The 72,089-nt window shown below is 38.0% G+C and overlaps 5 protein-coding genes across 5 annotated transcripts; all 5 read left to right on the plus strand.

Annotated features, from left to right (window-relative positions):
* Positions 1-3,215: 3,215 nt before the first annotated feature.
* Positions 3,216-4,181, plus strand: LOC100496160 (olfactory receptor 8H3-like). The gene has a single exon (XM_002935439.3). It carries the CDS (start codon positions 3,216-3,218, stop codon positions 4,179-4,181), a length of 966 nt encoding a protein of 321 aa, XP_002935485.3.
* A 7,881-nt stretch (positions 4,182-12,062) lies between these two features.
* On the plus strand, positions 12,063-12,998 carry LOC116412345 (olfactory receptor 8H1-like). The gene has a single exon (XM_031906481.1). The coding sequence runs from the start codon at positions 12,063-12,065 to the stop codon at positions 12,996-12,998; it is 936 nt and encodes a 311-aa protein (XP_031762341.1).
* A 20,515-nt stretch (positions 12,999-33,513) lies between these two features.
* On the plus strand, positions 33,514-34,467 carry LOC105947814 (olfactory receptor 8H1-like). Its single transcript, XM_031906482.1, has one exon. It carries the CDS (start codon positions 33,514-33,516, stop codon positions 34,465-34,467), a length of 954 nt encoding a protein of 317 aa, XP_031762342.1.
* A 9,380-nt stretch (positions 34,468-43,847) lies between these two features.
* On the plus strand, positions 43,848-44,783 carry LOC105947815 (olfactory receptor 5A2-like). The gene has a single exon (XM_012967163.2). The coding sequence runs from the start codon at positions 43,848-43,850 to the stop codon at positions 44,781-44,783; it is 936 nt and encodes a 311-aa protein (XP_012822617.2).
* A 23,584-nt stretch (positions 44,784-68,367) lies between these two features.
* LOC100495061 (olfactory receptor 5V1-like) lies at positions 68,368-69,318 on the plus strand. Its single transcript, XM_002935433.2, has one exon. The coding sequence runs from the start codon at positions 68,368-68,370 to the stop codon at positions 69,316-69,318; it is 951 nt and encodes a 316-aa protein (XP_002935479.1).
* Positions 69,319-72,089: the final 2,771 nt, after the last annotated feature.

The raw sequence follows: 72,089 nt of genomic DNA on the forward strand, positions 1-72,089 counted from the left end.
TAACTTGATGATATATTAATTTTCTCCGGTAACCTTGAGGAGCATAGACGGCATGTAACTGGAGACAGACACTTCAGACATAGCCATTGGTGCAGTATTATCTCAGCATCATGGTCCGAAGGAGTTGTTATAACCTTGTGCGTTTCTTTCTCAGAAATTAACTAATGCGGAGAAACACTATGATATAGGGAATAAGGAGCTTCTGGCGATTAAAGGGGCTTTTGAGGAGTGGAGACACTTCTTGGAAGGGTCCACTAATCCAATCCTTCTATTTACGGACCACAGGAACTTTGAGTTTTTAAAATCGGTTAAGAGGTTGAATACCAGGCAGGCTCATTGGGCCTTGTTCTTTTCTCTTCAAGAGAACCAACGCTCCCTAAGTCTGACATTCCAATCCTGGAAAAAAAGATGCTTCCTCTTTTCACAACTACATGTGGATCTGTGGAGTCAGATCAAGGACTCACAATCCAGGGACTCTGAAACTAAATTTCTTACCAGTTCCGAATCATTGACCCTCCATGATGAATTATATTGCCATGATAATTGTATTTTCATTCCGTCTGATCTGATTAGGTTATTTCTCTTATTCGTGATTAAATGATTGCTGGTCATCCTGGAGTCAGGAAGAGGAAGAGTCTAGCAGGTAGATACTTTTGGCGGCCTAAGATGAATCTGGATATTCACAACTATGTTGTGTCATGTTCAATCTGTGCAACAAGGCTGTCATGAAGGCGCCTGCAGGCCTGTTGTTACTCTTGTCGCGGGTTCACGCAACTTCCTTTGTGATGCAGGGCTTAATCAGGCAGCCCTCTCAATCCTCTGCACTCCAGTATCAGTCCGCAATTGGACTCCGTGTAAACCCTAACAGGAGGGCTCCCCACAAAGCAAAAGGTAGGCAGAAGAGTGAGCTGAGACCGGTAAATTGGCTTTTGTTCTGAGTTTGGGATACAATTTGCCAATGGCAGCTGGCAAAAAAATTGCTCATTGCTGCATTTATAAAAAAGTGTGTTATATAACTATTTGAGAAGATGTGCTGACATCATCCAACCAACCTGAACAATAAAAAGAAAATCTGCCTGAAAGAATGGACCAAAGTCTCTCCTGAAATGTGTGAAAGGGTATTTACTTACTATTAAAGGGTCACAGCTGTAATTGCAGCCAAATGGGGCTACTGACCTGAGGGTAATTATGTACAGGAACCAACACTTTTTTTTTAATTAAAACATAATAGTAAGCATTCTGTGTAAATAAAATATTATAATTACAAATGAACTCAATGTTATTTTCATGTAGGAGATGTAGAAAAGCCTGGGGGGGTATGGGAATACTTATGCATGGCTCTATACATTGTTGGTCAAATTATTATCCAGAAAAGCTAAGGTGTGTGAATGGGAATAATACGGGGTTTTACCCATCTTTTGTTGGCCCATATTCTAATGGGGTGGCACACAGCAAGCTCTTGGAACAATATTAATATAGGAGTACAGTGCAGCAGTGAATGTGAGAAGTCAAAATAAAGTATGTTCCCTTTGTATCAAACTGATGTGAATGGTAGGTTTATACACACTGTACTGCCAAAGCATTAATCAAATCTGAAAATAGTTCCAGTTCAGCACCAGAAGTCAAGAAAGAGGCCCAATCAGTAACAATAAACAGAATACAGGTATCGGACCCCTTATCCGGAAACCCGTTATCCAGAAAGCTCCGAATTACGCAAAGCCTGTCTCCCATAGACTCCATTTTAATAAAATAATTCAGAATTTAAAAACTGATTTTCTTTTTCTATGTAGAAATAAAAGAGTACCTTGTACTTGATCCAAACTAATTAATAATCCTTATTGGATGCAAAACAATCCTGGGTTAAATTAATGTTTTATTGATTTTTTAGTAGACTTAAGGTATTGATATCAAAATTACGGAAAGACCCCTTATCCAGAATACCCTTGGTCCCGAGCATTCTGGATAATGGGTCATATACCTGTATAAGCAGCTTTAATTCTCCACCATTATAGTTTTTATTTCTCTTACTTTGTGAAAAGAAAAGGTTTGTAGCCAACAAAATCCTACATTAAACTGATAAGTTTACAATGGGTTTTCCCGAGCTATTTCCCTAGAGAGGTATTTATTACAATTATACCACATTTCCCAAGTTATAAATTATACAGTACTAAGTTTATATGTCTTTATTAAATGAGCTCATAATTGTGTATTCTCTGAGGAATTCCCTTTGTCTCACTGGTTATATAAACTGGCTTCCTATAGAGACCGGAGCTTTTTGTTTTCCTCAGACTAAGCCGACAAGGTTTGACTTATACATTTGTAGGATATACTTGCAAGTTTTGAACCTAGATAAGTAAATATGCTGGGTGGGTTCATACAAGAGGCTTTTACTATTTTCTGCAAACTCATTAATATCAAGGTTTAACATGAAGGCAAAATCTTTTTTTCCACCGCCCCCCAAGTGCCTCTGATAAATACAGTGTAAACCAGTTTGCTTGGCTCATTTAACAACACATTGAGTCTGTTTAAATGTACATTAAGTTTGCAAAGATGTATGTATTATTCTGTACGGATTTAGGGCAGAAGATTTAGAGCATTAATTGTTCACAATTCCACAGTTTCTGACATGAGCAAAACTTTTTAAAATGGAATCAGCCTTGAATCCAAATTCGTCAACTATATAAAAATCTATCCGTTTCAGACAGAGCAAGAATTTGTTGACAAAAACTGTAAGTAAATAAGAAGTAAGGGTTTGTATATATTAACCACAAAATAGAAATGTTTTATTCCCCAGCACCCTGTTAAAATGACTCCTTGCATCATACAGTAGTGTAATCTCTCTTACTATATATCAGTCTTATCCAGCTAAATATGGAGTAAAACAGCGCAAAAGTAACTAAAGCTTTGTGTATTGCCGAAATGTTTTGGGTTTTTCAAATGTTTAATGGAGTAAAAACTCTGCCAATCATGGTGTTTCCCGGCTACTTCTCTGACTCTTCCGCCTGCATTTTGGAGATTTACGTATATACAGTACTCAGTCTCTGAGTTTTGAGCAGTTCTCACAGACAGGATAAGACTCTGATGTTGCCTGCATTATTCAGTAACTGAATCCGAAGGGCTGCCATTGATCTCTGTTGGTGGGATGCTCCATTTATCCATTTGCGAAACATTTATACTATTATTTGCTTTTATCCTCAAGAAAGAAGTCTTGAAAAATGGCCTCAGAAAGTCCAAAAAATGTTTCAGGATTCATCATCCAAGGGTTCTCTGATACTCCTGAGCTTCAAATCTCTCTTTTTGTGCTAATCCTTGGAATCTATCTCATCATTCTGCTGGGAAATCTCATCATATTCTTAGTCATTTCATGCAATCCTCACTTACACACCCCCATGTACATATTCTTGCTGAACCTTTCACTCATAGACATTTCTTCCACCTCTAATATTTTACCCAATTTGCTACATATTCTTCTCACACAACAAAATAACATTTCATTCTTGGGGTGTATGACTCAAATGTATGTTTTTGTGGCCTTTGCTGCCAGTGAATACTTTCTCCTGACGGCCATGGCATATGATCGTTATGTTGCCATCTGTGATCCCCTTCATTACATTGCCCGAATGAGCAGGAAACACTGTGCTGGGCTTATAACTGCAGCATTCACTGGTGGGTTTCTTGACCCCGTTCCCTATCTTGTTCTTATATCTAAACTATCATATTGTGCTTCCCATCTCATTAACCATTTTTTCTGTGATATCACACCATTGCTAAAACTTTCCTGCAGCAGCACTTTTAGTGTGGAACTTCTAACCTACATTGTAGGGACATTGCTGGCTTTCAATGCCTTCCTCCTTACTCTGACCTCATACATATTTATCATCTCTGCTATTTTGAAAATACAATCCTCAGAGGGGAGACAAAAAGCCTTTTCTACCTGTGCTTCTCACCTGGCCTGTGTGATAACCCTTTATGGGACAGGTATTTGCCTGTATGTGAGACCCACCACAAGTTATTCGCTGGAAAGAGACAAGTATTTCTCACTGCTGTACATTGCCCTGGGCCCTGTGCTAAATCCTCTTATTTACACACTGAAAAATAGAGAGTTTCAGTCTTCACTTATTAAATTGAGGCAAAGAGGGTTTTTTCTTTTAAATCATCAATGCCACTTAATAAAACATTAGCCTGGACACTACAGTCTTAAATAGACCTTTTCAGTAAAATAAAAAAATAAACTATAACTGGCCCCATTAATAGCACATTTAGCCACCAGAGCCATATAAATGAGAGCCGCCTTCTTGTTAAGGAACCGATGATCTAGGTGAATGCAAGAGAAAAATCACATTAATCCTGATACAATGAATAACTGCTTGACGGTGTTAATTGCACACCTTTGTGGATTGTTACAGTGGCATAACTATAGAGGAAGCAGGCCTCGTGATTGCAGGGGGCCAGGGGGATGGGGGGGCCCAGACCACGGGATCTGTTTCCTCTGTTGAATTGAAAAAATTCCCCCTTATACAGCCACTTTCCGATCTGCACCCAGGGAGCGGGATGTGTCTCATAGGAGACTCCAGCAGGGGGCAGGGGATGTACAGGCGGGGGACGTCCCAGTAGGGGGAGGTGTGTGCCGGGCCCTTCCATTTTTTGCAGGGGGGCCCGACGCACCCTGGTTACGTCACTGGATTGTTGGGCTACATATACGTTTCCCTTTCTATACACATATGACACAATGTGAATATTATATCAGGTTTTTGATTATTTGCCCTAAGGAGTTTTTCTATATTTAATTTCACCTGTAATTTTTAAAACTGGTGTATATGTTTTCTTACTAGCATATTAAAGAAAAGAGCACATTTTACAAATATATTACAAAGATATCTTATAGCATATTTGTAATTGTTTTTTTGAGAAACTGTTTCTCATTACAATTGTTTAGATCTTTTTAATTGATAAATCTCTCAATTGGGTTTTGGCAAACTCAAAAAAAAACCAAGGAATTTCTGTTTAGGAACTGAAAAAGTCGAAATGAATTTTTCTCAAACAACAAAATAACATTTCATTCTTGGGGTGTATGACTCAAATGTATCTTATGTCTGTGGCTGGCAGTGAATACTTTCTCCTGACGGCCATGGCATATGATCGTTATGTTGCCATCTGTGATCCCCTTCATTACATTGCCCGAATGAGCAGGAAACACTGTGCTGGGCTTATAACTGCAGCATTCACTGGTGGGTTTGTTGAACCCGTGGGTCATGTTACCCTTATACCTAAACTATCATATTGTGCTTCCCATCTTATTAACCATTTTTTCTGTGATGTCACACCATTGCTAAAACTTTCCTGCAGCAGCACTTTTAGTGTGGAACTTTTCATTTATATTGAAGGGACATTGCTGGGTTTCAGTTCCTTCCTCCTTACTCTGACCTCATACATATTTATCATCTCTACTATCCTGAAAATACAATCCTCAGAGGGGAGACAAAAAGCCTTTTCTACCTGTGCTTCTCACCTGGCCTGTGTGATAACCCTTTATGTGACGTTACTTTGCCTGTATATAAGACCCACCACAAGTTATTCCCTTCAAAGGGACAGGTTTTTTTCACTGCTGCATATCATCCTGTCCCCTGTGCTAAATTCTCTTATTTAAACACTCAAAAACAGAGAATTCCAATCTTTCTTTAATAAAATGAGGCAGAGATGTTTATCTATTTTAATTTAGATAAGTGTTAGATAATACAAGCAAATAAAAATTCAGTCTAAACAGGATAGAGGGAACCTGAGCTTTCCAAATCTTTTTGTGTATTTCCACTTCTGCAACAGGATTTTCAGCTCTAAATTAAAATTAAAAAAAAAAAGAAAAATTTATATTTTTCATGATATAGGGATTTGTACCAGACACATATTTTAATTTATTTTATGGACAGAAATTCAACTGATTTGGAAAGCTGCATGTCTCCTGAACGTGCCAATAGCTGATATGTATAGTTTTATGGAGATTTCAGACTTCTGTAGATCAAAACTCTCAGCAGTAAATTAACAAAGTTTCAATACATTACGGAATTACAGAATACGGCATACTTTAGATTGCAAGGCCCCAAATCCTGGAACATTAGATTTACCACAGGAAACCATATATTTTTTGAAGTACACATTCTGCCAAATCCAAAATGGGTAACCATGTCTTCCATCTCCTAAGTACCAACAGCAGTGCTTTCCTGAATTTAGCAGTTTCTAAAAATGATAAAAAATCGCCTCAAAGCTTCTACTTTCAAGCTCCAACATAACATTGGGTACCAAAGAAAAACATCCTAAGTATGAAAAGCAAGGGTCCGTGAAACAAATTTATGCCCATTCTGCATAGGACTACCAAAAGTATCTGGTATTTAGTGACCCCAAAAGGAAGTTAGTGCATACAAAATGCCCCAATGCATTTAGTGCATTTTTTGGGAGTAAAAACGCGGAAAAAATACATTGACTCCCCCCCAAAACCATATATTTTTGGAAAGTACACATTTGGGTGAATTCAAAATGGGTACCCATGTCTTTCTACTGCAAACTACAGAGTCACAATGCTTTTCCAATATTGGCAGTTGTGATGAAATATCTGAAAATTGCATCAAACCCTCTATTTTCAAGCACCTTATCTCCTACATAGAAGTAGGTACCAAGAAAACACATCCTATATTTGAAAGCCAAACGTCCCCTGAACAGTCTTATGCCCATTGTGCATACGATCACCAAAGTATCTGGTATTTAGAGATCCCAAAAGGAATTTGGTGCATACGCTGCAATATAAGCTCCCGTCACGTGTATTATGTGCCATAAGAACCCCTAAAAGTACAGGGAGCCTAGAAAACCATACATTTTCCAAAAGTACACATTCTGACAAAACGAAAATGGGTAAATACATCTTTCTAATACAAACTACCAAACTACAAAGCTATGCTAAACATAATGGTTTTTATGACATTTCTGAAAAGCGTCACTAAGCTTGCATTTTACCACATTTTGAAACGTATCAACATAAAACATTCTAAATATGAACGCCAGGGGTTTACTGAACAGTTTGATGCCCAGTATGCATAGATTTACCAAACTATGTAGCTTACAGAGGCATCCAGATGAAAATAGTGGATATGAGTTTTCACATCTGACACCTCTGCTTGTTGCCTAGGGGCTGGGAAATGAGCGAGGAGCAAAGGAGCACCTCTAAAAGCTGCTGTTTGTACAGTATGGCTGTCGAAGGCTGCCATCATGGAAATCTCCACTTCAGTTTATCAGGATTTCTCTACCCCTATGCCAGTGCAAACCTACTGACCAATTGTGGGGCTTTAATTGTTTTAGGCTAAAAATGCTGCACAAAATGTTGTGGGCTTCTACCTGAGCTTAGAGAGCAACTCACAATATACAGAACATAAATAATATGAATACCAGTCACAGTACAAGGCTGATTAGTAATTAATTCAGATTACATAGCAGCTAAAAAAATTTGCATCAACATTTGGTAAACACGCCCTTACCATATCCTGGGGTAGAGGACAGATGGACAGATCAGCAGTGGAGAAAGAGTGATTCCATAAAGACTCCTGTTTTATGGAATTGTGAAATGTATGAAAGTTTGAAGGGCATCAATTCTGCCTTCAAGAGGGGTGGAGTGATCCCCAACTGATGACTCATGTGGATGTTGCTCTTGGTGGCCCCAAACCAGGTAGTTATTTGGTGGCATATTTTGGTTGAATAAAACAAGATTTGCTCCCAAATTAAGCCCCCTGTATGCTGATAGTGTGCATAGAAGCTGCTTAATAGCCAATCACAGCCCTTATTTGGCTCCTCCATGAACTTTTATGGTGCTTGTGTTGCTCTCCAAGTGTTTTTATATTTGACTGTGGCTCAGGAGTAAGAAAAGTTGGGGACCCCTGATCTAAGTGATTGGAAGAAAAATCACATTAATTGTGATACAATGAATAACTGCTTGGCAGTGTTAATTACACAAAGTTATAGATTGTTAGGTTACATATATGTTTAATTTGCTGTAGACATAGAGGACAGTGTAAATATTATGTCGGGTGCTTCATTATTTGTACTAAACATTGAGAGGCAGATTAAATCATTTACAAATTTGATAATTTTTGAGTTTTTTATATTCAATTTCAACCTTGATTTTTAAAATTGTTCTGTATTATTTGTCACTAGTATATTTAACAAAATAACAATACACCATTTAAATATATGACAAAAGTTCTATATATCATATAGCATATTTGTCAAAAAATTGTACTGTTGAACACATTAAATACGAAAACTAAAAATTACATGTTGAAAAAATATCTCCCATAGCATTCTACAAAAGCTGCCCATAGGTCCAGTTGCTTTAGATTTATTTATACTAGATACTGCCCATAGGTTTTGTTTGTTTTTTTTTCAATTGAAAGTCTCTCAATTTGTATTTCAAAAACTCAAAATGAAAAAAAAAAACCTTTTTAAGAAAGAGTAAAAAAAGAGTTGGGCAGTAGCCACCAAAATTGAGCAATGATTTCAATGCAGTTTGGAAATTTTTGTTTCACTAATTTTCCGGAAACGCGAAAGGGGACAAATTTGCCATTGTGTTACCACTTTACTCAAGAGGCCAATGGTTTTGTCACTGTAACCCTCTGAGCAGATTTGTTATGATGGATATAAACAGAAAAGGCAGATGTCCTTAATATATAACAATCTGGTGTATCTCCCTGAAGAAGACTTCCATAAATACCACAACATATAATAGGCCAGATTGAATTCAGTGAGAAAATGACTTATCATGTGATAACATGGACGAGATGCAATCTGAGATGCAATTCAGTTCAGAAACCCATAGCTCACTGTTTAACGCTCTATTAAGTCAATGGAAAATAACTGGAACTGAATTAGGAGAAAAGTTTTAGACGCTCGTCCATCATTTTACATGATAAACAATGAGATAATTTTTTCTCACTGAATTAAATCCGGCCCAATATTGGGAAACCAGTTTGCAAGGGGAGCATGTTAAACTTAGTTACACATAAGGAAAAAAAATTAAAAATGTAAGCAGAGTATATACAAAATATTAATAAATTGGTATTATTTAAAAAAGATTGCATGCAATGTAATCAAATTGCAATCAAATGTCTCTAATGAATGCAGGAAATTTGTTAGAAAAATGACACTTAATTCCATATCTTCTGGGAGAAGATAGAGACATATAGAGCAATTGTTCAATAAAATTTTGAGCTATAATATCCCCATATATCTGCAGTAATAAGTCAAATCAGTTGGACTTGATATGTTTTATCCAACTGGCTTTTCTGAATTCTATCGGATCACTGGAGAAACATCAATTTTTACACCATAACTTCACACAATCTACTGTTTCTGATATATAACATGATAGTAAGCATTCTGTGTAAATTAAACATAACATTTACAAAATAACTCAATATTATTTTTATGTAGATGTAGAAAAGCCTGGGGGGTATGTATATGGCTCTATACATTGTTGGTCAAACTGTTCACCAGAGAAGCTAAGGTGTGAATAGGAATAATAAAGGGTTTTACCCATCTTTTGTTGGCCCATATTCTAATGGGGTGGTATAAATCAAGCTCTTGGTACAATATTAAAATAGGAGTACAGTAGGTTTATACATACTACAGTAGGTTAATACATACTGTACTGCCAAATAATCAATATCATCTGGTCCAAGGACAACACCAGAAGTCAAGAAAGAGGCCCAATCAGTAACAATAAACAAAGCAGAAAATAAGCAGCTTTGATTCTGCCCCATTATGATTTCTGTTACTTTGTGAAAAGAAAAGTTTTGTAGCCAAAAGCATCACTAAATCCTACATTAAACTGATAAGTTTACAATGGTTTTTCCAGAGCTATTTCCCTAGAGAGGTATTTATTACAATTATAGCACATTTCCCAAGTTATACATTATACAGCACTAAGTTTATATGTCTTTATTAAATGAGCTCATAATTGTATATTCCTTGAGGAATTCCCTTTGTCTCACTGGTTATATAAACTGGATTCCTAAAGAGACCGGCAGACTCTTTTTAAATTTCTTCAGACTAAGCTGACTGATATATAGTTACATAGTTAGTTACATACACTAGTTACATAGGGTTGAAAAAAGACCAGTGTCCATCAAGTTCAACCCATCCAAGTAAACCCAGCACACCTAACCCACACCTACCAATCTATACACTCACATACATAAACTATAAATACAACCACTAGTACTAACTGTAGATATTAGTATCACAATAGCCTTGGATATTCTGATTGATCAAGAACTCATCCAGGCCCCTCTTAAAGGCATTAACAGAATCTGCCATTACCCCATCACTAGGAAGGGCATTCCACAGCCTCACTGCCCTCACCGTGAGGAACCCCCTACGCTGCTTCAAATGGAAGCTCCGTTCCTCTAATCTAAAGGGGGGACCTCTGGTGCGCTGATTGTTTTTATGGGAAAAAAGAACCCCCCCTATCTGCCTATAATCCCCTCTAATGTACTTGTACAGAGTAATCATGTCCCCTCGCAAGCGCCTCTTTTCCAGATAAAACAACCCCAACCCTGACAGTCTAACCTCATAGTTTAACCCTTCCATCCCATTAACCAGTTTAGTTGCAGTCTCTGCACTCTCTCCAGCTCATTAATATCCTTCTTAAGGACTGGAGCCCAAAACTGCCCCCCATACTCAAGGTGAGGCCTTACCAGGGACCTATAAAGGGGCAAAATTATGTTCTCATCCCTTGAGTCAATGCCCTTTTTTATACAAGACAGCACTTTATTTGCTTTAGTAGCCACAGAATGACACTGCCTGGAATTAGACAACTTGTTATCAACAAAAACCCCCAGATCCTTCTCCATTAAGGAAACCCCCAACACACTACCATTCAGTAGGATATACTGGCTGTTACATGCACAATCATTGCAAGGTTTGAATTGAGATAAGTAATTATGTAGAGCTGGGTGGGTTCATACAAGAGGCTTTTACTATTTCCTGCAAACTTATATAAAATAATATTAACATGAAGGCGAACTCTTTTTTTCCACCGCCCCCCAAGTGCCTCCAATCAACATAGTGTAAACCAGTTTGCTTATTTTACACTCATATAATTTACAAAGCATGTATTATCCTGTACAGATTTAGGGCAAAAGATATAGAGCATCAGTTGGTCACAGTTCCACAGTGCTCCATATTACGGCTTCTTTCTGACACGAGCACCACTTTTTAAAACTGAAGCAGCTCTGAATCCAAATTTGTACTGTATAAAAATCTTTCAGTTTCAGACAGAGCCACAATGCGAAAATGTGTTCACAAAAACTGTAAGTATCTTGTTAAATTGACACTTTGCAGTATTACAGTAGTGTCATCTCTTTTATCATATATCAGTCTTATCCAGCAAAATATGGAGTTTTTGACCCAATGTTTTGGTTTCTTTTCAAATGTTTAATAGAGTAAAAACTCTGCCAATCATGTCTATGAAGATTCTCATTCATCCAGGTCATGATATACAGTATCTAGTAGAATTAAGTCTTAAACAACTGGACTTTTCTGAGTTTTTCTTAAAAAAGTTTCACCACTCATCCGAGTGGCTTCTTCAGTTCAAATGACTGGTAGGGAATTCCCCAGTATTTAAACCCTTGATGGTAGTTCAGACACAGACATCCAATCACAATGGTTCTATTGAACTTATTCAGTTAGGTGTTAGCTGTATAAGTTCAATGGAACCATTGTTATTGGATGTCTGTGTCTGAGCTGCAATCAGGAGAATCGGGGAATTCCCTACCAATCATGGTGTTTCCCGGCTACTTCTCTGACTCTTCTGCCTGCATTTTGGAAATTTACTTATATACAGTACTCAGTCTCTGAGTTTTGAAAAGTTCTCAAAGACAGAATAAGACTGTGATTGTATCATATTTTACAGTGATGTTGCCTGCATTACTAAGGGAATGTTGTTGGTGGGGTGCCCCATTTATCCATATGTGAAATATTTAGACTATTATTTGCTTTTATCCATAAGAAGGAAGTCTTGAAAAATGGCCTCAGGAAGTCCAAAAAATGTTTCAGGATTCATCATCCAAGGGTTCTCTGATATTCCTGAGCTTCAAACCTCTCTTTTTGTGCTATTCCTTGGAATCTATCTCATCATTCTGCTGGGAAATCTCATCATATTCTTAGTCATTTCATGCAATCCTCACTTACACACCCCCATGTACATATTCTTGCTGAACCTTTCACTCATAGACATTTCTTCCACCTCAAATATTTTACCTAATTTGCTACATATTCTTCGCACACAACAAAATAACATTTCATTCTTGGGGTGTATGACTCAAATGTATGTTTTTGTGGCCTTGGCTGCCAGTGAGTACTTTCTCCTGACGGCCATGGCATATGATCGTTATGTTGCCATCTGTGATCCCCTTCATTACATTGCCCGAATGAGCAGGAAACACTGTGCTGGGCTTATAACTGCAGCATTCACTGGTGGGTTTGTTGACCCTGTCGGCCATGTTGTACTTATATCTAAACTATCATATTGTGCTTCCCATCTTATTAACCATTTCTTCTGTGATATCACACCATTGCTAAAACTTTCCTGCAGCAGCACTTTTAGTGTGGAACTTTTAATCTACATTGAAGGGACATTGCTGATTTTCAACTCCTTCCTCCTTACTCTGACCTCATACATATTTATCATCTCTGCTATCCTGAAAATACAATCCTCAGAGGGGAGACAAAAAGCCTTTTCTACCTGTGCTTCTCACCTGGCCTGTGTGATAACCCTTTATGGGACAGCACTTTCTTTGTATATGAGACCCACCACAAATTATTCCTTGGAAAGAGACAAGTATTTCTCACTGCTGTACATTGTCCTGGGCCCTGTGCTAAATCCTCTTATTTACACACTGAAAAATAGAGAATTTCAGTCTTCACTTATTAAATTGAGGCAAAGAGATTTTTTCTTTTAAATCGTCAATGCCACTTAATAAAACATTAGCCTGGCCACTACAGTCTTAAATAGACCATTTCAGTAAAATAAATAAATAAATATACTATAACTGGTCTGATTAATTAAACACCTCTTTGGATTGTTACAGTGGCATAACTATAGAAGAAGCAGGCCTTGTGATTGCAGGGGGGACGGGGGCCCAGACCATGGGGTCTGTTTCCTCTGTTAAAGTGAAAAAATTCCCTCCGCTACAGCCTCTTTACTACCTGCAGCCACGAAAAGGGATGCGGATAACAGGAGACTCCAGCAGGGGGCGGGCAGGCGGGGGACGTCCAAGTAGGGAGGGGTGTGTGCCGGGCCCTTGCATTTTTTTTCAGGGGGGGCCTTGGTTCTGCTTCCTGGTTCCTGGGTGTGTTTGTTTCTGACCTTTGACTTCACTGATTGCCGCCTGTACCGACCTTTTGCCTGTTTTCCAACTATATCTTCTGGATCTCAATTATGTACCTCATTGTTTGTACGGTTTTGGCCCGTTTCACTTTCATCTCCACTCCCTGCCTCTGCTCAAATGCTGCCCAGAACATTTGCCCTGGTTCTCTCACATTAAGACCTGGCAGCACCTGAGTAGTGGGGGGCTCCTCCCGAAGCCAAAGGTGGCTGTTATAGGCAGAAGAGTGAGCTGAGACCGGGACCTTGGCTTTTGTTCTGGGTTTGGGATACAATTTGCCAATGGCAGCTGGCAAAAATTTGCTCATCGCTGCATTTACAAAAAGTGTATTATATAACTATTTGAGAAGATGTGCAGGCATCATCCAACCAACCTGAACAATATAAAGAAAATCTCTCCTGAAAGGTGTGAAAAGATATTTACTTACCATTAAAGGGTCACAGTTGTAAATTCAGCCAAATGGGGCTATTGATCGAAGGGGACTTATGTACAGGAACACTTTTTTGTTTCATTAACTTTGTGTCTCAACATAATAGTAAGCATTCTGTGTAAATAAAATATTACAATTACAAATGAGCTCAATGTTAATTTCATGTAGGAGGTGTACAAAAGCCTGGGGGGGGGGGTATGGGAATACTTATGCATGGCTCTATACATGTTGGTCAAATCAAATTGTTCACCAGAAAAGCTATGGTGTGAATGGAATTAATAAGGTAGGTTTATACCAAAGAATTAATCAGATCTGGAAATAGTTCCAGGTCAACACCAGAAGCCAAGAAATAGGCCCAATCAGTAACAATAAACAAAACAGAAAATAAGCAGCTTTAACCCTTTCACTGCCAGCCGTTTTGAACAAAGTGGACCTTCTACTGCCAAATGTTTTTGAACATTTTGCACTGTTTCACTTTAGGGGCTTTTCCTCGGGGGGACTTTTAGTTTACCCAGGAAAAACTATGTATTGATTTTTTCAGGACAACCTAAACTTTCAAAATATGGAATTTTTGTGTAAGATATAGGCTTCTAAATGTCTAAAAATGCAAACAAAAACTAATTTTCCATAAGATAAACACACATACTAGAAACAAAAATTAGTTTATGCATGAAAATTCAACTGATTTGGAAAGTCCCATGTCTCCTGAATGCACCAATACCAAATATATATAGTTTTATGGAGATTTATCACTTGTATAGGTCAAAAACTCCCAGCAGTACACTACCAAATTTCCAAAGCACTGCTCCAGAAAGCTCCATACTTTAGATTTCAAGGTCAAATATTCCATTAACAGAAGGTTTATCCCAGAAAGTTATACATTTTTAGAAAGAACAGATTCAGAACCTACCTATCCAGAATAGGTAGAACTGCTGTCTACTCCAAACTATCAAGTCTCAATGCTTTCCTAAAGTTATTGTTTTTTATCAAAATTTGTGAAATTTCTTAAAAATTGCTTCAAAGCTTCCAGTCTATAGTATCTTATCTCCTACAGGTCATAAAGTAACCAGATTAAACACCCTAAATATGAACGCCAGGGCTCCACTGAACAGTTTGATGCCCAATATGTATAGGTTTAGCTAAGTATGTGGCATGTAGGGGCCCCAATGGGAACATACCCCCATATGATCTATCATTTCTGTCATTTCAGCTCCTGCAAAATCAACACATTTACATCATATTATGTAGGATAAAGCTACAAAAAGTACGCTCACCCCAGAAAGCCATATTTTTGGAGAGTACACATTCCTGCGAATTTAAAATGGGTACCCATGTCTTTCTACTCCAAAGTAACAAGTAGCAAAGCTTTCCTAAAGTTGGCAATTTTGATAATATTTCCAAAAATCCTCTCAAAGCTTCCAGTTTGCAGCATCTTGTCTCCCATGTATCATCAGGTACCAAGATAAAACACCCTAAATATGAATGCCAGGGGTCCATTGAAAAGTTTGATGCCCAATATGTATAGGTTTACCTAAGTATGTGGCATGTAGGGGCCCCAATGGGAACATACCCCCATATGAGCTATCATTTCTGTCATTTCAGCTTCTGCAAAATCAACACATTTACATTATTATATGTGGGATAAAGCTAGTAAAAAGTACGCTCACCCCAGAAAGTCAGATATTTTTGGAAAGTACACATTCCCCGAAATCTAAAATGGGTACCCATGTCTTTCTACTCCAAAGTACCAAGCCGCAAAGGTTTCCTAAGTTTGCAGATTTTATGACATTTTTCAAAAATCCCCTCAAAACTTCCAATATGCAGCATCTTATTTTCTATAGGTGATTAGATACCAAGATAAAACACCCTAAATATGAACTCCAGAGGTCTACTGAACAGTTTTATGCCCACTGTACATAGTTTATCAAAGCAAATGGCACTTAGAGACCCCAAAATATACCTTGTACACACTAATTTCATGGCTTACCTTTACCTAATTCATAAACACATGGCAGTTTTATGTGGGATAGAAACTGCAGAAATTTAGGGTAACCCCTGAAAACCATATATTTTTGGAAAGTACTCATTCTGACAAATCCAACATGGGTAAAGAGTCCTTTCTACACCAAAGTACCAATCTGCAAAGCTTTCCTAAAGCTAGTGGTTTCTATGGCATTTCAGAAAATTGCCTAAAACTGTTGCAATTTGCCACATTTATCTCACACAATTTCTTGCGTACAAAGGAAAATCACCCCAACTAGGAACACCAGAGGTCTACTGAACAGTTTGATGCCCTATATGCATAGATATACCAAACTATGTGGAGTACAGGGGCACCCAAATAAAAATAGTGCATATGAATTTTCACAAATGACGCTCCAGCTTGTGCAGTTTTTGCACCCAGTATGTGTATTATGTGCCATAAGACCCCCTAACAGTATGGAGACCCTAGAAAACCATATATTTTCTAAAAATACACAGGAAGGGGGGGGAAGCAGAAAAAGCCTGACACGTAGAATCCACATGTCAGACTTTTCCCATGGGGCCCCTGCGCAATCGTGCCCCAAGGGCCACTAGTAACCCCCCTCTGCTCATCCTCTAGGGGGTTCTTTACCTTGGGCTCATTCTTTGCACTCAGATTAAGCAGGGAGCGCAGAGAACGAGCGCAAGATAAAGAAAACGTAGCTCCTACGTGCTTGGCGTGTAACATCTTTTTATGCCAACACGTAGGAGCTACGTGCTTGGCAGGGAAAGGGTTAATTTATCCTCCATTAAAGTTTTTATTTCTGTTACCAGAAAAGCTAAGATGTGTGAATGGGAATAAAAAGGGGTTTTACCCATCTTTTGTTGGCCCATATTCTAATGGGGTGGCACACAGAAAGCTTTTGGTACAATATTAATATAGGAGTACGGTAGGTTTATACATGCTACAGTAGGTTTATACATACTGTACTGCCAAAGGATTAATACGATCTGGCCAGAGCCCCAGGTCAACATCAGAAGTCAAGAAAGAGGCCCAATCAGAAAGAATCAACAAAGCAGATAATAAGCAGCTTTGATTCTCCTCCATTATAAAAGCATCACAAAATCCTACATTAAACTGATACGCTTACAATGGTTTTTCCAGAGCTATTTCCCTAGAGAGGTATTTATTATAATTATACCACATTTCCCAAGTTATACATTATACAGCACTAAGTTTATATGTCTTTATTAAATGAGCTCATAATTGTGTATTCTCTGAGGAATTCCCTTTGTGACACTGGTTATATAAACTGGGTTCCTATAGAGACCGGCAGACTCTGCTTTTCTTCAGACTCTGCATTTCTTCAGACTAAGCCGACAAGGTCTGACTGATATATACGTAGGATATACTGGCTGTTACATGCACGATCATTGCAAGGTTTGAATTGAGATAAGTAATTATGTACAGCTGGGTGGGGTCATACAAGAGGCTTTCACTATTTCCTGCAAACTTATATAAAATAATATTAACATGAAGGCAAACTCTTTTTTTTCACCACCCCCCAAGTGACTCTAATAAATACAGTGTAAACCAGTTTGGTTATTTTACAGCTCATGTAACAACGCATAGGGTCTGTTTAAATGTCATTTCAATTTACAAAAGATGTTTCATTCTGTAGAGATTTAGGGCAGAAGATATAGAGCATCAGTTGGTCACAGTTCCACAGTGCTCCATATTACGGCTTCTTTCTGACACGAGCACCACTTTTTAAAACTGAAGCAGCTCTGAATCCAAATTTGTCAAACTATCTAAAAAATCTTTCAGACAGAGATGGTGATGCAAAAATGTGTCTCTTTTATCATATATCTGTCTTATCCAAAATATGGAATAAAATGGCACAAAAGTAACTAAAGTTTTGGACATTGCCCCAATGTTTTGGGTTTGTTTTCAAATGATTAATGGAGTAAAAACTCTGCCAATCATGGTGTTTCCCGGCTTCTTCTCTGACTCTTCCGCCTGCAGATTTACGTATATACAGTACTCAGTCTCTGAGGTTTGAGCAGTTCTCACAGACAGGATAAGACTCTGATGTTGCCTGCATTATTTAATAACTGAAACCGAAGGGTGTGAAATATTCATACTATTATCTGCTTTTATCCATAAGAAGGAAGAAAAATGGCCTCAGGAACTCAAAAAAATGTCTCAGGATTCATCATCCAAGGGTTCTCTGATACTCCTGAGCTTCATATCTCTCTTTTTGTGCTATTCCTTGGAATCTATCTCATCATTCTGCTGGGAAATCTCATCATATTCTTAGTCATTTCATGCAATCCTCACTTACACACCCCCATGTACATATTCTTGCTGAACCTTTCACTCATAGACATTTCTTACACCTCAAATATTTTACCTAATTTGCTACATATTCTTCTCACACAACAAAATAACATTTCATTCTTGGGGTGTATGACTCAAATGTATGCTTTTGTGGCCTTGGCTGGCAGTGAGTACTTTCTCCTGACGGCCATGGCATATGATCGTTATGTTGCCATCTGTGATCCCCTTCATTACATTGCCCGATTGAGCAGGAAACACTGTGCTGGGCTTATAACTGCAGCATTCACTGTTGGGTTTGGTAACCCTGTCGGCCATCTTGTTCTTATATCTAAACTATCATATTGTGCTTCCCGTCTTATTAACCATTTCTTCTGTGATGTTATACCATTGCTAAAACTTTCCTGCAGCAGCACTTTTAGTGTGGAACTTTTAATCTACGTTGAAGGCTCATTGCTGGTTTTCAATTCCTTCCTCCTTACGCTGATCTCATACATATTTATCATCTCTGCTATCCTGAAAATACAATCCTCAGAGGGGAGACAAAAAGCCTTTTCTACCTGTGCTTCTCACCTGGCCTGTGTGATAACCCTTTATGGGACAGGTATTTGTCTGTATATGAGACCCACCACAAATTATTCCCTGGAAAGAGACAAGTATTTCTCGCTGCTGTACATTGCCCTGGGCCCTGTGCTAAATCCTCTTATTTACACACTGAAAAATAGAGAATTTCTATCTTCACTTATTAAACTGAGACAAAGAGGTTTTTTTCTTTAAAAGCATCAATGCCACTTAATAAAACATTAGCATGGCCACTACAGTCTTAAATAGACAATTTCAGTAAAATAAATTAATATACTAAAATATACTATTGACCATAGCTATGTAAAATCCAAATACTTTAAGTTGGGCAACAAAGCCAATAAACTCCTAGCCATTATTATAAAAAAAATTGGTCAAAGTCTCATAAAATTAGCGGTATCAGGTCAATTGATGATAAAATCACTCATAACCCATTGGAGATTGCAGAGACCTTCAGGAAATATTACAAGACCTTATACTCCCCTACTAATTCTAATAGCAAGTTTAGACAGACATTCATTAACAACATAATTTTTCCCAAGATATCTCAAGCAGATCTGGAAAACTTAAACTCTCCAATTACCGAAGAAGAAGTAAGATTCACAAAATCATCCCTGAAGAAATACAAAGCTAGAGGACCAGATGGTCTATCTGGACCTTTCTAAGTGTTTCATGAATGAAATTTTACCTTTTCTTACATAATTATATAATATCATAATTAATCAAAAGCAAATTTTACCATCCATTCTCAATTCATATACTTTAGTACTGCCCAAACAAGGAAAGGATCCAATCATTACCTCCTCGTACAGACCCATTGCTCTGATCAACCAGGATGTGAAGATACAGACAAAAATTATTGCAAACCGGCTATCTCTAGTACTCCCAAAGCTCATCTCCCCGGAACAAAGTGGATTTGTCAAGGGGAAGTCTGGAACTAAAAACTTAAGAACCCTAATAAAAATCATAAACCAAAAAAATTCCAATCTCATTGGTAGAAGTTAATGCAAAGAAAGCTTTCGACAATATTTGCTGGGACCACCTATTTGACTCTTTAGAAGCTTTTGGTTTTTATGGTCCTTTTTATTGGCTTAATTCATTTATTATATTCAGCCCCAACTACTCAGATATTGGCAGCAGGAGAACTCTCAAAACTAATATATTTGAAAAGAGGAACCAAACAGGGTTGTCCTTTATCACCCCTATTGTTTGACCTATGCTTGGAACCTTTAATTAAAACACTAAAGATTGCTGATTCCTTGCCCGGCTTATCAATAAATTAAGTAAAAGTTCAACTAACAGCCTTTGCTGATGACAAAAACCTTACCAGCATATTTTCGATTATCCAATGTTATGAGGTCATCTCTGGATTTAAAATAAACCTAAACAAATCTGAACTTATGGATGTACATGATCATCATAGTCTTTCAAGTATTAAATATCTTGGAATATATTTACTGGCAGATCTCCAAAGGCTTTACTCCTTAAATTATCTACCTGTGTTAAAAAACATAATTTCTCTTTGTCAAAAATGGAATAATATCCCACTGAACTTGAAAGGAACAATAGCATTTTTACAAAATGATGATCTTTCAAAAATGTATTATATCATAAATCTACCTCTCTTAATGAAACATAAAGATATCAATAAGCTAAAGTCAACCCTCCTTGAATTCCTCTGGAAAGGTAAAATCCCCAAAATAGCATTAAACAAATTGAACTATCCTAAATCTTATGGTGGTCTTGATATGTCTGATTTTAGATCCTTTAACCTATCAGCTCTAACCCATTACATTGTAGAATGGTTTTCAGAGAAGGGTAACTTTATGAATCTGCCCCTGGAACTTATGACTAATTCTTGCAATAACATTTTGGAACTAATACACAGACCCCTTTCAACGGGCTGAAACAAAAGAAAATCCTTTATTTAGAGATACATTTGCAATTCGGAAACTTTTGCATTAGTTATACAAATCTAGTTATATCTTGACTCCATACCTACCTCTAGTGAAGATTTATACACTCTCCAGCTCATATTATCCTCCTATCTCTACCATATGGAAACAAAAAGGAAAACAACATATCAAAGACATTATTTCACCATCTCTTAACAAAATTCTTGATTGGAAAGACTTCAGTAATAACTTTCAAATTTCTGAAAAAGGAAAATTACATTATCTCCAAATCGCTCATTGGTTTCATCACCATAACCATCTAGATTCCTTATCAAGTTATAATCCACTTCTTACTACTGCTCTGAATAAACTTATGGCCTCTCAATCCTATAATAGAAAGAGGACTATACAAACTTTAATATGGAATAACCCGAGTCTCAAATCTCATCCACAAGATTTGACTGGAAAAAAAAATGGTCCACCTATCTTCATACAATTGTATAAAACATTTTGAAAAACTCAATTATACAGAAGTCTGGAGGGAACAAAATTATAGACTTATTCATCTAACATATAAAGGTTTTCATTTTGACTCAAAGAATAAAAATTTCCTTAATAAATGTCCCAGATGTAGCACACCGCTTCCAAATATAATTAATCTATTATGGAATCGCCCTCTTATCAATAGTTAATATGTGAATATTATATCAGGTGCTTCATTATTTGTACTAAACATTAAGAGGCAAATTGAATCATCTACAAATTTGATCATTTTTGAGTTTTTCTATTTTTAATTTCACCTGTAATTTTTAAAACTGGTGTATATATTTTATTACCAGCATATTTAAGAAAATAACACATTTTACAAACATATTACAAATATATCTTATTGCATATTTGAAAAAAAAAAACTGTACTTCTAAAAAAAAATGTTGAAAATAGCCATAGTTTTGACAAAATATTTCTCATTAAAATTTTTAGATCTTTTTGATTGATAAATCTCTCAATTTGTGTTTAGAAAACACAAAAATATAAAAAAAATTAAGGCATTCCTGTTTAGGATCCCAAAAAGTTGAAACGGGACAGATTTGTATTTCACTACTCCAAATGTGCCATTGTGTTTAAGGGATAAGTGAATTTTTTTTATCAGGCATGGATTCGCAGTGAATTTCTGCATTTCACTATTGATGAATTGTTTTGCAAAACTTCGGTGAAAATTCGATGCAGAAAAATTTGTTGAGCATCAAAAAAAGTTGCGGTTGCGGCAAAAAAAGTCATGTGCCGCAAAATAAAAGGCATGCAATAAAATAAATGGTGTGCAATAAACTAAATAAAATGCCTTTTGCTTATTTTTCGCTGGTTCACAAATTTTTTTGTCATTTTGTGAATTTTACGGCGAAGCAAAATGGGACAGATTAGCTTATGACTACTTATGTTACCACTTTTCACAGGAGGTCAACAGTTGCGTCACTGCAACCCTCTGAGCAGATGTGATATGATGGATGGCAACAGAAAAGGCAAATGTCTTGAATATAACAATCTGGTGTCTTTCATTAGCACTGCAACATATAATAGGCCAGATTCAATCCAGTGAGAAAATGGTTTATTACATGAAAAGGTGGACGAGATTTAATTTGAGATGCAATTCAATTCCCAGGGGTACATATTGAACCTATTTACGTATATGGAATAAATGAAAGATGTAAGAAGAGTATACAAAATATGAATAGATTGGTATTATACGCCAAAAATGTTGCCTTCAATGTACTTAAATGTATCTAACGGGTGCTGGAACAGTTGTTGGATGCAAAACAATCCTATTGGGTTTAATTCATGTTTTTTTGATTTTTTAGCAGACTTATGGTATGGAGATCCAAATTATGTTAAGACCCCTTATCCGGAATACCCTTGGTCCCGAGCATTCTGGATAACGGGTCCTATATCTATATTATAATTACAAATTAACTCAATGTTATTTTCATGTAGGAGATGTAGAAAAGCCTGGGGGGTATGTAAACACTTGTGCATGGCTCTATACATTGTTGGTCAAATTGCTCAAAAGAGAGGATAAGGTGTGAATGGGAATAATAAGGGGTTTTACCCATCTTTTGTTGGCCCATATTCTACTGGGGTGGCACACAGAAAGCTCATGGTACAATATTAATATAGGAGTACAGTGCGGCAGTGAATGTGAGAAGTCAAAATATTCCCTTTGTATCAAACTGATGTTAATGGTAGATTTATACACACTGTACTGCCAAAGCATTAATCAGATCTGGTAATAGTCCCAGATCAGCACCAGAAGTCAAGAAAGAGGCCCAATCAGTAACGATAAACAAAACAGAAAATAAGCAGCTTTAACCCTTTTACTGCCAGCCATTTTGGTAAAAGCAGAACTTGTACTGCCAGACAGTTTTTGAACATTTTGCACTGTTTAAATTTAGGAGCCTTTCCTTGGGGGAATTTTTAGTTTACCCAGGAAAACAATATATTGTTTATTTCAGGACAACCTAAGGATTCAAAATATGGTGGAATTTTTTGGTGTAATTCCAATTACGTAACAAGATATAGACTTCTAATGTCTACAAAATGAAAAAGATCATATTTCCATAATATAAACATATACACTAGAAAGACAAATAATTTTATGCACAAAATACAACTGAAAAGTCCCATGTCTCCTGAACGTGCCAATACCAAATATATATAGTTTATATGGAGATTTCTCACTTGTATAGGTCAAAAACTCTCAGCAGTACACTACCAAATTTCCAAAGCACTGCTCCAGAAAGCTGCATACTTTAGATTTTAAGGCCAAAAATTCCACTAACAGAAGGTTTATCCCATAAAATTATACATTTTTCAAAAGAACACATTCTAGGGAATCCAGAATAGGCACAACTGTCTGTCTACTCCGAACTATCAAGTCGCAATGCTTTCCTAAAGTTATTGGTTTTTATCAAAATTTGTGAATTTTTTAAAAAATCGCTTCAAAGCTTCCAGTCTATAGTATCTTATCTCCTACAGGTCATAAAGTAACCAAATAAAACACCCTAAATATGAACGCCAGGGGTCCACTGAACAGTTTTATGCCCAATATGTATAGGTTTACCTAAGTTTGTGGCATGTTTCTGTCATTTCAGCTACTGCAAAATCAACACATTAACACCTTTATATGTGGGATAATGCTACAAAAAAGTATGCTCGCCCCAGAAAGCCATATATTTTTGGAAAGTACACATTCACCCAAATCTAAAATGTGTACCCATGTCTTTTTAGTCCGAAGTTTGCTGATTTTTATGACATTTCCAAAAATAACCTCAAAATTTCAACTATGCATCTTATTTTCTACAGGTCATTAGGTAGCTATATAAAACACTCTAAATATGAACCCCAGAGGTCTGCTAACAGTTTGATGCCCACTGTACATATGTTTATCAAAGCACATGGCACTTAGAGACCCCAAAATACCTTGTTATACACTAATTTCATGGCTTACCTTTACCTAATTCATAAACATGTGGCAGTTTAATGAGGGGTAGAAGCAGCAGAAATGTAGGGTAACCCCTGACAACCATATATTTTTGGAAAGTACACATTCTAACCAATCCAACATGGGTAAAGAAGCCTTTCTACACCAAAGTACCAATCTGGAAAGCTTTCCTAATTTAATGGTTGTTATGACAAATCGTCTAAAAATGTTGCAATTTGCCGCATTTATCTCACACAATTTCTTGCATACAAAGGCAAATCACCCCAAATAGGAACACCAGAGGCCTACTGAACAGTTTTAGGCCCAATATGCATAGATATACCAAAGTCTGCGGTATGTACTGACCCCAAAATGAAAATAGTGCATAAGGATTTCTCGACTGCCAACTCAGCTTTTGCATACAGAGCCCCCTGTCAGTGTATTATGTGCTGTAACACCCCCTAACTATACAGAGACCCCCAGAGAACCATATATTTTTGGAAAGTACACATTCTGATGAATTCAAAATAGGTAAAGTTATTTTTCTACACCAAAGTACCACATGGCAGACTGATGATAAAAACAGATCAGAAACACTAATACAGGGATAAAAAAATGCAATAAATGAACCCGTGATCGTGTCTGCTGCTTGGAGGTCATGCCTCCTCTGCAGAGAGAATCCTTTGTCTGCAAATAACGTACGGCGTACGTGCTTGGCAGATAAACCCTTTTTCTGAAAGCATGTACCTTGGCAGCTAAAGGGTTAATTCTCCCCCATTTTAGTTTTCATTTCTGTTACTTTGTGAAAAGAAAAGGTTTGTAGCCAAAAGCATCACTAAATCCTACATTAAACTGATAAGTTTACAATAGTTTTTCTAGAGCTATTTCCCTAGAGAGGTATTTATTACAATTAAACCACATTTCCCAAGTTATACATTATACAGCACTAAGTTTATATGTCTTTATTAAATGAGCTCATAATTGTGTATTCCCTGAGGAATTCCCTGTGTCACACTGGTTATATAAACTGGGTTCCTATAGAGACCGGCATGATATACTGGCTGTTACATGCACGATCATTGCAGGGTTTGAATTGAGATAAGTAATTATATAGAGCTGTGTGGGTTCATACAAGAGGCTTTTACTATTTCCTGCAAACTTATATAAAATAATATTAACATGAAGGCAAACTCTTTTTCCCACCGCCCCTCAAGTGACTCAATTTAAAAAAGATGTATTATTTTGAACAGATTTAGGGCAGAAGATATAGAGCATCAGTTGGTCACAATTCCACAGTGCTCCATATTACGGCTTCTTTCTGACACGAGCACCACTTTTTAAAACCGAAGCAGCTCTGAATCCAAATTTGTCAAATTATATAAACATCTTTCAGTTTCAGGCAGAGCTGGCGATGGGAAAATGTGTTCACAAAAACTGCAAGTACCTTGTTAAAATGTAGTAATGTAATCTATTTTATCATATATCAGTCTTATCCAAAATATGGAGTAAAACCAGCACAAAAGTAACTAAAGTTTTATGCATTGCCCCAATGTTTTTGGTTTTTTCAAATGTTTAATGGAGTAAAAACTCTGCCAATCATGGTGTTTCCCGGCTTCTTCTCTGACTCTTTCGCCTGCATTTTGGAGATTTACGTATATACAGTACTCAGTCTCTGAGTTCTGAGCAGTTCTCACAGGCAGGATAAGACTCCAATCCGGAAAATTTGAGCAAAGAAACTGATGTTGCCTGCAATATCTACTAAGGGAATCCGAAGGGCTGCCATTGTTCTCTGTTGGTGGGATGCTCCATTTATCCATATGTGAAATATTTATACTATTATTTGCTTTTATCCATAAGAAGAAAGTCTTGAAAAATGGCCTCAGGGAGTCAAAAAAATGCCTCAGGATTCATCATCCAAGGGTTCTCTGATACTCCTGAGCTTCATGTCTCTCTTTTTGTGCTATTCCTTGGAATCTATCTCATCATTCTGCTGGGAAATCTCATTGTATTCTTAGTCATTTCATGCAATCCTCACTTACACACCCCCATGTACATATTCTTGCTGAACCTTTCACTCATAGACATTTCTTCCACCTCAAATATTTTACCCAATTTGCTACATATTCTTCTCACACAACAAAATAACATTTCATTCTTGGGGTGTATGACTCAAATGTATGTTTTTGTGGCCTTGGCTGGCAGTGAATACTTTCTCCTGACGGCCATGGCATATGATCGTTATGTTGCCATCTGTGATCCCCTTCATTACATTGCCCGAATGAGCAGGAAACACTGTGCTGGGCTTATAACTGCAGTATTTACTGGTGGGTTTGGCGGAGCAGTCAGCCTTATTGTCCTTATATCTAAACTATCATATTGTGCTTCCCGTCTTATTAACCATTTTTTCTGTGATCTCACACCATTGCTAAAACTTTCCTGCAGCAGCACATTTAACATGGAACTTTTAATCTACGTTGAAGGCTCATTGCTGATTTTAAATTCCTTCCTCCTTACTCTGGCCTCATACATATTTATCATCTCTGCTATCCTGAAAATACAATCCTCAGAGGGGAGACAAAAAGCCTTTTCTACCTGTGCTTCTCACCTGGCCTGTGTGATAACCCTTTATGGGACAGTATTTTGCCTGTATATGAGACCCACCACAAGTTATTCCCTGGAAAGAGACAAGTATTTCTCACTGCTGTACATTGCCCTGGGCCCTGTGCTAAATCCTCTTATTTACACACTGAAAAATAGAGAATTTCAGTCTTCACTTATTAAACTGAGGCAAAGAAGCTTTTTTATTTTAAATCGTCAATGCCACTTAATGAAACATTAGCCTGGCCACTACAGTCTTAAATAGACCATTTCTGTAAAACAAATAAATATACTATAACTGGTCTGATTTACAGCACATTTAGCCACCAGAGCCATATAAATGAGAGCCGACTTCTTGTTTAGAAACTGATGATCTAGGTGAATGCAAGAAAAAATAACAATGATACAATACAAATAACATGATACAATGAATAACTGCTTGGCGGTGTTAATTACACACCTTTGTGGATTGTTACAGTGGCATAACTATAGAAGAAGCAGGCCTCGTGAAGCAAACTCCCCCCATCTACAGCCACTTTTCTACCTGCAGCCGGGGAGAGGGATGCGGCTAACAGGAGACTCCAGCAGATTGCTAATAGGCAGGCGGGGGATGTCCAAGTAGGGGGATGTGTGTGCTGGGCCCCTCCATTTTTTTGCAGGGGGGCACCCTTGTTACGCCACTGGATTGTTAGGCTACATATATGTTTCCCTTTCTATGCACATATGACGCAATGTGAATATTATATCAGGTGCTTCATTATTTGCACTAAACATTAAGAGGCAAATTGAACCATTTTTGAACCAGTTTTTCTATATTTAATTTTACCTGTGATTATTAAAACTGGTGTATATTTTTTATTACTAGCATATTAAAGAAAATAACAAATTTTATGAAAAAAAATGTTGAAAATATACCTCCCATTGTATTCGACAAAAGCTGGCCATAGTATTGCTTGTACATTGTACAAAATGTTTCTCATTACAATAGTTTAGATCTTTTTAATTTGTGTTTAGAAAACGCAAAAAATGTAAAAAGAAACAAGGAATTTCTGTTCAGGAAGTGAAAAAGTCGAAACGAGACAGATTTGTTTATCACTACTCCAAATGTGCCGTTATGTTTAGTTATAAGTGAAGTTTTTCATCAGGCATGGATTGGCAGCTAATTTCTGCATTTCACCATTGAGAAATCGTTTTGCGAAACTTCGGTGAAAATTCGCTGCAGATAAATTTATACAAGATATGAATAGATTGGTATTATATGCCAAAAGTATTGAAATGTATCTAACAGAAAGTTGTTGGGAAAAAGACACTCTATCCCACATCTTTAGGCAAAAGATAGAAACAAGTAGAGCAATTTTTCAATAACAGTGATGAGCGAATCTGTCCTGTTTCGCTTCGCCGGAAAATTCGGGGAAAAAGTTGCATGTCAAAAAAAATTGCGCAACAATTCTTTTGACGCGAGAGACAATTTTTTTGAAGAGCAAGACAATTCTTTTTGATGTGCGACAATTCATTTGACGCTCGCTACAATTTTGGCTGCGCCGGATTTTGTTGCCCGTCATTATTCAATAAAGTTTGGAGGTTTAATATTCCTATATATCCGAAGTAATAAATCAAATCAACTGGACTTGCTGTGTTTCATCTCACTGGCTTTTCTCAATTCAGTTGGATGACTGGCAAAACATTTTCACCATAATTTCACACGATCCAGTGATTCTGATTTTATTTTGTCGTGAATCTGCTAGTGGTAGAGAAAAAAAACACCATCATAAATAAAATAAAAAAATTTCATGATTTTTTTTTCATGATTTTGAAAAATTAATGAGCAAATCTTAATTTTGTCATTTTCTAGATTCATTTGAAAGAAGATGCTGATTGATGCTTTATGGTAGAAAGTGAAAAATGTTGTGATAATCCGTTTGGTATCAACCATTTCTAAAGACCATTTTTAAAGACTTCCTATGATACTCAGATGCTCTAGATTTTGTCTTTTTACACTTTCATAGGATAAGCAATGCAGCTAGATGCCATGAGAATTGGTTAGTAAAAAATATAGCCCGAAGCCTTGAAACTCTGGTGACAGAGCCCGTCTAGTGATGAGCAAATCTGTCTCATTTTGCATCAGCAAAAAATTTGCAAAACTGCTGAAAGATTTGCTGAATGCTGCAAATTTTTGGTGTGAATTTGCAAATTTTTGAAAATTTGTCTGACAATAGCTGGTGGTCTAGTGGGGCGGCGGGGACGCCCACCTCTTTGTTCTTTCTGTTTCACGAGCAGCACGGAATTCAAATATTTAAAGGCTCCTGGGCATAATTTAGTCGCCCAACTTTGGCTCTACTTCCTGTTTCCTGGTGTGATTGTTTCTGATTGTACTTCGTCTTTTGATGAATGTTTTGCCTGTTTTCCAACTATGTCTTCTGAATCTCGATTCTGTACCTCATTGCTTCCATGGTTTTGACCTCGGCCTGTTTCACCTTCGTCTCCACTCCCTGACTGCTCAAACGCTGCCCAGAACATTTGCCCTGGTTCTTGCACATTTAGTCATGGCTAGTGATGAACAAATCTTTCCTGTTTCGCTTTACCTTGAAATTTGTAAAACAACAAGAAAATTTCAGAAACATTTTTGAAAAATCTGTGAAACGCGTTTGTTGTGCAACTTTTTTTTGTCACCCGCTTCTTTTTTTGAAGCATGTCAAATTTTTCACGCAAATTTTCAAGCAAATTTTCATGGAAGTTTCACATATAACGAAATGTCGAAATTTGCTGTGAATCCTTGCCAGACGTAAATATTCACTCATCACTAGTCCTGGCACCACCTGAGTAGCGGAGGGCTCCTCCTGAAGCAAAAGGTGGCTGTTATAGGCAGAAGAGTGAGCTGAGACCGGGACCTTGGCTTTAGTTCTGGGTTTGGGATACAATTTGTCAATGGCAAAAACATACCTGAACAATATAAAGAAAAAGGATTAAACAGATCTGGTAATAGTTCCAGGTCAACACCAGAAGTCAAGAAAGAGGCTCAATCAGTGACAATAAACAAAACTGAAAATAAGCAGCTTTAACCCTTTCACTGCCAGCCGTTTTGGTAAAAGCAGAACTTGTATTGCTAGATAGTTTTTGAACATTTTGCGCTGTTTCACTTTAGGGGCCTTTCCTCAGGGGGACTTTTAGTTTACCCAGGAAAACAATATATTGGTTTTTTTTAAAGACAAGGTTTCAAAATATGGTAGAATTATTTGGTGTAATTCCAATTCTGTGACAAGATATATGCTTCTAAATAAATAACAAATGAAAAAAAATCATATTTTCCATAATATAAACACATATACCAGAAAAAACAATTATTTTATGCACAAAAATACAACTGCTTTGGAAAGTCCCATGTCTCCTGAACGTGCCAATACCAAATATATATAGTTTTATGGAGATTTCTCACTTGTATAGGCCAAAAACTCCCAGCAGTACACTACAAAATTTCCAAAGCACTGCTCCAGAAAGCTGCATACTTTAGATTTCAAGGCCAAAAATCCCAATAACAGAAGGTTTATCCCAGAAAATTATACATTTTTGGAAAGAACAGATTCTGGGGAATCCAGAATAGGCACAACTGCCTATCTACTCTAAACTATCAAGTCGCAATGCTTTCCCAAAATTATTGGTTTTTATAATAATTTGTGAAATTTCTAAAAAATCACTTCCAGTCTATAGTATCTTATCTCCTACAGGTCATAAAGTAACCGAATAAAACACCCTAAATATGAACACCAGGGGTCCACTGAACAGTCTGATGCCCAATATGTATAGGTTTACCCAAGTATGTGGCATGTAGGGGCCCCAATGGGAACATACCCCCATATGATCTATCATTTCTGTCATTTCAGATCCTGCAACATCAACACATTTACATCATTTTATGTGGGATAACACTACAAAAAGTACGCTCACCCCAGAAAGCCATGTATTTTTGGAAAGTACACATTCCCCGCAATTAAAAATAGGTACCCATGTCTTTCTACTCCAAAGTACCAAGTCGCAAAGCTTTCCTAAAGTTGACAATTTTGATGACATTGCCAAATATCAACTCAAAGCTTCTACTTTGCAGCATCTTATCTCCCACATAGCATTAGCTACCAAAATAAAACACCCTGAATTTGAACACCAGGGGTCCACTGAACAGTTTGATGCCCCATATGTATAGGTTTACCTAAGTTTGTGGCATTTAGGGGCCCAATGTGAACATACCCCCATAAAATCTATCATTTCTGTCATTTCAGCTCCTGCAAAATCAACACATTAACAACTTTTTATGTGGGATAAAGGTACAAAAAAGTATGCTCACCCCAGAAAGCCATATATTTTTGGAAAGTACATATTCTCCCTAATCTAAAATGGGTACCCATGTCTTTCTACTCCAAAGTTTGCCGATTTTTATGACATTTCAAAAAATAACCTCAAAACTTCCACTATGCAGCATCTTATTTTCTATAGGCCATTAGGTAGCTATATAAAACACTCTAAATATGAACCCCAGAGGTCTGCTAACAGTTTGATGCCCACTGTACATATGTTTATCAAAGCACATGGCACTTAGAGACCCCAAAATACCTTGTTATACACTAATTTCATGGATTACCTTTACCTAATTCATAAACATGTGGCAGTTTAATGAGGGGTAGAAGCTGCAGAAATGTAGGGTGACCCCTGAAAACCATATATTTTTGGAAAGTACACATTCTAACCAATCCAACATGGGTAAAGAAGCCTTTCTACACCAAAATACCAATCTGGAAAGCTTTCCTTATTTAATGGTTGTTATGACTTTTAAGAAAATCACCTAAAAATGTTGTAATTTTCCGCATTTATCTCACACAATTTATTGCGTACAAAGGCAAATCACCCCAAATAGGAACACCAGAGGTCTACTGAACAGTTTGATCTATATGCATAGATATACCAAAGTCTGTGGTATGTACTGACCCCAAAATGAAAATAGCGCATAAGGATTTCTCATCTGCCAACTCTGCTTTTGCACACAGAGCCCCCTGTCAGCATATTATGTGCCGTAAGACCCCCTAACTATACAGAGACCCCAAGAAAACCATATATTTTTGGAAAGTACACATTCTGATGAATTCAACATAGGTAAAGTTCTTTTTTTACACCAAAGTACCACATGGCAGAGTGATGATAAAAACAGATCAGAAACACTAATACAGGGATAAAAAATGCAACAAATGAACCCGTGATTGCGTCTGCTGTTTAGAGGTCATGCCGCCTCTGCAGAGAGAGTCCTTTGTCTGCAAAGAACGTACGGCGCACGTGTTTGGCAGATAAACCCTTTTTCTGAAAGCATGTACCTTGGCAGCTAAAAGGTTAATTCTCCCCCATTTTAGTTTTCATTTCTGTTACTTTGTGAAAAGAAAAGGTTTGTAGCCAAAAGCATCACTAAATCCTACATTAAACTGATAAGTTTACAATAGTTTTTCTAGAGCTATTTCCCTAGAGAGGTATTTATTACAATTAAACCACATTTCCCAAGTTATACATTATACAGCACTAAGTTTATATGTCTTTATTAATGAGCTCATAATTGTGTATTCTCTGAGGAATTCCCTTTGTCACACTGGTTATATAAACTGGGCCTCTTAAGCTCCTCAGACTAAGCCAACAAGGTCTGACTGATATATACGTAGGATATACTGGCTGTGACATGCACGATCATTGCAAGGTTTGAATTGAGATAAGTAATCATGTAGAGCTGTGTGGGTTCATACAAGAGGCTTTTACTATTTCCTGCAAACTTATATAAAATAATATTAACATGAAGGCAAATTCTTTTTTTCCACCGCCCCCCAAGTGACTCTAATAAATACAGTGTAAACCAGTTTGCTTATTTTTCTGTTTAAATGTCATTTCAATTTACAAAGGATGCATTATTTTGTACAGATTTAGGGCAGAAGATGTAGAGCAGTGATCCCCAACCAGTGCCTCGGGGGCAACGTGTTGCTCCCCAACCCCTTGGATGTTGCTCTCAGTGCCCCCAAACCAGGTAATTATTTTTGAATTCCTGACTTGGTGGCAAGTTTTGGTTGAATAAAAACAAAATCTACTACCAATTAAAGCCCCCTGTAAGCTGGTAGGGTGAATAGAGGCCCCTAATAGCCAATCTTAGCCCTTATTTGGCTCCTCAATGAACTTTTATGGTGCTTGTGTTGCTCCCCAAGTCTTTTTACATTTGACTGTGGCTCACGAGTAAGAAAGGTTGGGGATCCCTGATGTAGAGCATCAGTTGGTCACAGTTCCACAGTGCTCCATATTAAGTCTTCTTTCTGACACGAGCACCACTTTTTAAAATTGAAGCAGCTCTGAATCCAAATTTCTCAAACTACATAAAAATCTTTCCGTTTCGGGCAGAGCTGGTGATGGGAATATGTGTTCACAAAAACTGCAAGTACCTTGTTAAAAGTTAGTAGTTTAATCTCTTTTATCATATATCAGTCTTATCCAATGTTTTGGGGTTTTTTCAAATGTTTAATGGAGTAAAAACTCTGCCAATCATGGTGTTTCCCGGCTTCTTCTCTGACTCTTCTGCCTGCATTTTGGAGATTTACGTATATACAGTACTCAGTCTCTGAGTTCTGAGCAGTTCTCACAGACAGGATAAGACTCCAATCTGGAAAATTTGAGCAAAGAAACTCTACTAAGGGAATCCGAAGGGCTGCCATTGATGTCTGTTGGTGGGATGTTCCATTTATCCATATGTAAAATATTTATACTATTATTTGCTTTTATCCATAAGAAGGAAGTCTTGAAAAATGGCCTCAGGAAGTAAAACAAATGCCTCAGGATTCATCATCCAAGGATTCTCTGATACTCCTGAGCTTCAAATCTCTCTTTTTGTGCTAATCCTTGTAATCTATCTCATCATTCTGCTGGGAAATCTCATCATATTCTTAGTCATTTCATGCAATCCTCACTTACACACCCCCATGTACATATTCTTGCAGAACCTTTCACTCATAGACATTTCTTCCACCTCAAATATTTTACCTAATTTGCTACATATTCTTCTCACACAACAAAATAACATTTCATTCTTGGGGTGTATGACTCAAATGTATGTTTTTGTGGCCTTGGCTGCCAGTGAATTCTTTCTCCTGACGGCCATGGCATATGATCGTTATGTTGCCATCTGTGATCCCCTTCATTACATTGCCCGAATGAGCAGGAAACACTGTGCTGGGCTTATAACTGCAGCATTCACTGTTGGGTTTGGTATAACATTCGGCTTTATTATACTTGTATCTAAACTATCATATTGTGCTTCCCGTCTTATTAACCATTTTTTCTGTGATCTCTCACCATTGCTAAAACTTTCCTGTAGCAGCACTTTTAGTGTGGAAGTTTTAATCTTCGTTGAAGGCTCAATGCTGATTTTCAATGCCTTCCTCCTTACTCTGACCTCATACATATTTATCGTCTCTGCTATCCTGAAAATACAATCCTCAGAGGGGAGACAAAAAGCCTTTTCTACCTGTGCTTCTCACCTGGCCTGTGTGATAACCCTTTATGGGACAGTATTTTGCCTGTATATGAGACCCACCACAAGTTATTCCCTAAAAAGAGACAAGTATTTCTCACTGCTGTACATTGCCCTGGGCCCTGTGCTAAATCCTCTCATTTACACACTGAAAAATAGAGAATTTCACTCTTCACTTATTAAACTGAAGCAAAGAGGTTTTTTCTTTTACATTGGCAATGCCACTTAATGAAACATTAGCCTGGCCACTACAGTCTTAAATAGACCATTTCAGTAAAATAAATAAATATACTATAACTGGTCTGATTTACAGCACATTTAGCCACCAGTGCCATATAAATGAGAGCCGACTTCTTGTTTAGTAACTGATGATCTAGTACAGTGGTTCTCAACCTCCCTAATGCCGCGACCCTTTAATACAGTTCCTCATGTTGTGGTGACCCCCAACCATAAAATTATTCCTAAGACCATTGGAAATGTGTGTTTTACGATGGTCTTATGCGACCCCTGTGAAAGGGTCATTTGACCACCAAAGGGGTCGAGAACCTCTGATCTAGGTGAATGCAAGAGAAAAATCACATTAATCATGATACAATGAATAACTGCTTGGCGGTGTTAATTACAGACCTTTGTAGATTGTTCCAATGGCATAACTATAGAGGAAGCAGGCCTCCTGATTGCAGGAGGGCCTGGGGGATGGGGGGGCCCCAGACCGTGTGGTCTGTTTCCTCTGTTAAAGTGAAAAAATTCCCCCTTCTACAGCCGCCTTCCTACCTGCACCCAGGGAGAGGGATGCATTGGATAGGAGACTCCAGCAAGGGGCGGGGAGAGGACAGGTAGGGGATGCCCAAGTAGGGAGAGGTGTTCCGGGCCCTTCCATTTTTTATTCAGGGGGGCCCGGCGCACCCTGGTTACACCACTGGATTGTTAGGCTACATATACGTTTCCCATTTCTATGCACATAGGACACAATGTGAATATTATATCAGGTGCTTCATTATTTGCACTAAACATTAAGAGGCAAATTGAATCATTTACAAATTTGATCATTTTTGAGTTTTTCTATATTTAATTTTACCTGTGATTTTTAAAACTAGTGTATATTTTTTTATTGCTAGCATATTTAAGAAAATAACAAATTTTACGAAAATAATGTTGAAAATATACCTCCCATTCCATTCGACAAAAGCTGGCCATAGTATTGTTTGTACATTGTACAAAATATTTGTCATTACAATAGTTTAGATCTTTTTAATTTTTGTTTAGAAAACGCAAAAAATGTAAAAAGAAACAAGGAATTCCTGTTTAGGAACTAAAAAAGTCGAAACGAGACAGATTTGTTTATAACTATTCCACATGTGCCATTAGGTTTAGTGATAAGCAAATGTTTTTGGTCAGGCATGGATTTGCAGCAAATTTCTGCATTTCACCATTGACAGATTGTTTTGTGAATCTTCGGTGAAAATTCGCTGCAGAAAAATTTATACAAAATATGAATAAATTGGTATAATTCCAAGTCTGTAACAAGATATAGGCTTCTAAATGTCTAAAAAATGAAAAAAATCATATTTTCTATAATATAAACACATACACCAGAAACAAAAATAATTGTATGCACAAAGTACAGCAGTTTTGGAAAGTTTCATGTCTCCTGAACGCGCCAATACCAAATATATTTAGTTTTTTGGAGATTTCTCACTTGTATAGGTCAAAAACTCCCAGCAGTACACTACCAAATTTCCAAAGCACTGCTCCAGAAAGCTGCATACTTTAGATTTCAAGGCCAAAAATTCCACTAACAGAAGGTTTATCCCAGAAATACAAATTAAAAATGTGTATTTTTTGTAAAAAATGTATACAAAATTATACATTTTTGGAAAGAACAGATTCTGGGGAATCCAGAATAGGTAAAACTGTCTGTCTACTCCAAACTACCAAGTTGCAAAGCTTTCCTAAAGTTTTTATCAAAATTTGTGAAATTTTAAAAAAAATCACTTCAAAGCTTCCAGTCTATAGTATCTTATCTCCTACAGGTCATAAAGTAACCAAATAAAACACCCTAAATATGAACACCAGGGGTCCACTGAACAGTTTGATGCCCAATATGTATAGGTTTACCTAAGTATGTGGCATGTAGGGGCCCCAATGTGAACATACCCCCATATGATCTATCACTTCTGTCATTTCAGATTCTGCAAAATCAACACATTTACATCATTTTATGCGGGATAATGCTACAAAAAGTATGCTCACCCCAGAAAGCCATATATTTTTGGAAAGTACACATTCCGCCGAATCTAAAATGGGTACCCATGTCTTTCTACTCCAAACCGTAAAGCTTTCCTAAGTTTGACGAGTTTTATGAAATTTCAAAAAATCACCTCAATATGCAGCATCTTATTTTCTACAGGTCATTAGGTACCAAGATAAAACACCCTAAATATGAACCCAAGAGGTCTACTGAACAGTTTGATGCCCACTGTACATAGTTTATCAAAGCACAGGGGGCTTAGAGACCCCCAAATATGCGCACTAATTTCATGGCTTAACTTTACCTAATTCATAAACACATGGTAGTTTGATGGGGGGTAGAAGTTGCAGAAATTTAGGATGACCCCTGAAAACCATATATTTTTGGAAAGTACACATTCCGACAAATCCAACATGGGTAAAGAAGACTTTCTACACCAAAGTACCAATCTGGAAAGCTTTCCTAACGTTAGTGGTTTTTAAGATAATTTCAGAAAATCGCCTAAAAATGTTGCAATTTGCCACATTTATCTTACAACATTTCTTACATATAATGACACATCACCCTAAATATGAATGCCAGCGTTCTACTGAACAGTTTGATGTCCAATATGCAAATATTTACCAAAGTATGGGGTGTACAGAGGCCCCAAATGAAAATAGTGCATATGAATTTTCTCAGCTGCCAACTCAGTTTCTGCAAAAAAAAGCCCAATGACCGTGTATTATGTGCCATAAGACCCCCTAACTATACAGAGACCCCCCTAAAAACATATGTTTTTGTAAAGTACACATTCTGACAAATCCAACATGGGTAAAGAGTTCTTGCTACACCAAAGTACCAATCTGCAAAGCTTTCCTAACATTAGTGGTTTTTATGACATTTCAGAAAATCGCCTAAAAATGTTGCAGTTTGCCGCATTTATCTCACACAATATCTGATAAGTTTACAATGGTTTTTCCAGAGCTATTTCCCTAGAGAGGTATTTATTACAATTATACCACATTTCCCAAGTTATACATTATACAGCACTAAGTTTATATGTCTGTATAAATGAGCTCATAATTGTGTATTCTCTGAGGAATTCCCTTTGTCACACTGGTTATATAAACTGCCTTCCTATAGAGACTGTGCTTCTTAATCTCCTCAGACTAAGCCGACAAGGTCTGACTGATATATACGTAGGATATACTGGCTGTTACATGCACGATCATTGCAAGGTTTGAATTGAGATAAGTAATCATGTAGAGCTGTGTGGGTTCATACAAGAGGCTTTTACTATTTCCTGCAAACTTATATAAAATAATATTAACATGAAGGCAAACTCTTTTTTCCCACCGCCCCCCAAGTGACTCTAATAAATACAGTGTAAACAAGTTTGCTTATTTAACAGCTCATGTAACAACGCATAGGGTCTGTTTAAATGTCATTTCAATTTACAAAGGATGTATTATTTTGTACAGATTTAGGGCAGAAGATATAGAGCATCAGTTGGTCACAGTTCCACAGTGCTCCATATTACTGCTTCTTTCTGACACGAGCACCACTTTTTAAAACTGAAGCAGCTCTGAATCCAAATTTCTCAAACTACATAAAAATCTTTCCGTTTCAGGCAGAGCTGGTGATGGGAAAATGTGTTCACAAAAACTGCAAGTACCTTGTTAAAATGTAGTAGTTTAATCTCTTTTATCATATATCAGTCTTATCCAAAATATGGAGTAAAACCAGTACAAAAGTAACTAAAATTTTATGCATTGCCCCAATGTTTTGGGGTTTTTTCAAATGTTTAATGGAGTAAAAACTCTGCCAATCATGGTGTTTCCCGGCTTCTTCTCTGACTCTTCCGCCTGCATTTTGGAGATTTACGTATATCCAGTACTCAGTCTCTGAGTTTTGAGTAGTTCTCACAGACAAGATAAGACTCCTGTCTGGAAAATCTGAGCAAAAAACTGATGTTGCCTGCAATATCTACTAAGGGAATCCGAAGGGCTGCCATTGATGTCTGTTGGTGGGACTCTCCATTTGCCCATATGTGAAATATTTAGACTATTATTTGCTTTTATCCATAAGAAGGAAGTCTTGAAAAATGGCCTCAGGAAGTCCAAAAAATGTCTCAGGATTCATCATCCAAGGGTTCTCTGATACTCCTGAGCTCAGAAGCTCTCTTTTTGTGCTATTCCTTGGAATCTATCTCATCATTCTGCTGGGAAATCTCATCATATTCTTAGTCATTTCATGCAATCCTCACTTACACACCCCCATGTACATATTCTTGCTGAACCTTTCACTCATAGACATTTCTTCCACCTCAAATATTTTACCCAATTTGCTACATATTCTTCTCACACAACAACATAACATTTCATTCTTGGGGTGTATGACTCAATTGTATGTTTTTGGGTTCTTGGCTGGCAGTGAATACTTTCTCCTGACGGCCATGGCATATGATCGTTATGTTGCCATCTGTGATCCCCTTCATTACATTGCCCGAATGAGCAGGAAACACTGTGCTGGGCTTATAACTGCAGCATTCACTGTTGGGTTTGGTGTAACATTCGGCTTTATTATACTTGTATCTAAACTATCATATTGTGCTTCCCATCTTATTAACCATTTTTTCTGTGATCTCTCACCATTGCTACAACTTTCCTGTAGCAGCACTTTTAGTGTGGAACTTTTAATCTACGTTGAAGGCTCAATGCTGATTTTCAATGCCTTCCTCCTTACTCTGACCTCATACATAGGTATCATCTCTGCTATCCTGAAAATACAATCCTCAGAGGGGAGACAAAAAGCCTTTTCTACCTGTGCTTCTCACCTGGCCTGTGTGATAACCCTTTATGGGACACTATTTTGCTTGTATATGAGACCCACCACAAGTTATTCCCTAAAAAGAGACAAGTATTTCTCACTGCTGTACATTGCCCTGGGCCCTGTGCTAAATCCCTTTATTTACACACTGAAAAATAGAGAATTTCAGTCTTCACTTATTAAATTGAGGCAAAGAGGTTTTTCTTCTTTTAAATTGTCAATGCCACTTAAGAAAATATTAGCTTAGCCACTACAGTCCATTTCAGTAAAATAAATAAATATTTTATAACCGGTCTGATTTAGAGCACATTTAGCCACCAGTGTCATATAAATGAGAGCCGCCTTCTTGTTTAGGAACTGATGATCTAGGTGAATGCAAGAAAAAATAACATTAATTGTGATGCAATGAATAACTGCTTGGCGGTGTTAATTACACAACTGTGTGGATTGTTACAGTGGCATAACTATAGGCCCCGTGAAGCAAATTCCCCCCATCTACAGCCACTTTTCTACCTGCAGCCGGGGAGAGGGATGTGGCTAACAGGAGACTCCAGCAGATTGCTAATAGGCAGGCGAGGGACGTCCAAGCAGGGGGATGTGTGTCCCGGGCCCTTCCATTTTTTTGCAGGGGGGCCCGGCACCACTGGATTGTTGGGCTACATATACATTTCCCTTTCTGTACATATACTGTAGAACACAATGTGAATATTACATCAGGTGCTTCATTATTTGCACTAAACATTAAGAGGCAAATTGAATCATTTACAAATTTGATCATTTTTGAGTTTTTCTATATTTAATTTTACCTGTGATTTTTAAAACTGGTGTATATTTTTTATTACTAGCATATTAAAGAAAATAACAAATTTTCCAAAAAAAAAATGCTGAAAATATACCTCCCATTGCATTCGACAAAAGCTGACCATAGTATTGTTTGTACATTGTACAAAATGTTTCTCTTTACAATAGTTTAGATCTTTTTAATTTGTGTTTAGAAAACGCAAAAAATGTAAATAGAAACAAGGAATTCCTGTTCAGGAAGTGAAAAAGTCGAAACGAGACAGATTTGTTTATCACTACTCCAAATGTGCCGTTATGTTTAGTTATAAGTGAAGTTTTTCATCAGGCATGGATTGGCAGCAAATTTCTGCATTTCACCATTGACAAATTGTTTTGTGAATCTTCAGTGAAAATTCGCTGCAGAAAATTTTTTACAAAATATGAATAAATTGGCATTATATGCCAAAAATATTGCATTCAATGTACTTAAATGTATCTAATGGAAAGTTGTTGGGAAAAAGACACATCTTCAGGCAAAAGATAGAAACAAACAGATCAATTTTTCAATAATAGTGATGAGCGAATCTGTAATGTTTCGCTTCGCCGGAAAATTCTGGGAAAATGTTGCATGTCAAAAAAAAAATTTTTTGCGCGACAATTCTTTTGATGAAAGTGACAATTCTTTTTGATGTGAGAGACAATTTTTTTTGATGTGAGAGACAATTCTTTTTGATGTGAGAGACAATTCTTTTTGCCGTGAGAGACAAATCTTTTTGATGTGAGAGACAATTCTTTTTGCCGTGAGAGACAATTTTTTTGACAAGCAAGACAATTCTTTTGACGTGCAACAATTATCTTGACACTCGCTACAATTTTGGCTGCGTCGAATTTTGTTGCCCGTCGCTATTCAATAAAGTTTGGAGATATTATATCCCTATACAGTATATCAGAAGTAATAAATCAAATCAACTGGACTTGTTGTGTTTTGTCTGATTGGCTTTTCTCAATTCAGTCGGATGACTGGCGAAACATCAACATTTTAAACAATTAGGCGCCTGAGCATAATTTAGTCACCCAACTTTGGTTCTGGTTCCTGGGTGTGTTTATTTCTGATTGTCCTTCATCTTTTCACCCTTGCCTGATGTATACTACCAAATTTCCAAAGCACTGCTTCAGAAAGCTGCATACTTTAGATTTCAATGCCACAAATTCCACTAACAGAAGGTTTATCCAAGAAATACAAATTAAAAATGTGTATGTTTTGTAAAAAATGTATAAAAATTATACATTTTGGAAAGAACAGATTCTGGGGAATCCAGAATCCAGGTAAAATTGTCTGTCTACTCCAAACTACCAAGTTGCAATGCTTTCCTAAAGTAATTGGTTTTTATCAAAATTTGTGAAATTTTAAAAAAATCACTTCAAAGCTTCCAGTCTATAGTATCTTATCTCCTACAGGTCATAAAGTAACTGAATAAAACACCCTAAATATGAACAACAGGGGTCCACTGAACAGTTTGATGCCCAATATGTATAAGTATGTGGCATGTAGGGGCCCCAATGTGAACATACCCCCATATGTACTGTCATTTCTGTCATTTCAGCTCCTGCAAAATCAACACATTTACATCATTATATGTGGAATAAAGCTACAAAAAGTACGCTCACCCCAGAAAGTCATATATTTTTGGAAAGTACACATTCCCCGGAATCTAAAATGGATACCCATGTCTTTATATTCCAAACCGTAAAGCTTTCCTAAGTTTGACGATTTTTATGACATTTTCAAAAATCACCTCAATATGCAGCATCTTATTTTCTACAGGTCATTAGGTACCAAGATAAAACACCCTAAATATGAACCCCAGAGGTCTACTGAACAGTTTGTTGCCCACTGTACATGGTTTATCAAAGCACATGGGGCTTAGAGACCCCCAAATATACCTTGTGCGCACTAATTTCATGGCTTACCTTTACCTAATTCATAAACACATGGTAGTTTGATGGGGGGTAGAAGTTGCAGAAATTTAGAATGACCCCTGAAAACCATATATTTTTGGAAAGTACACATTCCGACAAATCCAACATGGGTAAAGAAGACTTTCTACACCAAAGTACCAATCTGGAAAGCTTTCCTAATGTTAGTGGTTTTTAAGATAATTTCAGAAAATTGCCTAAAAATGTTGCAATTTGCCACATTTATCTTATAACATTTCTTACATATAATGACACATCACCCTAAATATGAATGCCAGCGTTCTACTGAACAGTTTGATGTCCAATATGCAAATATTTACCAAAGTATGTGGTGTACAGAGGCACCCAAATGAAAATAGTGCATATGAATATTCTCAGCTGCCAACTCAGTTTCTGCAAAAAAAGCCCAATGACCGTGTATTATGTGCTGTAAGACCCCCTAACTATACAGAGACCCCCCTAAAAACATATGTTTTTGTAAAGTACACATTCTGACAAATCCAACATGGGTAAAGAGTTCTTGCTACACCAAAGTACCAATCTGCAAAGCTTTCCTAACATTAGTGGTTTTTATGACATTTCAGAAAATCGCCTAAAAATGTTGCAGTTTGCCGCATTTATCTCACACAATATCTGATGAGTTTACAATGGTTTTTCCAGAGTTATTTCCCTAGAGAGGTATTTATTACAATTATACCACATTTCCCAAGTTATACATTATACAGCACTAAGTTTATATGTCTGTATTAATGAGCTCATAATTGTGTATTCCCTGAGGAATTCCCTTTGTCACACTGGTTATATAAACTGCCTTCCTATAGAGACTGTGCTTCTTAATCTCCTCAGACTAAGCCGACAAGGTCTGACTGATATATACGTAGGATATACTGGCTGTTACATGCACGATCATTGCAAGGTTTGAATTGAGATAAGTAATTACGTAGAGCTGTGTGGGTTCATACAAGAGGCTTTTACTATTTCCTGCAAACTTATATAAAATAATATTAACATGAAGGCAAACTCTTTTTTTCCACCGCCCCCCAAGTGACTCTAATAAATACAGTGTAAACCAGTTTGGTTATTTTACAGCTCATGTAACAACGCATAGGGTCTGTTTAAATGTCATTTCAATTTACAAAGGATGTATTATCCTGTACAGATTTAGGGCAGAAGATATAGAGCATCAGTTGGTTACAGTTCCACAGTGCTCCATATTACTGCTTCTTTCTGACACGAGCACCACTTTTTAAAACTGAAGCAGCTCTGAATCCAAATTTGTCAAATTATATAGAAATCTTTCAGTTTCAGGCAGAGCTGTGATGTGAAAATGTGTTCACAAAAACTGTAAGTACCTTGTTAAAATGACACCTTGCAGTATTACAGTAGTGGCATCTCTTTTATCAAATATCAGTCTTATCCAGCAAAATATGGAGTAAAATGGCACAAAAGTAACTAAAGTTTTATTCATTGCCCCAATGTTTTGGGGTTTTTTCAAATGTTTAATGGAGTAAAAACTCTGCCAATCATGGTGTTTCCCGGCTACTTCTCTGACTCTTCTGCCTGCATTTTGGAGATTTACGTATATCCAGTACTCAGTCTCTGAGTTTTGAGTAGTTCTCACAGACAAGATAAGACTCCTGTCTGGAAAATCTGAGCAAAAAACTGATGTTGCCTGCAATATCTACTAAGGGAATCCGAAGGGCTGCCATTGATCTCTGTTGATGGGATGCTCCAATTGTGAAATATTTATACTATTTTTTGCTTTTATCCATAAGAAGGAAGTCTTAAAAATGGCCTCAGGGAGTCAAAAAAATGTCTCAGGATTCATCATCCAAGGGTTCTCTGATACTCCTGAGCTTCAAACCTCTCTTTTTGTGCTATTCCTTGGAATCTATCTCATCATTCTGCTGGGAAATCTCATCATATTCTTAGTCATTTCATGCAATCCTCACTTACACACCCCCATGTACATATTCTTGCAGAACCTTTCACTCATAGACATTTCCTTCACCTCAAATATTTTACCTTATTTGCTACATATTCTTCTAACTCAACAAAATAATATTTCATTCTTGGGGTGTATGACTCAAGTGTATCTTTTTATGTCTGTGGCTGGCAGTGAATACTTTCTCCTGACGGCCATGGCATATGATCGTTATGTTGCCATCTGTGATCCCCTTTATTACATTGCCCGAATGAGCAGGAAACACTGTGCTGGGCTTATAACTGCAGCATTCACTGTTGGCTTTGGTGAACCCATGGGCCATATTGTACTTGTATCTAAACTATCATATTGTGCTTCCCATCTTATTAACCATTTCTTCTGTGATATTGCACCATTGCTAAAACTTTCCTGCAGCAGCACTTTTAGTGTGGAACTTCTAAACTACATTGTAGGGACATTGCTGAGTTTCAGTTCCTTTCTCCTTACTCTGATCTCATACATATTTATCATCTCTGCTATCCTGAAAATACAATCCTCAGAGGGGAGACAAAAAGCCTTTTCTACCTGTGCTTCTCACCTGACCTGTGTGATAACCCATTATGGGACAGGATTTTGCTTGTATGTGAGACCCACCACAAATTATTCCCTGGAAAGAGACAAGTATTTCTCACTGCTGTACATTGCCCTGGGCCCTCTGCTAAACCCTCTTATTTACACACTGAAAAATAGAGAATTTCAGTCTTCACTTATTAAATTGAGGCAAAGAGATTTTTTCTTTTAAATCGTCAATGCCACTTAATAAAACATTAGCCTGGACACTACAGTCTTAAATAGGCCATTTCAGTAAAATAAATAAATATACTATAACTGGCCTGATTTACAGCACATTTAGCCACCATTGCCATATAAATGGGAGCCGCCTTCTTGTTTAGGAACTGATGATCTAGGTGAATTCAAGAAAAAATCATATCAATTGTGATACAATGAATAACTGCTTGACATTGTTAATTACACACCTTTGTGGATTGTTACAGTGGCATAACTATAGAAGAAGCAGGCCTCGTGATTGCAAGGGGGCCCAGGGGACAGAGAGCCCAAACCGTGGGGTCTGCTTCCTCTATAGAAGTGAAAAAATTCCCCCCCTCTACAGTCGCTTTCCTACCTGCAGCCGGGGAGAGGGATGCGGCTAACAGGAGACTCCAGCAGATTGCTAGTAGGCAGACGGGGGGCGTCCAAGTAGGGGGAGGTGTGTGCCGGGCCCTTCCATTTTTTTTGGCAGGGGTGCCCGGTGCACCCTTGTTACACCACTGGATTGTTGGGCTACATATACTTTCCCTTTCTATACACATAGGACACAATGTGAATATTACATCAGGTGCTTCATTATTTGCACTAAACATTAAGAGGCAAATTGAATCTTTTACAAATTTGATCATTTTTGAGTTTTTCTGTATTTAATTTTGCCTGTAACTTTTAAAACTGGTGTATATTTTTTATTACTAGCATATTTAAGAAAATAACAAATTTTACAAACATATTACAAATATATCTTATAGCATATTTGTAAAAACAAAAAACAAAAAACTGTACTGTTAAAAAAAAATGTTGAAAATATAAATATACCTCCCATTGCATTCGACAAAAGCTGGCCATAGTTTTATTGACAAAATGTTTCTCATTAAAATTGTTTAGATATTTTTGATTGATAAATCTCTCAGATTGTGTTTGGAAAACTCAATAAACTGAAAAAGTCGAAATGGGAAAAAGTCAAAACGGGACCGATTTGTTTGTCACTACTCCAAATGTGCCATTATGTTTAGCGATAAGCAAATTTTTTCGTCAGTCTTGGATTCGCAGGGAATTTCTGCATTTCACCATTGACACATTTTTTTGCCAAACATCTGTGAAAATTTTCTGCATAAAAATTTGTTGCGCATCAAAAAAAGTTGTGGTTGTTGCAAAAAAAGACGTGTGCAAAAAAAAAAAACCGCATGCGACAAACACGTTTTGCTAATTTTTTGCCGGTTCACAAATTTTTCGGCGAAGCAAAACTGGACAGATTCGCTTATCACTGATTATGTTACCACTTTTCACAGGAGGCCAACAGTTGTGTCACTGCAACCCTGAGCAGATGTGCTATGATGGATGGCAACAGAAAAGGCAAATGTCTTGAATATAACAATCTGGTGTCTTTCATTAATACCGCAACATATAATAGGCCAGATTCAATTCAGTGAGAAAATGGTTTATTACGTGAAAACGTGGACGAGATTTAATTTGAGATGCAATTCAATTCAGAAAAATTTACTTTGCTTTTTTTCATGTGAAAACTGGAACTTTATTAGGGGAAAATGTTTTTCTCCTTAAATTGAGTCTTATCCATGAGTTTTCACGTGATAAACCATGAGATAACTTTTTCCTCACTGGCCCAATATTGGGAAACCAGTTTCCCAGGGGAACATGTTAAACCTGTTTATATATATGGAAAAAATGAAAGATGTAAGAAGAGTATACAAAATATGAATAAATTGGTATTATATGCCAACAATATTGCATTTAATGTTCTTAAATGTATCTAACCGATGCTGGAAAAGTTCTTGGGAAAAGAACACTCTATCCCACATCTTCAGGAAAAGGATAGAAACAAATAGAGCAATTGTTCAATAATAGTGATGAGCAAATCTATCCCGTTTCACTTCCCCTGAAATTTCGCAAATCTTTGAAATGATTCTCGAAACGGGGAAAATGTTTCATGTCAAAAAAAAAATTGTCTCTCTCATCAAAAGAATTGTCACATTACAAACGTATTGTCACGCGACAATTCTTTTGTTAAGAGAGACTATTCTTTTGATGAAAGAGACAATTATTTTGACTCGCGACAATACGTTTGACGAGAGAGACATTTTTTGTTGATGAGCGAGACAATTCTTTTTGACGCTCACTACAATTTTTGGCTGCACCAAATTTTGTCGCCCATCACTATTTAATAAAGTTATGAGATATAATATCCCTATATATCCAAAGTAATAAATCAAAACAATTGGACTTGCTGTTTTTCGTCTGACTGGCTTTTCTCAATTCAATCGGATGCCTGGCGAAACATCAACATTATCGCCATAATTTCACACAATCCAGTGTTTCCGATTTTAGTTTTGTCGGAAATCTGCTAGAGATTGAGGAAAAAAACACCATCATAAATAAAAATTCAGTGGCGATTTTTTTTTTTCATTAATGGATTTTGAAAAAACTTGAAAAATGAATGAACAAATCTTAATTTTGTCATTTTCTAGACTCATTTGAAAGAAGATGCTGATTGATGCTATATGGTAGAAAGTGAAAAATGATAATCCATTTGGTACCAACCATTTCTAAAGACCATTTTTAAAGACTTTCTATTATACTCAGATGCTCCAGATTTCTTTATCTTTCATAAGATAAGCAATGCAGCTAGATTCCATGAGAATTGGTTAGTAAAAAATATAGCCCAAAGCCTTGAAACTCTGGTGACAGACCCCGACTAGTGATGAGCAAATCTGTCTCATTTTGCACCAGCAAAAAATTTGCAAAACTGCTGAAAGATTTGCTGAATGCGGCTACAGTGCAACATTTTTGAGGCAACCACCACTTTTTTCTCACTTGGCAAAATTTTTGAAAATTTGTCTGACAATAGCTGGTGATCTAGTGGGGCGGCAGTGACACCAGCCTCTTTGCTCTGTTTCAAATATTTAAAGGCGCCTGCGCATAATTTAGTCACCCAACTTTGGCTCTGCTTCCTGTTTCCTGGTGTGATTGTTTCTGATTGTCCTACATCTTTTGACCCTTGCCTGAACTGCTTTGGAAAGTCCCATGTCTCCTGAACGTGCCAATACCAAATATATATAGTTTTATGGAGATTTGTCACTTGTATAGGTCAAAAACTCCCAGCAGTACACTACCAAATTTCCAAAGCACTGCTCCAGAAAGCTGCATACTTTAGATTTTAAGGCCAAAAATTCTACTAACGGAAGGTTTATCCCATAAAATTATACATTTTTGGAAAGAACACATTCTAGGGAATCAAGAAAAGGTACAACTGTCTGTCTACTCCGAACTACCAAGTCGCAATGCTTTCCTAAAGTTATTGTTTGTGAAATTTTAAAAAAATCGCTTCAAAGCTTCCAGTCTATAGTATCTTATCTCCTACAGGTCATAAAGTAACCGAATAAAAACCCTAAATTTGAACGCCAGTGGTCCACTGAACAGTTTGATGCCCAATATGTATAGGTTTACCTAAGTATGTGGCATGTAGGGGCCCCAATGTGAACGTACCCCAATATGATCTATCATTTCTGTCATTTTAGCTCCTGCAAAATCAACACATTTATATCATTTTATGTGGGATAAAGCTACAAAAAAGTACGCTCACCCCAGAAAGCCATGTATTTTCGGAAAGTACACATTCCCCCGAATCTAAAATGGGTACCCGTGTTTTTCTATTCAACAGTACCAAGCCGCTAAGGTTTCCTAAATTTGGAGATTTTGATGACATTTCCAAATATCAACTCAAAGCTTCCATTTTGCAGCATCGTATCTCGCACATAGCATTAGCTACAAAGATAAAACACCCTGAATTCGAACACCAGGGGTTCACTGAACAGTTTTATGCCCAATATGTATAGGTTTACCTAAGTATGTGGCATATAGAGGCCTCAATATAAACATACCCCCATATGATCTATCATTTTTGTCATTTCAGCTCCTGCAAAATCAACACATTAACATCTTTTTATGTGGGCTACCGCTACAAAAAAGTACTCTCACCCCTGAAAGTCATATATTTTCGGAAAGTACACATTCTCCCAAACCTAAAATAGGCACCCATGTCTTTTTACTATAAAGTACCAAGCCGAAAAGCTTTCCTAAGTTTGCTGAGTTTTATGACATTTCAAAAAATCACCGCAATGAACAGTTTGATGCCCACTGTACATATGTTTATCAAAGCACATGGCACTTAGAGACCCCAAAATACCTTGTGCCCACTAATTTCATGGCTTACCTTTGCCTAATTCATAAACACATGGTAGTTTAATGGGGGGTAGAAGCTGCAGAAATGTAGGGTGACTCCTGAAAACCATATATTTTTGGAAAGTACACATTCTAACAAATGGGTAAAAGCTTTCCTAAAATTAATGTTTTTTATTACTTTTCTGAAAAAGGCCTAAAATTGTTGTAATTTTCCACATTTATATTACAACATTTCTTGCAGTTTGATGCCCAATATGCAAAGATTTACCAAAGTATGGGGTGTACAGAGGCACCCAAATGAAAATAGTGCATATGAATTTTCTCAGGTGCCAACGCAGTTTCTGCAAAAAAAAGCCCAACGACCGTGTATTATGTGCTGTAAGGCCCCCTAACTATACAGAGACCCCCCCAAAAAACATATATTTTTGGAAATTACACATTCTGACAAATCAAACATGGGTAAAGAGTCATTTCTACACCAAAAGCATCACTAAATCCTACATTAAACTGATAAGTTTACAATGGTTTTTCCAGGGCTATTTCCCTAGAGAGGTATTTATTACAATTATAGCACATTTCTCAAGTTATACTTTATAAAGCATTAATATTAAGCATTTAATAAAGACATATGTCTTAATTAAATGAGCTCATAATTGTGTATTCTCTGAGGAATTCTCTTTGTCACACTGGTTATATAAACTGGCTTCCTATAGAGACCGGCATGATATACTGGCTGTTACATGCACGATCATTGCAAGGTTTGAATTGATATAAGTAATTACATAGAGCTGGGTGGGTTCATACAAGAGGCTTTTACTATTTCCTGCAAACTTATATAAAATAATATTAACATGAAGGCAAACTCTTTTTTTTCACTCCCCCCAAGTGACTCTAATAAATACAGTGTAAACCAGTTTGCTTATTTTACAGCTCATGTAACAACGCATAGGGTCTGTTTAAATGTCATTTCAATTTACAAAGCATGTATTATTCTGTACAGATTTAGGGCAGAAGATATAGAGCATCAGTTGGTCACAGTTCCACAATGCTCCATATTACTGCTTCTTTCTGACACGAGCACCACTTTTTAAAACTGAAGCAGCTCTGAATCCAAATTTGTCAAATTATATAAAAATCTTTCAGTTTCAGGCAGAGCTGGCGATGGGAAAATGTGTTCACAAAAACTGTAAGTACCTTGTTAAAATGACACCTTGCAGTATTACAGTAGTGTTATCTCTTTTATCATATATCTGTCTTATCCAAAATATGGAGTAAAATGGCACAAAAGTAACTAAAGCTTTGTATATTTCCCCCAATGTTTTGGGTTTTTTTCACATGTTTAATGGAGTAAAAACTCTGCCAATCATGGTGTTTCCCAGCTACTTCTCTGACTCTTCTGCCTTACGTATATACAGTACTCAGTCTCTGAGTTCTGAGCAGTTCTCACAGACAGGATAAGACTCCTATAAGGAAAATCTGAGCAAGGAAACTGACGTTGCCTGCCATTGATCTCTGTTGGTGAAATATTTATACTATTATTTGCTTTTATCCATAAGAAGAAAGTCTTGAAAAATGGCCTCAGGGAGTCAAAAAAATGTCTCAGGATTCATCATCCAAGGGTTCTCTGATACTCCTGAGCTTCAAATCTCTCTTTTTGTGCTATTCCTTGGAATCTATCTCATCATTCTGCTGGGAAATCTCATCGTATTCTTAGTCATTTCATGCAATCCTCACTTACACACCCCCATGTACATATTCTTGCTGAACCTTTCACTCATAGACATTTCTTCCACCTCAAATATTTTACCCAATTTGCTACATATTCTTCTCACTCAGCAAAATAACATTTCATTCTTGGGGTGTATGACTCAAATGTATGTTTTTGGGTCCTTGGCTGCCAGTGAATTCTTTCTCCTGACGGCCATGGCATATGATCGTTATGTTGCCATCTGTGATCCCCTTCATTACATTGCCCGAATGAGCAGGAAACACTGTGCTGGGCTTATAACTGCAGCATTCACTGTTGGGTTTGGTGAATCATTTGGCATTGTTGCACTTATATCTAAACTATCATATTGTGCTTCCCATCTTATTAACCATTTCTTCTGTGATATCCCACCATTACTACAACTTTCCTGCAGCAGCACTTTTAGTGTGCAACTTACCATTTACATTGGTGGGACATTACTGGGTGTCAATTCCTTCCTCCTTACTCTGATCTCATACATATTTATCATCTCTGCTATCCTGAAAATACAATCCTCAGAGGGGAGACAAAAAGCCTTTTCTACCTGTGCTTCTCACCTGGCCTGTGTGATAACCCTTTATGGGACAGCACTATCCTTGTATTTCAGACCTCCAAAAAGTTATTCCTTTCAAAGAGACAGGTATTTTTTACTGCTGTATATTATCCTCCCCCCTGTGCTAAATCCTCTTATTTACACACTAAAAAACAGAGAATTCCAATCTTCCTTTAATAAAGTGAGACAGAGATGTCTATCTGTTTTATTTTAGATAAGTGTTGGCTAATACAAGTCAATACAAATTAAGCCTAAATGGGATAGTTCTCAGTACACTGTGAATAAGGAAGATTAGGTGATCTAGATGAATGCAGAAAAACATACCATGATTGTCTTAAACTTATTACCTGATTGAAAGCCTCAGTTACAAAATCTTATGAATTTGTTCAATTTGAGGAGGAAAACAAGTCAGAGTCTCAGGAGACTTACAAAGAATGAAGAGAAGTCCATGAAAAATGTATATATTAGCAAAGTCACCATCCAACTACAGGTCTGTAAAAGCAGCTACAAGTTACGTCTAATGATGAAAGTGGGTTTGAGTCAGAATGCTTTAAACCTCTGGCAATAAAGATCTATAAATGTACATAATGTTGATAAATCATAATATATATAACTCTGTTGTGCCATAAAGTAAAATTGTTTACTTCATAATGCTATGGTTCCCCTCACAAATTGTATAACAAAGATCAATTACTCGGCTAGAATTTTGCCTGCCTTCCTCTCAGTGCCCATATCTGGATATGTTCACACATTGAAATACAGCTCGTTGACATCACTTTGGCACTAAATTTGAATTTAAAAGGCCTTTCCTGGTTGTATTCCTTGCCCAAGTTGGCTTTGTGTTCCTATAGTCCAGCCTAAGCTTTTTGCTCCTATTTGATCTCCCCCATGTTCCTAACTATGATTACTGACTGCCTGCTCTGACTTCTTGCCCGCCTCGACTACTACAAGCCGGTGGGATGGCATATGGGGGAGATAAGTCGCCCACAACAAGGGAGATTTGTCGCGGGCGCCTAATCTCCCCATCTGCCACGGCCCTTAGGGTCAAACTCTGCCATGTTCAGCTTCTCCTTGTCATGCATCGGTGAAGACAGGTCCTGCTCACAAAAAGGCATGATCTCTCAAGCAGTCCTAGGGTTCCTGCCTCACAGAACAGGACAGCTTCCACCCAACAAATATCTGGAAAGCCATGCAAATTCTTTACATATTAAAACCACATAGAAACTAGAAGTTTGTCATCCTTACTGGATCCAGGAAGGGCGTAAATATCCAGTTACTTGGCATAAGGCAGGGGGCCCCAGTCAAATGTAAAAAGACTTGGAGAGCAACACAAGCACCATAAAAGTTCATGGAGGAGCCAAATAAGGGCTGTGATTGGCTATTAGGGGCCTCTATGCACCCTATCAGGTTACAGGGGCTTTATTTGGGAGTAAATCTTGTTTTTATTCAACCAAAACTTGCCCCCAAGTCAGGAATTCAAAAATAACTACCTGGTTTGAAGGCGCTGAGAGCAACATCCAAGGGGTTGGGAGGCAACATGTTGCCCCGAGTCACTGGTTGGGGATCACTGGCATAAGGCATAATCCCAGGACAAAAGAGCTCGGAAAAAGTGACCCTGCCAATTTCTAATATCTCTATGGCTGCTTTATTAATGGATTTAAAATGGATAACAGAATTTTTCAGATCAAAGAACAAGACAATGATTTAACAGTGTTATTGCTAATTAGTGATTTAGAAACACTATGTGAAACTCTCCAAAAATGTATCCAAAAAACCATTTTATGGAATATGGTGAAGAAATTGTCTGTTCAACTTTTGAGAAATTTACCATTTATAAATTTGTCATTTTAAATGTGCATCAACATTTGGTAAACACGCCCTTACCGTATCCTGGGGTACCGTACAGATGGACAGATCAGCAGTGGGAAAAGAGTGACTTCATGAAGACTCCTGTTTTATGGAATTGAAAAAGTGTATATACAATTCAGTAAAAATAGACCAGTGTTGGACAGTCATATTCCCTTATTACCTGCAAAACTTACAAAGAGTTAAAGTCATAATGCCGTCTAACATGGGACTAGTATGCTGGATGAGCTATTGTTTAACCAATCAAATAAAAACACACAACACAATAAATCACACAGAGACCAGAGCTGGGAGGAACGCAATGGCCACAGCTTGTTTATTACCTTTATCAATAACATATCTTAAATTACCTACAAAGCCAGCCAGATAATAAATCCTACAGCTGCCATATATTTTTTAACTCTTTTGGCTCCACCTTGTTGCCGGGCCAGGAGAATCTTACATTTGTATAAAGTCACCAATTAGTTTAAACACACCAATAGCCACCAAGCTGGGACAATACATTTTTTTTTGTAATTAATAACAATTAGGGTGGGTGGGAGCATATTAAGACGGTGAGCAACAGCCCCCCCGTGAGCTTGCACTTTTATACCCACACCCCCCTGTACATGGGACTTACCTAACCAATCCACACTTACCACATCACTCCTCAGGTGTTGCCTAATTTTTTACTTGGCCCAAATTAATGATAACCAGCTGTGCTACCAATTTAACCCCGTTAATGTAGCTCCCCAGCCACTGCCCCATGTTACCTACAGCCCTACAATTAGGCCTTCAGTTCTCATTCTGTAGCGCTGCATTCTAGAGTGTGTATTGGATACTGAAGAAACAGCAGAGGATTTAATAAATCAAATACTGTAGTTACAAAGGTGCAGTCCCCCACCTCATATTCATTTCTATACCCTGAAGCATCAATACCTGATACACATGTACCATCAATACACATGTAGAAGTTGTAATTAGTGATGAGCAAATCTGTCCCGTTTCGCTTTGCAAGAAAATTCAGGAAACGACGAAAAATTCACCAAGCGCATTTGGGGCACGACTTTTTTTTTGTTGCCCACGCTTTTTTTACACGACCGTGCACAATTTGACATGGGACGAAAGTTTTTGATGCGCAACAAATTTTTCTGTGGCAATTTTCACGGAAGTTTCGCGAGACAATTCGCCAATGGCAACATGCGAAAATTCGCTGCGAATCCATTGCTGCGATAAGATTCCTTCATCACTAGTTGTAATCATTTAAAAAAAAAAACCCTCAGAACTAAAAGATCTGCTAAGATCTCCATATGTATTGTGCCTTCGTTGTACTTTCTTGAGTGTCACAGTGTGGCATTTACTCAGACAGGACAGACAGGATAAAGCTCCTGCCCAGAAGATCTGAGAAGCAGTGATTACCCGGCCATGTCTAAAGTTATTACTAACAGGATCACTAGGGCTACTACCAACGAACTGTGATCCCCTTCATTACATTGCCCGAATGAGCAGGAAACACTGTGCTGGGCTTATAACTGCAGCAATCACTGGTGGGTTTGTTGACCCTGTTGGCCATCTTGTGAGTTTCAATCTCCCCTAAATAAAGTGAGGCAAACATGTTTTCATTTGTATTAGTCAATGGCAGTCAATAGAACTTGAGTCTGAGGTCCCATTACCAATAGCTTTACAAAATCCTAAAAAAAAAAATATTTCCAGAGCTTCTTCCCTGGAGAGCTATTTAATATAAAGACAGCAGATTTCACAAGTTGCCCCTAATACTGAGCACTAAGTATATGTGAATATATAGAAAATGAGCTGATTATTTTATATTCTCTGAGGAATTCCCTTTGTCACACTGGTTATATAAACTGGGTTCCTAAAGAGACCGGCAGACTCTGTGCCCCTGCATGGAAGAACCTTCTGCTCCTCAGGCTGAGCAAAGACAATACATATCTGACTAATGTATTTGTATGATAAAAGGTACCTGGAAAAACAAGGAGTATCACAAAACAAGTTAAGGTAAGTAATAAACAGTTGCCTTGATTAATATTCCCTGAAAGTACAAGATCCATTTGGGTAAGTAGACGAGACGACCGATATCACAAAGGCTGCGGATATCAGCCGTCTTGTCAATCGGGCATTTTGAGCAAAATCTACGTTTAGCAGATGAAGGAACTCCAAGCACACCAGACAGCGGAGTTTGCTAAAAGTCGTTTTGGTTTTAAATGGAATAATAAAGACGACTTTTAGCAAACTCCGCTGTCCAGTGTCCTTGGAGTACCTTCATCTGCTTATGATTTTCACCCGGATCACCTCTGGATCTTGGTGAGCCATTTAAATTTCATTTGATTTTTCTTGAGTTTTTGATTGGCTTGGGATTTGATACTTCATTGGAGAGGCTCTGGGTTTATACACCAAAGCCTCCGTGATTGACTGGGTACGATTTGAAATTACTATCCCAATACAAGCTGTTTATATACTGTTTGTTGCTTTATTTGGAGTTATTCTTTGGGATTTATTTTGGGTTTAGCGTTTTTGAAAATCTACGTTTAGGGCTTAATCGGCAGGTGGAGGTAGAATTTCTATTGTTTCTACCTCCATATCTCACGATTCAGCCCTGAACGTCAATGGAGGGTGGGAACGATCTTTCCTGCGACCAATGGTCACATAAAAGATCGTTATTGCTACGTGTATGGCCACCTTTAGAACTGACAACTCATTAAGTAAAGAATATGTTTTAGGATATAGGTGTGTGTGTGCACCCCCTTACAAACATTATTTATAATACATTTAGCGTTCGACTATTAATGATACAAATTAATCATTATGTCTAAAATGTTAAATATTATAAATAATAGAAAAATATAATAAACTAATACAGAAAAATCAGATTTCTCTTGCACTGCAGATTAGTGGCTAAAGTACCGAGCTGAGCTAATGAACTGAAATTCAGTGTGGACAAAATATAGACAAAACCAGATGCCTGGGAGCTGTATATAACATTTTATTAATATAGACCAGTGATCCCCAACCAGTGGCTGAGGGGCAACATGTTGCTCCCCAACCCCTTGGATGTTGCTCCCAGTGGCCTCAAAGCAGGTGCTTATTTTTGAATTCCTGGCTTGGGGGCAAGTTTTGGAGGCATAAAGACCATTTACTGCCAAACAGAGCCTCCTGTAGGCTTCCAGTCCACATTGGGCTACCAAAAAGCCAATCACAGCCTTTATTAGTCAACCCTAGGAACTATGTTCATTCTTGCGTTGCTCCTCAACTTTTTCTAGATTTGAATGTTGCTCACAGGTAAAAAATGTTGGGGACGACTGATATAGAGCAAACTGCTTTTCTCCAAAAGCCAAAGGATGGGTCAGTTCTGGAGTAACTCTAATAGGTAGAGTGCAATCCAACTTGCTGATGTTACAGTTGATATCAAAGCAAACAATGCTCAGGGAATGTCTAGGGGTTCAGATTTGACACAGAAATTACACAGAGCACAAATCTACCAGGAGCACCAAGTTTTTGAAACTATGTGTAAATCAGTCAGACACATCCAAAACCATCAAACTCTTTCCTTAAGATTAGTGACGGGCGAAATAATTCACCAGACATGGATTCTGAGAGAATTTGTGCGTTTTGCCATTGGCGGATTTCTTGCACGTAACGTGAGAGAAATTTTTTTGACACAGGCAAAAAATTGTCTCTCACGTCAAAAAACAAAAGTTGCAGTTTTCGCCGCTTCACTAATTTCTCAATGAAACGACACGGGACAGATTCACTCATAACTAGAAATTCCAGAAGTTGTCTTAAACAATAGGAATAAGCCCTTTTTCTTTTTTTTTTTGCCCTGATACAGATTTCCGGCAAAATAAGCATTTTTGAAAGTGGTGAAAATTTTTGCAGCTTTAGAAATTCACCGTGCATTTTGTTTCATAGGGAAAAAAAGTCAAATTTTTTCACTTGGGAAAAATGTATTTGGTGTGAGAAAAAAACGCCTATTGATGCAAATGCATTTGCTGCAACGAAAAAACACCCATTGACTCCAATGCATTTGCTGCAACGAAAAAACGCCCATTGACTCCAATGGTTTTGGCATTGTGCATGTTTCAGTAAAGCAGTGCATTTGCACTACTACAACTAAACATATACACAAAAACCAATAACTACGCATCTGCTAAGATTAATGCCAAAATACACGTTCTTCTACTTGACATGTATCAAGTACTGAAATTTCTAATGAGTTGTCATTTTAGCCAACAAAATGTAGAGTAAAACCAGCACAAAGTGACTGAAGCTTTGTACATTGTCCCAGTGTTCTCAACTGTTGAATGGAGTGAAAGCTCCGTCATTTTTCTTAGCTACTCCTGTGGATCTTCTGCCTGCGTTGGGCCTTCCTTGTACTTTTCTGCTAGGGAAGGGGATTTGCTCATCTGCACTGTCTGTGATCCTCATAGTAACATAGTAACATAGTAAGTTGGGTTGAAAAAAGACATACGTCCATCAAGTTCAACCATAATGCCTATATATAACCTGCCTAACTACTAGGTGATCCAGAGGAAGGCAAAAAACCCCATCTGAAGCCTCTCTAATTTGCCACAGAGGGGAAAAAATTCCTTCCTGACTCCAAGATGGCAATCGGACCAGTCCCTGGATCAACTAGTACTAAGAGCTATCTCCCATAACCCTGTATTCCCTCACTTGCTAAGAATCCATCCAGCCCCTTCTTAAAGTTATATAATGTATCAGCCAGCACGACTGATTCGGGGAGGGAATTCCACAACTTCACAGCTCTCACTGTAAAAAATCCTTTCCGAATGTTTAAATGGAACCTCCCTTCTTCTAAACGGAGTGGGTGCCCTCGTGTCCGTTGGAAGGACCTACTGGTAAATAAAACATTAGAAAGGTTATTATATGATCCCTTTATATATTTATACATAGTTATCATGTCACCTCTTAAGCGCCTCTTCTCCAGTGTAAACAGACCCAACTTGGCCAGTCTTTCTTCATAACTGAAACTTTCCATACCCTTTACCAGCTTAGTTGCCCTTCTCTGGACCCTCTCTAACTCAATAATGTCCCGTTTGAGCACTGGAGACCAAAACTGAACAGCATATTCTAGATGGGGCCTTACCAGCGCTCTGTAAAGGGGAAGAATAACCCCCTCCTCCCGTGAATCTATACCCCTTTTAATACAGCTCAAAACCTTGTTTGCCCTTGCAGCTGCTGCCTGGCATTGCTTGCTACAGCCAAGTTTATTATCTACAAGGACTCCAAGGTCCTTCTCCATTATGGATTTGCCTAGTGCAGTCCCATTAAGGGTATACGGGGCTTGCATGTTTTTACATCCCAGGTGCATGACCTTACATTTATCCACATTAAATCTCATCTGCCACTTAGCTGCCCAGATTGCCAGTTGGTCAAGATCCTGCTGCAGGGATGTCACATCCTGGATAGAATTGACTGGTCTGCAGAGTTTTGTGTCATCTGCAAACACTGATACATTACTCATAATACCCTCCCCTAAGTCATTTATGAACAAATTAAACAAAAGTGGACCCAGTACAGAACCCTGAGGGACCCCACTGAGAACCTTACTCCAAGTAGAGAATGTACCATTAACAACCACCCTCTGTACCCGATCCTGTAGCCAGTTTTCTATCCATGTGCAAACGGCTTCACTAAGACCAATAGACCTTAGCTTAGAAAGCAGTCGTTTGTGGGGAACGGTATCAAATGCTTTCGCAAAATCCAAATAGATGATATCTACTGCATCCCCACTGTCCAGCTTCTTACTTACCTCATCATAAAAAGCAATTAAATTGGTCTGACATGACCTGTCCTTCATAAAGCCATGCTGATTACTGCTCATAATACCATTCTCCACTACATAATTTTGAATGTGATCCCTTAACAAGCCTTCAAATAACTTGCCCACCACGGATGTCAAACTTACAGGCCTATAATTGCCAGGCTGAGATCTTACTCCCTTTTTAAATATGGGAATGACATTCGCCTTCTTCCAATCCCTAGGTACCATACCTGATGAAAGAGAGTCTGAGAATATCAGAAACAAGGGCCACTGCAATTCTGCCCCTAGCTCTCTCAGTACCCGAGGGTGTATTCCATCTGGCCCAGGTGCCTTGTTTACATTTATCGTGTGTAACCCTTTAAGCACCATATCCTGTGCCAACCACTGTGTAGTTGGAGCTGAGGCAACAGTGCAGCTATTGGGTGGGACTTGGCCCACTGGCTCCTCTACTGTATACACAGAAGAAAAGAACTGGTTAAGCACATCTGCCTTTTCTGTATCCGCTGTAACCATATTGTCCTCACATATAGAATAAGGCTCCTTGTCTTGAAGATCTGAGCACAGAACCAGAAGCAGTGGATACCTACCAATGATTGCAACCTTCGATAACAGGATAATATGGGCTACCACCAATGTCCAACAATATATAAAGACAAAAAATAATTTCAGGAGTGCAGATGGGGACTACCCTATTTATCTATAGTTGATATATTTATACTATAATTTACTTTCATACAGAGAAAGGAAGACTTGAAAAATGACCTTAGAAAATACTTCAGGATTCATCATCCAAGGGTTCTCTGATACTCCTGAGCTTCAAATCTCTTTTTTTGTGCTATTCCTTGGAATCTATCTCATCATTCTGCTGGGAAATCTCATCATATTCTTAGTCATTTCATGCAATCCTCACTTACACACCCCCATGTACATATTCTTGCAGAACCTTTCACTCATAGACATTTCTTTCCCCTCAACTGTTTTACCTAATTTGCTACATATTCTTCTCACACAACAAAATAACATTTCATTCTTGGGGTGTATGACTCAAATGTATATATTTGCATCCTTGGCTTCCAATGAATACTTTCTCCTGACGGCCATGGCATATGATCGTTATGTTGCCATCTGTGATCCCCTTCATTACATTGCCCGAATGAGCAGGAAACACTGTGCTGGGCTTATAACTGCAGCATTCACTGTTGGGTTTGGTTCAACAGTCAGTTTTGTTGTCCTTCTATCTAAACTATCATATTGTGCTTCCCATCTTATAACACACTTTTTCTGTGATATGGCACCATTGCTACAACTTTCCTGCAGCAGCACTTTTAGTGTGGAACGTTTAATTTACATTGAAGGGACATTGCTGGTTTTCAATGCCTTCCTCCTTACTCTGATCTCATACATATTTATCATCTCTGCTATCCTGAAAATACAATCCTCAGAGGGGAGACAAAAAGCCTTTTCTACCTGTGCTTCCCACCTGGCCTGTGTGATAACCCTTTATGGGACAGTTATTTGCCTGTATATGAGACCCACCACAAGTTATTCGCTGGAAAGAGACAAGTATTTCTCACTGCTGTACATTGCCCTGGGCCCTGTGCTAAATCCTCCTATTTACACACTGAAAAATAGAGAATTTCTATCTTCCCTAAATAAAATTAAGCAAAAATGTTGATGACAGTCAAAAAAGCTTTCAGTCAGAGCATCTGACTTGGAAAAATAACAAAAACATATTCTACAAGCTTTGACGCTCAGTAAATGGGCACTAACTGAATGCCTAACAATCCTGCCTTTACACCTTAATGTTGAAGTACCTAAAGTAATTGATGGTGCATCCCATAACTGTAAAATATACACAGATCGGTGCTCACTGCAGGGCTCTCACCTCCAAACATTTTTGCAAAAAATCCAAAGTACTAGCAGGGAACTCATACGTTAAAAAACGATTCATTGTCAAGATTGCGTTACCCAACGTGTTTTGGCCCAACGTTTTAACCTTTCCCTAGTACCTTCTTATACCGTAACAACTGGGCTGCCAGTTGGACAGCACTGATATAGGCTGTAAAGTAAATATAGAGTACTACACACACCCTTCGACAAAATGCATAAACACACTCAAGCACTGTTTAACCCTTTTACTGCCAGCTGTTTTGGTCAAAGCGGAACTTGTATTGCCAGACAGTTTTTGAACATTTTGCACTGTTTCACTTTAGGGGCCTTTCCTCGGGGGGACTTTTAGTTTACCCAGGAAAACAATATATTGTTTTTTTCAGAACAACCTAAGCTTTCAAAATATGGTAGAATTTTTGTGTAACTCCAATTCTGTAACAAGATATAGGCTTCTAAATAAATAACAATTAAAAAAAAATCTAATTTTCCATAATATAAACACACATACTAGAAACAAAAATTATTTTATGCACGAATATACAACTGATTTGGAAAGTCCCATGTCTCCTGAATGTGCCAATACCAAATATATATAGTTTTATGGAGATTTGTCACTTGTATAGGTCAAAAACTCCCAGCAGTACATTACCAAATTTCCAAAGCACTGCTCCAGAAAGCTGCATACTTTAGATTTCAAGGCCAAAAATTCCACTAACAGAAGGTTTATCCCAGAAAATTGTACATTTTTGGAAAGAACAGATTCTGGGGAATACAGAATATGCACAACTGTCTGTCTACTCCAAACTATCAAGTCGCAATGCTTTCCTAAAGTTATTGGTTTTTATCAAAATTTGTGATTTTTTTAAAAAATTGCTTCAAAGCTTCCAGTCTATAGTATCTTATCTCCTACAGGTCATAAAGTAACCAAATAAAACATCCTAAATTTGAATGCCAGGGGTCCACTGAACAGTTTGATGCCCAATATGTATAGATTTAGCTAAGTATGTGGCATGTAGGGGCCCCAATGTGAACATACCCCCATATGATCTATCATTTCTGTAATTTCAGCTCCTGCAAAATCAACACATTTACATCATTATATGTGGGATAAAGCTAGTAAAAAGTACGCTCACCCCAGAAAGTCATATATTTTTGGAAAGTACACATTCCCCCGAATCTAAAATGGTTACCCATGTCTTTCTACTCCAAAGTACCAAGCCGCACAGCTTTTCTAAAGTTAGCAATTTTGATGACATTTCCAAAAATCCCCTCAAAGCTTCCACTTTGCAGCATCTTATCTCCCACATAGCATTAGGTACCAAGATAAAACACCCCGAATTTGAACGCCAGGGGTCCACTGAACAGTTTGATGCCCAATATGTATAGGTTTACCTGAGTATGTGGCATGTAGAGGCCCCAATGTGATCATACCCCCATATGATCAATCATTTCTGTTATTTCAGCTCAAGCAAAATCAACACATTTACATCATTTATGTGGGATAAAACTATTAAAAAGTACGCTCACCCCAGAAAGTCATATATTTTTGGAAAGTACACATTCCCCCGAATCTAAAATGGGTACCCATGTCTTTCTACTCCAAAGTACCAAGCCACACAGCTTTTCTAAAGTTAGCAATTTTGATGACATTTCCAAAAATCCCCTTAAAGCTTCCACTTTGCAGCATCTTATCTCCTACATAGTGTTAGGTACCAAGATAAAACACCCTAAATTTGAACGCCAGGGGTCCACTGAACAGTTTGATGCCCAATATGTATAGGTTTACCTAAGTATGTGGCATGTAGGGGCCCCAATGGGAACATACCCCCATATGATGTATCATTTCAGCTCCTGCAAAATCAACACATTTACATCCTTTATGTGGGAAAATGCTACAAAAAAAAGTACACTCACCCCAGAAAGCCATATATTTTTGGAAAGTACACATCCCCCTGAATCTATAATGGGTAAACATTTCTTTTTGCTCCAAAGTACCAAGCTGTAAAGCTTTCCTAAGTTTGCAGATTTATATGACATTTAGAAAATCGCATAAAAATGTTGCAATATGCCGCCTTTATCTCTCACAATTTCTTGATAAAGATCAGATAAAGGCAAATCACCCCAAATAGGAACACCTATGGTCTATTGAACAGTTTGATGCCCAATATGCATAGATATACCAAAGTCTGCGGTATGTACTGACCCCAAAATGAAAATAGCGCATAAGGATTTCTCGCCTGCCAGCTCAGCTTTTGCACACAGAGCCCCCTGTCAGTGTATTATGTGCCGAAACTTCCCCCATCTATACAGAGACCCCCACAAAACCATATATTTTTGGAAAGTACACATTCTACCAAAGTCTGCGGTATGTACTGACCCCAAAATGAAAATAGCGGATAAGGATTTCTCACCTGCCAACTCAGCTTTTGCACACAGAGCCCCCCAGGAAACCATATATTTTTGGAAAGTACACATTCTGATGAATTCAAAATAGGCAAAGTTATTTTTGTACACCAAAGTTACACCTGGCAAAGCTACACTAAAAACAGATTAGGAACACTTATACAGGGATAAAATGCGATAAAACCACATAAATTGTGCAAATCAGTGAAATAACAAAATAAGTCACATGACAGTGTAATTAGTGGTCAGAATATCTGATCCAATAGTCACACTGTCAAAATAAACAGTTTTTAGGTAAATGAAACTAAAAACAAAATGAAAAAAAAAACCAAAGTGTTTGTGTATACATGTGTGTACATGTGTAAAAGTTGTATTATAGTGTGTAAGTGTGTATATGAGTTTAAATAAGTGTATAAAAGTGTGAAAAATGAAAAAAAAACTGCTAAAATGTGTGCTGTAAGTGTGTGTAAATGTATGTAAGTGTGTATAAATGTATGTAAGTGTGTAAATGCAAAAAAAAAAAAAAAAGTCCTTACCTGTCCTGAAGACCCGATCGCCTCCTCTTCAGTGGGCCAGTGCTCCTGGGGGAAGAATGAAGCAGCAGACGCGATGCGCTCGCGTCTGCTGCTTCCTGGAGGGTCCTGTGAGCGATCGTCTCGCACGTTGCCCAGGGGGGCTGTCATGGATAGAAGCTCTCTGCAGCGGCAGCACATGCCGCTGCTACAGAGAGCTGCGCTTAAATGCCAACGACGTATGGGACACGTTGTTGGCATTTAAGCCCTTTTACTGCCACGACGTATGCCATACGTCGTTGGCAGTAAAAGAGTTAACCAAAACCTCACAGCCACAAGGCTAGCAATAGCCTCCAAATGGAAGTTAACAACTATACCAATGATCGCTGAAATCACAAAAAAAGTAAACGACAATAGACTCTTCGAATCCAGATTGCTTGCCATACAAAACAAGACAACTAACTACAGTGGCTTGCAAAAGTATTCGGCCCCCTTGAACTTTTCCACATTTTGTCACATTACAGCCACAAACATGAATCAATTGTATTGGAATTCCACGTGAAAGACCAATACAAAGTGGTGTACACGTGAGAAGTGGAAGAAAATCATACATGATTCCAAACATTTTTTACAAATAAATAACTGCAAAGTGGGGTTGTGCGTAATTATTCAGCCCCCTGAGTCAATACTTTGTAGAACCCCCTTTTGCTGCAATTACAGCTGCCAGTCTTTTAGGGTATGTCTCTACCAGCTTTGCACATCTACAGACTGAAATCCTTGCCCATTCTTCTTTGCAAAACAGCTCCAGCTCAGTCAGATTAGATGGACAGCGTTTGGGAACAGCAGTTTTCAGATCTTGCCACAGATTCTCCATTGGATTTAGATCTGGACTGTGACTGGGCCATTCTAACACATGGATATGTTTTGTTTTAAACCATTCCATTGTTGCCCTGGCTTTATGTTTAGGGTTGTTGTCCTGCTGGAAGGTGAACCTCCGCCCCCGTCTCAAGTCTTTTGCAGACTCCAAGTGTTTTTCTTCCAAGATTGCCCTGTATTTGGCTCCATCCATCTTCCCATCAACTCTGACCAGCTTCCCTGTCCCTGCTGAAGAGAAGCACCCCCAGAGCATGATGTTGCCACCACCATATGTGACAGTGGGGATGGTGTGTTCAGAGTGATGTGCAGTGTTAGTTTTCCGCCACACATAGCGTTTTGCATTTTGGCCAAAAAGTTCCATTTTGGTCTCATCTGACCAGAGCACCTTCTTCCACATGTTTGCTGTGTCCCCCACATGGCTTGTGGCAAACTGCAAACGGGACTTCTTATGGTTTTCTGTTAACAATGGCTTTCTTCTTGCCACTCTTCCATAAAGGCCAACTTTGTGCAGTGCACAACTAATAGTTGTCCTATGGACAGATTCCCCCACCTGAGCTGTAGATCTCTGCAGCTCGTCCAGAGTCACCATGGGCCTCTTGGCTGCATTTCTGATCAGCGCTCTCCTTGTTCGGCCTGTGAGTTTAGGTGGACGGCCTTGTCTTGGTAGGTTACAGTTGTGCCATACTCCTTCCATTTCTGAATGATCGCTTGAACAGTGCTCCGTGGGATGTTCAAGGCTTTGGAAATCTTTTTGTAGCCTAAGCCTGCTTTAAATTTCTCAATAACTTTATCCCTGACCTGTCTGGTGTGTTCTTTGGTCTTCATGGTGCTGTTGCTCCCAATATTCTCTTAGACAACCTCTGAGGCCGTCACAGAGCAGCTGTATTTGTACTGACATTAGATTACACACAGGTGCACTCTATTTAGTCATTAGCACTCATCAGGCAATGTCTTTGGGCAACTGACTGCACTCAGAATAATTACGCCACACCCCACTTTGCAGTTATTTATTTGTAAAAAATGTTTGGAATCATAAATTATTTTCATTCCACTTCAGAAATTTTGAACTTTTATAGTCTATACATCTGAGGAGCCAGATAATGACGGCTTCCCTTGTAATATGCCCAGTTCTAGTAATTTAGCTACTGGCGCATGGGTCACTCGGGAGGAAATTCAAAAGAGACTTGAACATGTAAAGGTAAACAAAGGTCCAGGGCCGGATGCGATTCATCCCAGGGTATTAAATGAGTTGAGCGCTGTGATTGCCAAACCTCTTCACTTAATTTTTCAGGATTCGTTGAGGTTTGGCATGGTGCCAAGAGACTGGCGGATTGCTAATGTGGTGCCATTATTTTATTCTTACTAACCATAATCAGGAACTGAAATATCTATATTCATCAATGGACGTGATTGCGGTGGTCGACAGCAGAATATATATAGCTATATCTACATTTATAATAGTATGAGAAACTACATCTGATTTGCTCATCACTAATTGCACATTAGGAACCCCAAATTCTCTTTGGATTTGAGAAAACTCAAATTTTTTCTTAGCTTGCCCATCATAGTCAGTTAGCCAGAGATGACCTATTAATTAACCAAGTTGTTCAAACATTTCATTAAATGACATGAAGCAATTAAGCTTCCCATTATAACTTTCAAAGGTGACACTTACCAGGGGACTTGTTACACAGTAAAAATAGAATAAATGTTCTAAACATGTTTTTTCCCAGAAGGAAATGCAGCCCAGTTACACTGGAACAATAAGCTTATATAAACCTGACTTAAATACCTGAAAGAAGTTCTGCTTGAGGGATAGTTTTTGAGGTAAGGATAAGATATTTTTGGTACGATAAGGTTATGTTATAAAATGAGAACACATATAATGTATGATCTGGCATCCCTGGGCATTAAACAGAAAATGGTCCTTATGTGAGAACAAGAAAAAAATGAATTTTAGCGGCAGCCCTTATTCAATTAGAGTATGTCAGAGTAGGCAAATTTAGATCTCTCTACATTACCCAGAATACATTTGTTTACGCACCCAGAGAACATAGCTCCTTGCTGGAAGCTGAAAACGTTCCTACGTGCAGGCAGCCAAGTAACAAGGCAGTGGGAGGATAGGATACTGCACTTGAATGTATATGGTTAGTGCTGGGCTGGGGGCAAGTAGCACCTATAAAATAGTTAGTGATATATTTGTATAGAGATTATATTTGATATATTTGTATAGAGATTAGCAATGTTTCAAGGTATTTTCCTTTCAATTAAAACCCGAAAAACTGGGTGTAGTGTATCCTTAGGGGCTGATTTACTAATCCACGAATGTCCGAAAAGTGCCCGAATGCGTCTTTTTCGTAATGATCGGTATTTTGCGTTTATTTCGTCGCCGTCGTGACTTTTTTGTAAATTGTCGCGACTTTTTTGTAGCCGTTACGACTTGCGCAAAAAAGTCGCGAAACAATTGGAAAGGTTTGCCTGCCGTTTACTAGCGCTCAATACGAAATAGTCACGACAATTCGCGCAAGTCGTAATGGCTACAAATAAGTCGCGCCAATTCGCACAAGTCGTAACGGCTACGAAAAAGTTGTGACAATTCACAAAAAAGTTGCGACGGCGACGAAAAAATTAAAAAAAATACGAAAAAGTCACAAAATGTTCGTTTCCAATCCGATTTTTTTCCATTTGGAATTCGGATTCGTGGATTAGTATCAGCCCCTTAGTGTATATGTCACATGACTCTAAGGGGTCCTAGTAATGACTCCTTGTGGCCTTCTCACATAAGGGGGCATTTCCTAAAGTTCATACTCCTTTTTTCTACGATTTGTGTCTTTTTGTGGAGGATTTGTTGTGGATTTTTTTTTTTGCCATTTATTATGCATCAAAACAGTGAAAAAACCCGATAGTAAAACCATGCCATCTAAAATCTGACGCGGTCATGTTAGACATCAATGGGCAGCTGTTCTATTTCCAACTGGAAGATCTTCTTTTGCTTTGTGGTATTAGAAGTTTTTGAATTTTTCAGACACTCCGGCGCAAAAAATGAGTGGCCTTTGCGGTTTTTCGCGGCATTATTTGTTTGTGCTTTTTTTGTTGTTTTTACTGTTGTAATGCATTGATGGATTTAGAGAAAGTGAGTTTAATCATGGTTTTAAAAACCTCTAAAACCCCAAAACTGAGAATGTTGATTGGTCCCCCCCAATCTTTAGGCACCGAATTTAGATTGTAAGCTTTATGGGCTGCTAATCTATCAAGCCTGAAGGTTGTTGTGCTTATCACATAAAATTAAAAAATGTTTTACTCAGTGACAGCTCAGTGCCATAAGGGATCTATAATCCTAAAAATGTAAAGGCAATATTGGACATTAGCTGTTGAATCGGAGAAGACCTTATAAAATGCCAGGGATGGAAACTTTCCTTGCTTAAGACATAAAGTTTGTTTATGTGTTTTATTTTATGTGAAAAGGTTTGAGAAACATTTCTAACCCTTGAGAAAGTTGGTACGGGCTGATGAAACGCGTTGGGTTCTACTGAGGGTGATCCTGTTAGCTCTGTGTGAGCCTGCACTACTGGACAGACAAGAGTATCTAGATGGAATGTATGGGAGTTCAGAAGAAATGACTCTTTACCATTTCTACATTTTGCACCGTTTAATATACTTTGTTTTACCATTGGTTACTACATTCCACCAATAGGCTCTACACCAATCAGTAAAGCTGTGGAATCATTTCACCCAATGTATATAATATCAGGGAATCAATCCAAAGAAAACCCATTTACATTGCAGTGTTTTTCTGACCAGCAAGATCTTCAGATCCCCCTCTTTGTGACCTTCCTGCTCATCTTCCTCATCATTATGATTGGTAACTCAACTATTTTTACAACTATTACACTGATTGGCCAGTTGCACACTCCCATGTACATGTTCCTGGGCAGCCTCTCACTGCTGGATATCTCCTACACCTCGACCACCCTGCCCAAACTATTACTCATGCTTTGCACTCAGGACAAGACCATATCATTCGCCGGTTGCATAATCCAGTTATATTTCTTTATAGGATTTACTTGCACCGAGTTCCTTCTCCTCTCTGTCATGGCCTATGATCGCTACGTGGCAATTTGTCGGCCGCTTCATTACACATTAGTGATGAGCCTAAAACACTGTGTGAGGTTGATAATTGTAGTATGGGCAGCCGGCTTCTTGGATACTGCGCCTTTCGCTCTACTTATAAAGAATTTTACCTTTTGTGCATCTCATCACATCGAGCATTTCTTCTGTGATTTTACTCCTGTGCTCAAAATCACCTGCAGTGACACCTCCACCATTGAGTTACTGACCTATATGAATGGAGTCTTTATGGCTTTTAGTGCATTCACGCTCACTAGTGCATCTTATATTGTCATCATCTGTACAGTAGTAACGATCCAGTCGTCTGAAGGGCGGAAAAAGGCCTTTTCTACTTGTGCTTCCCACTTAATATGCGTTACCGTCTTTTATGGGACCATCATCTGTTCATACATCAGACCGGTTCAATCCTATACCCCAAAGCAGGACACATATTTGGCTCTTCTCTATACTGTATTAGTCCCAATGCTAAATCCTTTCATTTACACTATGAAGAATAAAGAATTTAAAGATGGTTTTGGAAAACTGAGAGCCAGAATTGCACTTCATTTAGAGCAGTGATCCCCAACCAGTGGCTCAGGGGCACCCTTGGGTGTTGCTCCCAGTGCCCCCAAACCAGGTAGTTATTTTTGAATTCCTGACTTGGGGGCAAGTTTTGGTTGAATAAAAACAAGATTTCCTACCAAATAAAGCCCCTGTAAGCTGATAGTGTGCATAGAGGCTGCCTAATAGCCAATCACAGCCCTTATTTGGCTCCTCCATGAACTTTTATGGTGCTTGTGTTGCTCTCCAAGTCTTTTTACATTTGACTGTGGCTCCCGAGTAAGAAAGGTTGGGGCCCCTTGATTCAGAGAGAAATTGACCTTGTATGTTTTGCATAAATTGTTATGTCATTCTAAGGGAATCATTTACTAAGGTTTTGTAGGAAATGTTCAAATTTTTTTTTTGTTTTTTGTTTCTTTTTTTTCCCCAAGATTTACATATGTGTTTGCAGTTATGGCAGTATATGATTTGTTTAGTTTTTTTTATCGAAAAATTAGAATTTTTTAAAAATTACGAATGTTCGCGATTCATAAAACTTTATGTGATTTTTTTTTAAACTAACAAAAGCAGAGTTTTAAGGAAGGCTTCAATATTCAAGTTTTTAGCGTTTCATTGTAAAAAAACACAAAGAATTAAAGTAGTCAGTGACAGCCTGTCCATGACACATTTTCATGGGGAAATTAAACACATCATTGTTTTCTATTGCACATATTTTCAAGGGGAACTTAAAACACATTATTGTTTTCCAAAATGCAAGTGAGGAAAATAAGCACCAATGCTTCTAAAATGGCCACTGGAGGACTTCCTGTTTGTACAAAATAAATATTCTTGAAAAACTCTCAAATTTTTTCGAGAAGACTACGTCAAACTTTTTTTGTACAATTGGTCTTCATTTTGTATTATTTGTAGTATTTTAAGGTATTTCAATTGCACTTTAGGAGCAAAAAGTATCAATAACAATAAAAACAAGGGTGTTGCTGGCACCCTACAGTCCCAAAGTGCAGGGACCCTACTGTCCCAAAGTGCAGGCACCCTACTGTCCCAAAGTCCTGGCACCCTACTGTCCCAAAGCGCTGGCACCCTACTGTCCCAAAGCGCTGGCACCCTACTGTCCCAAAGCGCTGGCACCCTACTGTCCCAAAGCGCTGGCACCCTACTGTCCCAAAGCGCTGGCACCCTACTGTCCCAAAGCGCTGGCACCCTACTGTCCCAAAGCACAGGCACCTAACTGTCCCAAAGCGCTGGCACCCTACTGTCCCAAAGCGCTGGCACCCTACTGTCCCAAAGCGCCGGCACCCTACTGTCCCAAAGCGCCGGCGCCCTACTGTCCCAAAGCGCTGGCACCCTACTGTCCCAAAGCGCTGGCACCCTACTGTCCCAAAGCGCTGGCACCCTACTGTCCCAAAGCGCTGGCACCCTACTGTCCCAAAGCGCTGGCACCCTACTGTCCCAAAGCACAGGCACCTAACTGTCCCAAAGCGCTGGCACCCTACTGTCCCAAAGCGCTGGCACCCTACTGTCCCAAAGCGCTGGCACCCTACTGTCCCAAAGCGCTGGCACCCTACTGTCCCAAAGCGCTGGCACCCTACTGTCCCAAAGCGCTGGCACCCTACTGTCCCAAAGCGCCGGCGCCCTACTGTCCCAAAGCGCTGGCACCCTACTGTCCCAAACTGACCCTCAATTTTACAGACCTTAGAAACTGCAAGCTCACTACTTACCCATTTTGTTGTCTGATTTTTTGTTCTTTCCCTTTGCCGTACTTCTGCCTCCTGTCTTTCTCTAAACCCTTTTTGCTCCCTTCATCGAGAATCTTTTGTTCAAACATGCTTTACTTACCTAGAAATAGTGCACATGGTAGGGTTAACAAAAACAGAGCTAAGCTGCCGTTGACACTTTGTTCTGCAGTGTGCAGCAGCCGGCAGCATTAACCTTTGCATTGCCTACCTTTACTTAAAGGGGCGGTTCACCTTTCAATTAACTTTTAGTATGTCATAGCTCTAAGCAACTTTTTAATTGGCCTTCATTATTTATTTGTTATAGTTTTTAAATGATTTGCTTTCTTCTTCTGACTCTTTGCAGCTTTCAAATGGGGGTCACTGACCCCGGCAGCAACAACAATTGCTCTGTGAGGCTATAATTTTATTGTTATTGCTACTTTTTATTTAGGTCCTTTCCTATTAATATATCAGTTTCTCATTCAAATCAAAGCCTGGTTGTTATTGTAATTTGGACCCTAGCAACCTGATAACTGCTGTCATTTCAAACTGGAGAGTTGCTGCTGGGTGTTCGACGAATCCAAAAAGTGGATTCGGTGCATCCCTAGTGAATATGTATGTACACAGTATACTATTATAAAGGGTTGTTTCATCTTTACGTTAACTGTTAGTACTGTATGTTATAGAATGTCCTAACATTGCAATTGGTCTGCATTATTTATAATTACAGTTTTTTGAATTATTTGACATTCTCTTCTGACCCTTGTTAACAGCTCACTGGCCCCAGCAGTTAAGTAAAACCTATTGCTCTCTGCACTTCCAATGTTATTGTTATTGTTACCTTTTATTCCTTATTATTTTACTCAATCCCTCTCCAATTCATATGCATGTTTCTCATTTAAACCACTGTCTGGTCGTTAAGGTTAAACAAGAGCCTAGCAATGGGGCAGCTGCTGAAATTCCAAACTGGAGAGCTGCGGAAACAAAAGCGAAATAACTGAAAAACCGCAAAGAAATAAATAATGACCCCATTGCAAACTGTCTTAGAACAGGGGTGGGCCAGACCTTTTTTCG

This window comes from Xenopus tropicalis, chromosome 7 (genome assembly GCF_000004195.4).
Source record: "Xenopus tropicalis strain Nigerian chromosome 7, UCB_Xtro_10.0, whole genome shotgun sequence".
Taxonomy (NCBI): Eukaryota; Metazoa; Chordata; class Amphibia; order Anura; family Pipidae; genus Xenopus; species Xenopus tropicalis.

Bases quoted from the DNA above. Each gene is read 5' to 3' on its own strand.
- LOC100496160 (XM_002935439.3), top strand. From the start codon at position 3,216: ATGGCCTCAGAAAGTCCAAAAAATGTTTCAGGATTCATCATCCAAGGG.
- LOC116412345 (XM_031906481.1), top strand. From the start codon at position 12,063: ATGGCCTCAGGAAGTCCAAAAAATGTTTCAGGATTCATCATCCAAGGG.
- LOC105947815 (XM_012967163.2), top strand. From the start codon at position 43,848: ATGGCCTCAGGGAGTCAAAAAAATGTCTCAGGATTCATCATCCAAGGG.
- LOC100495061 (XM_002935433.2), top strand. From the start codon at position 68,368: ATGTATATAATATCAGGGAATCAATCCAAAGAAAACCCATTTACATTG.
- LOC105947814 (XM_031906482.1), top strand. From the start codon at position 33,514: ATGGCCTCAGGAAGTAAAACAAATGCCTCAGGATTCATCATCCAAGGA.